This window comes from Embiotoca jacksoni, unplaced genomic scaffold (genome assembly GCF_022577435.1).
Source record: "Embiotoca jacksoni isolate LCO1_2020_lvr unplaced genomic scaffold, fEmbJac1.0.p SCAF_39, whole genome shotgun sequence".
NCBI classification, from domain to species: Eukaryota; Metazoa; Chordata; class Actinopteri; family Embiotocidae; genus Embiotoca; species Embiotoca jacksoni.
The window spans coordinates 3214508-3286596 of record NW_027185391.1 but is presented as its reverse complement, the minus strand read 5'-3'; the positions used below and the strand labels follow the sequence as shown (position 1 = coordinate 3286596).

Genomic DNA, 72089 nt, shown 5'->3' with positions numbered 1-72089 from the left:
TTTGCCATAGTAGTGATGAAGAAATTTGTTCGTAAACACTTAGTTTAAGCTGTAAAGCAGTTTTATGCTGTTTTTGAGCTTCTCTCGCTGAGATAAGGCTGTTTTTGAAACATTGTGTTTCCTGTGAAATTGTCCACACAAAGTGACTTGAAACCACTTTGCCCATGTAGTGTATCCCATTTGCCAAAGTTCTGAGTATGAAACTTGTTTGTAAACACTTAGTTTAAGCCGCGGCGCTGTGATGCAGTTTTACATTAGGATGAGAAAGTGAGTCTTGAAATGCTGTTTTCTGTGTAATTGCAGACACAAAGTGAAGCCACATTGGCCATGTAGTGTATCCCATTTGCTGATGAAGAAATTTGTTCGTAAACACTTAGTTTAAGCCGTGGCACTGTAAAGCAGTTTTATGCTGTTTTTGAGCTTCTCTCGCTGAGATAAGGCTGTTTTTGAAACATTGTGTTTCCTGTCAAATTGTCCACACAAAGTGACTTGAAACCACTTTGTCCATGTTGTTTATCCCATTTGCCATAGTAGTGATGAAGAAATTTGTTCGTAAACACTTAGTTTAAGCTGTAAAGCAGTTTTATGCTGTTTTTGAGCTTCTCTCGCTGAGATAAGGCTGTTTTTGAAACATTGTGTTTCCTGTGAAATTGTCCACACAAAGTGACTTGAAACCACTTTGTCCATGTTGTTTATCCCATTTGCCATAGTAGTGATGAAGAAATTTGTTCGTAAACACTTAGTTTAAGCTGTAAAGCAGTTTTATGCTGTTTTTGAGCTTCTCTCGCTGAGATAAGGCTGTTTTTGAAACATTGTGTTTCCTGTGAAATTGTCCACACAAAGTGACTTGAAACCACTTTGCCCATGTAGTGTATCCCATTTGCCAAAGTTCTGAGTATGAAACTTGTTTGTAAACACTTAGTTTAAGCCGCGGCGCTGTGATGCAGTTTTACATTAGGATGAGAAAGTGAGTCTTGAAATCCTGTTTTCTGTGTAATTGCAGACACAAAGTGAAGCCACATTGGCCATGTAGTGTATCCCATTTGCTGATGAAGAAATTTGTTCGTAAACACTTAGTTTAAGCCGTGGCACTGTAAAGCAGTTTTATGCTGTTTTTGAGCTTCTCTCGCTGAGATAAGGCTGTTTTTGAAACATTGTGTTTCCTGTGAAATTGTCCACACAAAGTGACTTGAAACCACTTTGTCCATGTTGTTTATCCCATTTGCCATAGTAGTGATGAAGAAATTTGTTCGTAAACACTTAGTTTAAGCTGTAAAGCAGTTTTATGCTGTTTTTGAGCTTCTCTCGCTAAGATAAGGCTGTTTTTGAAACATTGTGTTTCCTGTGAAATTGTCCACACAAAGTGACTTGAAACCACTTTGTCCATGTTGTTTATCCCATTTGCCATAGTAGTGATGAAGAAATTTGTTCGTAAACACTTAGTTTAAGCTGTAAAGCAGTTTTATGCTGTTTTTGAGCTTCTCTCGCTGAGATAAGGCTGTTTTTGAAACATTGTGTTTCCTGTGAAATTGTCCACACAAAGTGACTTGAAACCACTTTGTCCATGTTGTTTATCCCATTTGCCATAGTAGTGATGAAGAAATTTGTTCGTAAACACTTAGTTTAAGCTGTAAAGCAGTTTTATGCTGTTTTTGAGCTTCTCTCGCTGAGATAAGGCTGTTTTTGAAACATTGTGTTTCCTGTGAAATTGTCCACACAAAGTCACTTGAAACCACTTTGGTCATGTAGTTTATCTCATTTGCCATAGTTCTGAGTCTGAAACTTGTTTGTAAACACTTAGTTTAAGCCGTGGCACTGTAATGTAGTTTTATGCTGTATTTGAGCTTCTCTCGCTGAGATAAGGCTGTTTTTTAAACGTTGTGTTTGCTGTGAAATTATCCACACAAAGTGACTTGAAACCACTTTGGCCATGTCGTGTATCCCATTTGCCAAAGTTCTGAGTCTGAAACTTGTTTGTAAACACTTAGTTTAAGCCGTGGCGCTTGTGATGAAGTTTTACATTAGGCTGAGAAAGTGAGACTTGAAATGCTGTTTTCAGTGAAATTTGCAGACAGAAACTGACTTGAAACCACTTTGTCCATGCAGTGTATCCCATTTGCCAAAGTTCTGAGTAAGATACTTGTTCATAAACACTTAGTTTAAGCCGTGTTGCTGTGATGCAGTTTTACATTAGGCTGAGAAAGTGAGACTTGAAATGCTGTTTTCAGTGAAATTGCAGACACAAACTGACTTGAAACCACTTTGGTCATTTAGTTTATCCCATTTGACATAGCATGATGAAGAAACTTGTTCGTAAACACTTATTTTAAGCCGTGGCACTGTAATGGAGTTTAATGCTGTGTTTGAGCTTCTCTCGCTGAGATAAGGCTGTTTTTTAAACGTTGTGTTTGCTGTGAAATTATCCACACAAAGTGACTTGAAACCACTTTGGTCATGTAGTTTATCCCATTTGCCATAGTTCTGAGTCTGAAACTTGTTTGTAAACACTTAGTTTAAACCGTGGCGCTTGTGATGCAGTTTTACATTAGGCTGAGAAAGTGAGACATGAAATGCTGTTTTCTGTAAAATTGCAGACACAAACTGACTTGAAACCACTTTGGCCATGTAGTGTATCCCATTTGCCAAAGTTCTGAGTAAGATACTTGTTCATAAACACTTAGTTTAAGCCGTGTTGCTGTGATGCAGTTTTACATTAGGCTGAGAAAGTGAGACTTGAAATGCTGTTTTCAGTGAAATTGCAGACACAAACTGACTTGAAACCACTTTGGTCATTTAGTTTATCCCATTTGACATAGCATGATGAAGAAACTTGTTCGTAAACACTTATTTTAAGCCGTGGCACTGTAATGGAGTTTTATGCTGTGTTTGAGCTTCTCTCGCTGAGATAAGGCTGTTTTTTAAACGTTGTGTTTCCTGTGAAATTATCCACACAAAGTGACTTGAAACCACTTTGGTCATGTAGTTTATCCCATTTGCCAAAGTTCTGAGTCTGAAACTTGTTTGTAAACACTTAGTTTTAGCCGTTGCACTGTAATGTAGTTTTATGCTGTATTTGAGCTTCTCTCGCTGAGATAAGGCTGTTTTTTAAACGTTGTGTTTGCTGTGAAATTATCCACACAAAGTGACTTGAAACCACTTTGGCCATGTCGTGTATCCCATTTGCCAAAGTTCTGAGTCTGAAACTTGTTTGTAAACACTTAGTTTAAGCCGTGGCGCTTGTGATGCAGTTTTACATTAGGCTGAGAAAGTGAGACTTAAATGCTGTTTTCTGTGAAATTGCAGACACAAACTGACTTGAAACCACTTTGGTCATGTAGTGTATCCCATTTGCCAAAGTATGATGAAGAAACTTGTTTGTAAACACTTATTTTAAGCCGTGGCACTTGTGATGCAGTTTTACATTAGGCTGAGAAAGTGAGACATGAAATGCTGTTTTCTGTAAAATTGCAGACACAAAGTGACTTGAAACCACTTTGGCCATGTAGTGTATCCCATTTGCCATAGTTCTGAGTCGGAAACTTGTTTGTAAACACTTAGTTTTAGCCGTGGCACTGTAACGTAGTTTTATGCTGTATTTGAGCTTCTCTCGCTGAGATAAGGCTGTTTTTTAAACGTTGTGTTTGCTGTGAAATTATCCACACAAAGTGACTTGAAACCACTTTGGCCATGTCGTGTATCCCATTTGCCAAAGTTCTGAGTCTGAAACTTGTTTGTAAACACTTAGTTTAAGCCGTGGCGCTTGTGATGCAGTTTTACATTAGGCTGACAAAGTGAGACATGAAATGCTGTTTTCTGTAAAATTGCAGACACAAAGTGACTTGAAACCACTTTGGTCATTTAGTTTATCCCATTTGCCATAGTATGATGAAGAAACTTGTTCGTAAACACTTATTTTAAGCCGTGGCACTGTAATGGAGTTTAATGCTGTGTTTGAGCTTCTCTCGCTGAGATAAGGCTGTTTTTTAAATGTTGTGTTTCCTGTGAAATTATCCACTCAAAGTGACTTGAAACCACTTTGGTCATGTAGTTTTTCCCATTTGCCATAGTTCTGAGTCTGAAACTTGTTTGTAAACACTTAGTTTAAGCCGTGGCACTGTAATGTAGTTTTATGCTGTATTTGAGCTTCTCTCGCTGAGATAAGGCTGTTTTTTAAACGTTGTGTTTGCTGTGAAATTATCCACACAAAGTGACTTGAAACCACTTTGGCCATGTCGTGTATCCCATTTGCCATAGTACTGAGTCTGAAACTTGTTTGTAAACACTTAGTTTAAGCCGTGGCGCTTGTGATGAATTTTACATTAGGCTGAGAAAGTGAGACTTGAAATGCTGTTTTCAGTGAAATTTGCAGACAGAAACTGACTTGAAACCACTTTGTCCATGCAGTGTATCCCATTTGCCAAAGTTCTGAGTAAGATACTTGTTCATAAACACTTAGTTTAAGCCGTGTTGCTGTGATGCAGTTTTACATTAGGCTGAGAAAGTGAGACTTGAAATGCTGTTTTCAGTGAAATTGCAGACACAAACTGACTTGAAACCACTTTGGTCATTTAGTTTATCCCATTTGACATAGCATGATGAAGAAACTTGTTCGTAAACACTTATTTTAAGCCGTGGCACTGTAATGGAGTTTTATGCTGTGTATGAGCTTCTCTCGCTGAGATAAGGCTGTTTTTTAAACGTTGTGTTTCCTGTGAAATTATCCACACAAAGTGACTTGAAACCACTTTGGTCATGTAGTTTATCCCATTTGCCAAAGTTCTGAGTCTGAAACTTGTTTGTAAACACTTAGTTTTAGCCGTTGCACTGTAATGTAGTTTTATGCTGTATTTGAGCTTCTCTCGCTGAGATAAGGCTGTTTTTTAAACGTTGTGTTTGCTGTGAAATTATCCACACAAAGTGACTTGAAACCACTTTGGCCATGTCGTGTATCCCATTTGCCAAAGTTCTGAGTCTGAAACTTGTTTGTAAACACTTAGTTTAAGCCGTGGCGCTTGTGATGCAGTTTTACATTAGGCTGAGAAAGTGAGACTTAAATGCTGTTTTCTGTGAAATTGCAGACACAAACTGACTTGAAACCACTTTGGTCATGTAGTGTATCCCATTTGCCAAAGTATGATGAAGAAACTTGTTTGTAAACACTTATTTTAAGCCGTGGCACTTGTGATGCAGTTTTACATTAGGCTGAGAAAGTGAGACATGAAATGCTGTTTTCTGTAAAATTGCAGACACAAAGTGACTTGAAACCACTTTGGCCATGTAGTGTATCCCATTTGCCATAGTTCTGAGTCGGAAACTTGTTTGTAAACACTTAGTTTTAGCCGTGGCACTGTAACGTAGTTTTATGCTGTATTTGAGCTTCTCTCGCTGAGATAAGGCTGTTTTTTAAACGTTGTGTTTGCTGTGAAATTATCCACACAAAGTGACTTGAAACCACTTTGGCCATGTCGTGTATCCCATTTGCCAAAGTTCTGAGTCTGAAACTTGTTTGTAAACACTTAGTTTTAGCCGTGGCACTGTAACGTAGTTTTATGCTGTTTTTGAGCTTCTCTCGCTAAGATAAGGCTGTTTTTGAAACATTGTGTTTCCTGTGAAATTGTCCACACAAAGTGACTTGAAACCACTTTGTCCATGTTGTTTATCCCATTTACCATAGTAGTGATGAAGAAATTTGTTCGTAAACACTTAGTTTAAGCTGTAAAGCAGTTTTATGCTGTTTTTGAGCTTCTCTCGCTGAGATAAGGCTGTTTTTGAAACATTGTGTTTCCTGTGAAATTGTCCACACAAAGTGACTTGAAACCACTTTGTCCATGTTGTTTATCCCATTTGCCATAGTAGTGATGAAGAAATTTGTTCGTAAACACTTAGTTTAAGCTGTAAAGCAGTTTTATGCTGTTTTTGAGCTTCTCTCGCTGAGATAAGGCTGTTTTTGAAACATTGTGTTTCCTGTGAAATTGTCCACACAAAGTCACTTGAAACCACTTTGGTCATGTAGTTTATCTCATTTGCCATAGTTCTGAGTCTGAAACTTGTTTGTAAACACTTAGTTTAAGCCGTGGCACTGTAATGTAGTTTTATGCTGTATTTGAGCTTCTCTCGCTGAGATAAGGCTGTTTTTTAAACGTTGTGTTTGCTGTGAAATTATCCACACAAAGTGACTTGAAACCACTTTGGCCATGTCGTGTATCCCATTTGCCAAAGTTCTGAGTCTGAAACTTGTTTGTAAACACTTAGTTTAAGCCGTGGCGCTTGTGATGAAGTTTTACATTAGGCTGAGAAAGTGAGACTTGAAATGCTGTTTTCAGTGAAATTTGCAGACAGAAACTGACTTGAAACCACTTTGTCCATGCAGTGTATCCCATTTGCCAAAGTTCTGAGTAAGATACTTGTTCATAAACACTTAGTTTAAGCCGTGTTGCTGTGATGCAGTTTTACATTAGGCTGAGAAAGTGAGACTTGAAATGCTGTTTTCAGTGAAATTGCAGACACAAACTGACTTGAAACCACTTTGGTCATTTAGTTTATCCCATTTGACATAGCATGATGAAGAAACTTGTTCGTAAACACTTATTTTAAGCCGTGGCACTGTAATGGAGTTTAATGCTGTGTTTGAGCTTCTCTCGCTGAGATAAGGCTGTTTTTTAAACGTTGTGTTTGCTGTGAAATTATCCACACAAAGTGACTTGAAACCACTTTGGTCATGTAGTTTATCCCATTTGCCATAGTTCTGAGTCTGAAACTTGTTTGTAAACACTTAGTTTAAACCGTGGCGCTTGTGATGCAGTTTTACATTAGGCTGAGAAAGTGAGACATGAAATGCTGTTTTCTGTAAAATTGCAGACACAAACTGACTTGAAACCACTTTGGCCATGTAGTGTATCCCATTTGCCAAAGTTCTGAGTAAGATACTTGTTCATAAACACTTAGTTTAAGCCGTGTTGCTGTGATGCAGTTTTACATTAGGCTGAGAAAGTGAGACTTGAAATGCTGTTTTCAGTGAAATTGCAGACACAAACTGACTTGAAACCACTTTGGTCATTTAGTTTATCCCATTTGACATAGCATGATGAAGAAACTTGTTCGTAAACACTTATTTTAAGCCGTGGCACTGTAATGGAGTTTTATGCTGTGTTTGAGCTTCTCTCGCTGAGATAAGGCTGTTTTTTAAACGTTGTGTTTCCTGTGAAATTATCCACACAAAGTGACTTGAAACCACTTTGGTCATGTAGTTTATCCCATTTGCCAAAGTTCTGAGTCTGAAACTTGTTTGTAAACACTTAGTTTTAGCCGTTGCACTGTAATGTAGTTTTATGCTGTATTTGAGCTTCTCTCGCTGAGATAAGGCTGTTTTTTAAACGTTGTGTTTGCTGTGAAATTATCCACACAAAGTGACTTGAAACCACTTTGGCCATGTCGTGTATCCCATTTGCCAAAGTTCTGAGTCTGAAACTTGTTTGTAAACACTTAGTTTAAGCCGTGGCGCTTGTGATGCAGTTTTACATTAGGCTGAGAAAGTGAGACTTAAATGCTGTTTTCTGTGAAATTGCAGACACAAACTGACTTGAAACCACTTTGGTCATGTAGTGTATCCCATTTGCCAAAGTATGATGAAGAAACTTGTTTGTAAACACTTATTTTAAGCCGTGGCACTTGTGATGCAGTTTTACATTAGGCTGAGAAAGTGAGACATGAAATGCTGTTTTCTGTAAAATTGCAGACACAAAGTGACTTGAAACCACTTTGGCCATGTAGTGTATCCCATTTGCCATAGTTCTGAGTCGGAAACTTGTTTGTAAACACTTAGTTTTAGCCGTGGCACTGTAACGTAGTTTTATGCTGTATTTGAGCTTCTCTCGCTGAGATAAGGCTGTTTTTTAAACGTTGTGTTTGCTGTGAAATTATCCACACAAAGTGACTTGAAACCACTTTGGCCATGTCGTGTATCCCATTTGCCAAAGTTCTGAGTCTGAAACTTGTTTGTAAACACTTAGTTTAAGCCGTGGCGCTTGTGATGCAGTTTTACATTAGGCTGACAAAGTGAGACATGAAATGCTGTTTTCTGTAAAATTGCAGACACAAAGTGACTTGAAACCACTTTGGTCATTTAGTTTATCCCATTTGCCATAGTATGATGAAGAAACTTGTTCGTAAACACTTATTTTAAGCCGTGGCACTGTAATGGAGTTTAATGCTGTGTTTGAGCTTCTCTCGCTGAGATAAGGCTGTTTTTTAAATGTTGTGTTTCCTGTGAAATTATCCACACAAAGTGACTTGAAACCACTTTGGTCATGTAGTTTATCCCATTTGCCAAAGTTCTGAGTCTGAAACTTGTTTGTAAACACTTAGTTTTAGCCGTTGCACTGTAATGTAGTTTTATGCTGTATTTGAGCTTCTCTCGCTGAGATAAGGCTGTTTTTTAAACGTTGTGTTTGCTGTGAAATTATCCACACAAAGTGACTTGAAACCACTTTGGCCATGTCGTGTATCCCATTTGCCAAAGTTCTGAGTCTGAAACTTGTTTGTAAACACTTAGTTTAAGCCGTGGCGCTTGTGATGCAGTTTTACATTAGGCTGAGAAAGTGAGACTTAAATGCTGTTTTCTGTGAAATTGCAGACACAAACTGACTTGAAACCACTTTGGTCATGTAGTGTATCCCATTTGCCAAAGTATGATGAAGAAACTTGTTTGTAAACACTTATTTTAAGCCGTGGCACTTGTGATGCAGTTTTACATTAGGCTGAGAAAGTGAGACATGAAATGCTGTTTTCTGTAAAATTGCAGACACAAAGTGACTTGAAACCACTTTGGCCATGTAGTGTATCCCATTTGCCATAGTTCTGAGTCGGAAACTTGTTTGTAAACACTTAGTTTTAGCCGTGGCACTGTAACGTAGTTTTATGCTGTATTTGAGCTTCTCTCGCTGAGATAAGGCTGTTTTTTAAACGTTGTGTTTGCTGTGAAATTATCCACACAAAGTGACTTGAAACCACTTTGGCCATGTCGTGTATCCCATTTGCCAAAGTTCTGAGTCTGAAACTTGTTTGTAAACACTTAGTTTAAGCCGTGGCGCTTGTGATGCAGTTTTACATTAGGCTGACAAAGTGAGACATGAAATGCTGTTTTCTGTAAAATTGCAGACACAAAGTGACTTGAAACCACTTTGGTCATTTAGTTTATCCCATTTGCCATAGTATGATGAAGAAACTTGTTCGTAAACACTTATTTTAAGCCGTGGCACTGTAATGGAGTTTAATGCTGTGTTTGAGCTTCTCTCGCTGAGATAAGGCTGTTTTTTAAATGTTGTGTTTCCTGTGAAATTATCCACTCAAAGTGACTTGAAACCACTTTGGTCATGTAGTTTTTCCCATTTGCCATAGTTCTGAGTCTGAAACTTGTTTGTAAACACTTAGTTTAAGCCGTGGCACTGTAATGTAGTTTTATGCTGTATTTGAGCTTCTCTCGCTGAGATAAGGCTGTTTTTTAAACGTTGTGTTTGCTGTGAAATTATCCACACAAAGTGACTTGAAACCACTTTGGCCATGTCGTGTATCCCATTTGCCATAGTACTGAGTCTGAAACTTGTTTGTAAACACTTAGTTTAAGCCGTGGCGCTTGTGATGAATTTTACATTAGGCTGAGAAAGTGAGACTTGAAATGCTGTTTTCAGTGAAATTTGCAGACAGAAACTGACTTGAAACCACTTTGTCCATGCAGTGTATCCCATTTGCCAAAGTTCTGAGTAAGATACTTGTTCATAAACACTTAGTTTAAGCCGTGTTGCTGTGATGCAGTTTTACATTAGGCTGAGAAAGTGAGACTTGAAATGCTGTTTTCAGTGAAATTGCAGACACAAACTGACTTGAAACCACTTTGGTCATTTAGTTTATCCCATTTGACATAGCATGATGAAGAAACTTGTTCGTAAACACTTATTTTAAGCCGTGGCACTGTAATGGAGTTTTATGCTGTGTATGAGCTTCTCTCGCTGAGATAAGGCTGTTTTTTAAACGTTGTGTTTCCTGTGAAATTATCCACACAAAGTGACTTGAAACCACTTTGGTCATGTAGTTTATCCCATTTGCCAAAGTTCTGAGTCTGAAACTTGTTTGTAAACACTTAGTTTTAGCCGTTGCACTGTAATGTAGTTTTATGCTGTATTTGAGCTTCTCTCGCTGAGATAAGGCTGTTTTTTAAACGTTGTGTTTGCTGTGAAATTATCCACACAAAGTGACTTGAAACCACTTTGGCCATGTCGTGTATCCCATTTGCCAAAGTTCTGAGTCTGAAACTTGTTTGTAAACACTTAGTTTAAGCCGTGGCGCTTGTGATGCAGTTTTACATTAGGCTGAGAAAGTGAGACTTAAATGCTGTTTTCTGTGAAATTGCAGACACAAACTGACTTGAAACCACTTTGGTCATGTAGTGTATCCCATTTGCCAAAGTATGATGAAGAAACTTGTTTGTAAACACTTATTTTAAGCCGTGGCACTTGTGATGCAGTTTTACATTAGGCTGAGAAAGTGAGACATGAAATGCTGTTTTCTGTAAAATTGCAGACACAAAGTGACTTGAAACCACTTTGGCCATGTAGTGTATCCCATTTGCCATAGTTCTGAGTCGGAAACTTGTTTGTAAACACTTAGTTTTAGCCGTGGCACTGTAACGTAGTTTTATGCTGTATTTGAGCTTCTCTCGCTGAGATAAGGCTGTTTTTTAAACGTTGTGTTTGCTGTGAAATTATCCACACAAAGTGACTTGAAACCACTTTGGCCATGTCGTGTATCCCATTTGCCAAAGTTCTGAGTCTGAAACTTGTTTGTAAACACTTAGTTTAAGCCGTGGCGCTTGTGATGCAGTTTTACATTAGGCTGACAAAGTGAGACATGAAATGCTGTTTTCTGTAAAATTGCAGACACAAAGTGACTTGAAACCACTTTGGTCATTTAGTTTATCCCATTTGCCATAGTATGATGAAGAAACTTGTTCGTAAACACTTATTTTAAGCCGTGGCACTGTAATGGAGTTTAATGCTGTGTTTGAGCTTCTCTCGCTGAGATAAGGCTGTTTTTTAAATGTTGTGTTTCCTGTGAAATTATCCACACAAAGTGACTTGAAACCACTTTGGTCATGTAGTTTTTCCCATTTGCCATAGTTCTGAGTCTGAAACTTGTTTGTAAACACTTAGTTTAAGCCGTGGCACTGTAATGTAGTTTTATGCTGTATTTGAGCTTCTCTCGCTGAGATAAGGCTGTTTTTTAAACGTTGTGTTTGCTGTGAAATTATCCACACAAAGTGACTTGAAACCACTTTGGCCATGTCGTGTATCCCATTTGCCATAGTACTGAGTCTGAAACTTGTTTGTAAACACTTAGTTTAAGCCGTGTTGCTGTGATGCAGTTTTACATCAGGCTGAGAAAGTGAGACTTGAAATGCTGTTTTCAGTGAAATTTGCAGACAGAAACTGACTTGAAACCACTTTGTCCATGCAGTGTATCCCATTTGCCAAAGTTCTGAGTAAGATACTTGTTCATAAACACTTAGTTTAAGCCGTGTTGCTGTGATGCAGTTTTACATTAGGCTGAGAAAGTGAGACTTGAAATGCTGTTTTCAGTGAAATTGCAGACACAAACTGACTTGAAACCACTTTGGTCATTTAGTTTATCCCATTTGACATAGCATGATGAAGAAACTTGTTCGTAAACACTTATTTTAAGCCGTGGCACTGTAATGGAGTTTAATGCCGTGTTTGAGCTTCTCTCGCTGAGATAAGGCTGTTTTTTAAACGTTGTGTTTGCTGTGAAATTATCCACACAAAGTGACTTGAAACCACTTTGGTCATGTAGTTTATCCCATTTGCCATAGTTCTGAGTCTGAAACTTGTTTGTAAACACTTAGTTTAAACCATGGCGCTTGTGATGCAGTTTTACATTAGGCTGAGAAAGTGAGACATGAAATGATGTTTTCTGTAAAATTGCAGACACAAACTGACTTGAAACCACTTTGGCCATGTAGTGTATCCCATTTGCCAAAGTTCTGAGTAAGATACTTGTTCATAAACACTTAGTTTAAGCCTTGTTGCTGTGATGCAGTTTTACATTAGGCTGAGAAAGTGAGACTTGAAATGCTGTTTTCAGTGAAATTGCAGACACAAACTGACTTGAAACCACTTTGGTCATTTAGTTTATCCCATTTGACATAGCATGATGAAGAAACTTGTTCGTAAACACTTATTTTAAGCCGTGGCACTGTAATGGAGTTTTATGCTGTGTTTGAGCTTCTCTCGCTGAGATAAGGCTGTTTTTTAAACGTTGTGTTTCCTGTGAAATTATCCACACAAAGTGACTTGAAACCACTTTGGTCATGTAGTTTATCCCATTTGCCAAAGTTCTGAGTCTGAAACTTGTTTGTAAACACTTAGTTTTAGCCGTTGCACTGTAATGTAGTTTTATGCTGTATTTGAGCTTCTCTCGCTGAGATAAGCCTGTTTTTTAAACGTTGTGTTTGCTGTGAAATTATCCACACAAAGTGACTTGAAACCACTTTGGCCATGTCGTGTATCCCATTTGCCAAAGTTCTGAGTCTGAAACTTGTTTGTAAACACTTAGTTTAAGCCGTGGCGCTTGTGATGCAGTTTTACATTAGGCTGAGAAAGTGAGACTTAAATGCTGTTTTCTGTGAAATTGCAGACACAAACTGACTTGAAACCACTTTGGTCATGTAGTGTATCCCATTTGCCAAAGTATGATGAAGAAACTTGTTTGTAAACACTTATTTTAAGCCGTGGCACTTGTGATGCAGTTTTACATTAGGCTGAGAAAGTGAGACATGAAATGCTGTTTTCTGTAAAATTGCAGACACAAAGTGACTTGAAACCACTTTGGCCATGTAGTGTATCCCATTTGCCATAGTTCTGAGTCGTAAACTTGTTTGTAAACACTTAGTTTTAGCCGTGGCACTGTAACGTAGTTTTATGCTGTATTTGAGCTTCTCTCGCTGAGATAAGGCTGTTTTTTAAACGTTGTGTTTGCTGTGAAATTATCCACACAAAGTGACTTGAAACCACTTTGGCCATGTCGTGTATCCCATTTGCCAAAGTTCTGAGTCTGAAACTTGTTTGTAAACACTTAGTTTAAGCCGTGGCGCTTGTGATGCAGTTTTACATTAGGCTGACAAAGTGAGACATGAAATGCTGTTTTCTGTAAAATTGCAGACACAAAGTGACTTGAAACCACTTTGGTCATTTAGTTTATCCCATTTGCCATAGTATGATGAAGAAACTTGTTCGTAAACACTTATTTTAAGCCGTGGCACTGTAATGGAGTTTAATGCTGTGTTTGAGCTTCTCTCGCTGAGATAAGGCTGTTTTTTAAATGTTGTGTTTCCTGTGAAATTATCCACACAAAGTGACTTGAAACCACTTTGGTCATGTAGTTTTTCCCATTTGCCATAGTTCTGAGTCTGAAACTTCTTTGTAAACACTTAGTTTAAGCCGTGGCACTGTAATGTAGTTTTATGCTGTATTTGAGCTTCTCTCGCTGAGATAAGGCTGTTTTTTAAACGTTGTGTTTGCTGTGAAATTATCCACACAAAGTGACTTGAAACCACTTTGGCCATGTCGTGTATCCCATTTGCCATAGTACTGAGTCTGAAACTTGTTTGTAAACACTTAGTTTAAGCCGTGTTGCTGTGATGCAGTTTTACATCAGGCTGAGAAAGTGAGACTTGAAATGCTGTTTTCTGTGAAATTGCAGACACAAACTGACTTGAATCCACTTTGGTCATGTAGTGTATCCCATTTGCCAAAGTTCTGAGTCTGAAACTTGTTTGTAAACACTTAGTTTAAGCCGTGGCGCTTGTGATGAAGTTTTACATTAGGCTGAGAAAGTGAGACTTGAAATGCTGTTTTCAGTGAAATTTGCAGACAGAAACTGACTTGAAACCACTTTGTCCATGCAGTGTATCCCATTTGCCAAAGTTCTGAGTAAGATACTTGTTCATAAACACTTAGTTTAAGCCGTGTTGCTGTGATGCAGTTTTACATTAGGCTGAGAAAGTGAGACTTGAAATGCTGTTTTCAGTGAAATTGCAGACACAAACTGACTTGAAACCACTTTGGTCATTTAGTTTATCCCATTTGACATAGCATGATGAAGAAACTTGTTCGTAAACACTTATTTTAAGCCGTGGCACTGTAATGGAGTTTTATGCTGTGTTTGAGCTTCTCTCGCTGAGATAAGGCTGTTTTTTAAACGTTGTGTTTCCTGTGAAATTATCCACACAAAGTGACTTGAAACCACTTTGGTCATGTAGTTTATCCCATTTGCCAAAGTTCTGAGTCTGAAACTTGTTTGTAAACACTTAGTTTTAGCCGTTGCACTGTAATGTAGTTTTATGCTGTATTTGAGCTTCTCTCGCTGAGATAAGGCTGTTTTTTAAACGTTGTGTTTGCTGTGAAATTATCCACACAAAGTGACTTGAAACCACTTTGGCCATGTCGTGTATCCCATTTGCCAAAGTTCTGAGTCTGAAACTTGTTTGTAAACACTTAGTTTAAGCCGTGGCGCTTGTGATGCAGTTTTACATTAGGCTGAGAAAGTGAGACTTAAATGCTGTTTTCTGTGAAATTGCAGACACAAACTGACTTGAAACCACTTTGGTCATGTAGTGTATCCCATTTGCCAAAGTATGATGAAGAAACTTGTTTGTAAACACTTATTTTAAGCCGTGGCACTTGTGATGCAGTTTTACATTAGGCTGAGAAAGTGAGACATGAAATGCTGTTTTCTGTAAAATTGCAGACACAAAGTGACTTGAAACCACTTTGGCCATGTAGTGTATCCCATTTGCCATAGTTCTGAGTCGGAAACTTGTTTGTAAACACTTAGTTTTAGCCGTGGCACTGTAACGTAGTTTTATGCTGTATTTGAGCTTCTCTCGCTGAGATAAGGCTGTTTTTTAAACGTTGTGTTTGCTGTGAAATTATCCACACAAAGTGACTTGAAACCACTTTGGCCATGTCGTGTATCCCATTTGCCAAAGTTCTGAGTCTGAAACTTGTTTGTAAACACTTAGTTTAAGCCGTGGCGCTTGTGATGCAGTTTTACATTAGGCTGACAAAGTGAGACATGAAATGCTGTTTTCTGTAAAATTGCAGACACAAAGTGACTTGAAACCACTTTGGTCATTTAGTTTATCCCATTTGCCATAGTATGATGAAGAAACTTGTTCGTAAACACTTATTTTAAGCCGTGGCACTGTAATGGAGTTTAATGCTGTGTTTGAGCTTCTCTCGCTAAGATAAGGCTGTTTTTTAAATGTTGTGTTTCCTGTGAAATTATCCACACAAAGTGACTTGAAACCACTTTGGTCATGTAGTTTTTCCCATTTGCCATAGTTCTGAGTCTGAAACTTCTTTGTAAACACTTAGTTTAAGCCGTGGCACTGTAATGTAGTTTTATGCTGTATTTGAGCTTCTCTCGCTGAGATAAGGCTGTTTTTTAAACGTTGTGTTTGCTGTGAAATTATCCACACAAAGTGACTTGAAACCACTTTGGCCATGTCGTGTATCCCATTTGCCATAGTACTGAGTCTGAAACTTGTTTGTAAACACTTAGTTTAAGCCGTGTTGCTGTGATGCAGTTTTACATCAGGATGAGAAAGTGAGACTTGAAATGCTGTTTTCTGTGAAATTGCAGACACAAACTGACTTGAATCCACTTTGGTCATGTAGTGTATCCCATTTGCCAAAGTTCTGAGTCTGAAACTTGTTTGTAAACACTTAGTTTAAGCCGTGGCGCTTGTGATGAAGTTTTACATTAGGCTGAGAAAGTGAGACTTGAAATGCTGTTTTCAGTGAAATTTGCAGACAGAAACTGACTTGAAACCACTTTGTCCATGCAGTGTATCCCATTTGCCAAAGTTCTGAGTAAGATACTTGTTCATAAACACTTAGTTTAAGCCGTGTTGCTGTGATGCAGTTTTACATTAGGCTGAGAAAGTGAGACTTGAAATGCTGTTTTCAGTGAAATTGCAGACACAAACTGACTTGAAACCACTTTGGTCATTTAGTTTATCCCATTTGACATAGCATGATGAAGAAACTTGTTCGTAAACACTTATTTTAAGCCGTGGCACTGTAATGGAGTTTTATGCTGTGTTTGAGCTTCTCTCGCTGAGATAAGGCTGTTTTTTAAACGTTGTGTTTCCTGTGAAATTATCCACACAAAGTGACTTGAAACCACTTTGGTCATGTAGTTTATCCCATTTGCCAAAGTTCTGAGTCTGAAACTTGTTTGTAAACACTTAGTTTTAGCCGTTGCACTGTAATGTAGTTTTATGCTGTATTTGAGCTTCTCTCGCTGAGATAAGGCTGTTTTTTAAACGTTGTGTTTGCTGTGAAATTATCCACACAAAGTGACTTGAAACCACTTTGGCCATGTCGTGTATCCCATTTGCCAAAGTTCTGAGTCTGAAACTTGTTTGTAAACACTTAGTTTAAGCCGTGGCGCTTGTGATGCAGTTTTACATTAGGCTGAGAAAGTGAGACTTAAATGCTGTTTTCTGTGAAATTGCAGACACAAACTGACTTGAAACCACTTTGGTCATGTAGTGTATCCCATTTGCCAAAGTATGATGAAGAAACTTGTTTGTAAACACTTATTTTAAGCCGTGGCACTTGTGATGCAGTTTTACATTAGGCTGAGAAAGTGAGACATGAAATGCTGTTTTCTGTAAAATTGCAGACACAAAGTGACTTGAAACCACTTTGGCCATGTAGTGTATCCCATTTGCCATAGTTCTGAGTCGGAAACTTGTTTGTAAACACTTAGTTTTAGCCGTGGCACTGTAACGTAGTTTTATGCTGTATTTGAGCTTCTCTCGCTGAGATAAGGCTGTTTTTTAAACGTTGTGTTTGCTGTGAAATTATCCACACAAAGTGACTTGAAACCACTTTGGCCATGTCGTGTATCCCATTTGCCAAAGTTCTGAGTCTGAAACTTGTTTGTAAACACTTAGTTTAAGCCGTGGCGCTTGTGATGCAGTTTTACATTAGGCTGACAAAGTGAGACATGAAATGCTGTTTTCTGTAAAATTGCAGACACAAAGTGACTTGAAACCACTTTGGTCATTTAGTTTATCCCATTTGCCATAGTATGATGAAGAAACTTGTTCGTAAACACTTATTTTAAGCCGTGGCACTGTAATGGAGTTTAATGCTGTGTTTGAGCTTCTCTCGCTAAGATAAGGCTGTTTTTTAAATGTTGTGTTTCCTGTGAAATTATCCACACAAAGTGACTTGAAACCACTTTGGTCATGTAGTTTTTCCCATTTGCCATAGTTCTGAGTCTGAAACTTCTTTGTAAACACTTAGTTTAAGCCGTGGCACTGTAATGTAGTTTTATGCTGTATTTGAGCTTCTCTCGCTGAGATAAGGCTGTTTTTTAAACGTTGTGTTTGCTGTGAAATTATCCACACAAAGTGACTTGAAACCACTTTGGCCATGTCGTGTATCCCATTTGCCATAGTACTGAGTCTGAAACTTGTTTGTAAACACTTAGTTTAAGCCGTGTTGCTGTGATGCAGTTTTACATCAGGATGAGAAAGTGAGACTTGAAATGCTGTTTTCTGTGAAATTGCAGACACAAACTGACTTGAATCCACTTTGGTCATGTAGTGTATCCCATTTGCCAAAGTTCTGAGTCTGAAACTTGTTTGTAAACACTTAGTTTAAGCCGTGGCGCTTGTGATGAAGTTTTACATTAGGCTGAGAAAGTGAGACTTGAAATGCTGTTTTCAGTGAAATTTGCAGACAGAAACTGACTTGAAACCACTTTGTCCATGCAGTGTATCCCATTTGCCAAAGTTCTGAGTAAGATACTTGTTCATAAACACTTAGTTTAAGCCGTGTTGCTGTGATGCAGTTTTACATTAGGCTGAGAAAGTGAGACTTGAAATGCTGTTTTCAGTGAAATTGCAGACACAAACTGACTTGAAACCACTTTGGTCATTTAGTTTATCCCATTTGACATAGCATGATGAAGAAACTTGTTCGTAAACACTTATTTTAAGCCGTGGCACTGTAATGGAGTTTTATGCTGTGTTTGAGCTTCTCTCGCTGAGATAAGGCTGTTTTTTAAACGTTGTGTTTCCTGTGAAATTATCCACACAAAGTGACTTGAAACCACTTTGGTCATGTAGTTTATCCCATTTGCCAAAGTTCTGAGTCTGAAACTTGTTTGTAAACACTTAGTTTTAGCCGTTGCACTGTAATGTAGTTTTATGCTGTATTTGAGCTTCTCTCGCTGAGATAAGGCTGTTTTTTAAACGTTGTGTTTGCTGTGAAATTATCCACACAAAGTGACTTGAAACCACTTTGGCCATGTCGTGTATCCCATTTGCCAAAGTTCTGAGTCTGAAACTTGTTTGTAAACACTTAGTTTAAGCCGTGGCGCTTGTGATGCAGTTTTACATTAGGCTGAGAAAGTGAGACTTAAATGCTGTTTTCTGTGAAATTGCAGACACAAACTGACTTGAAACCACTTTGGTCATGTAGTGTATCCCATTTGCCAAAGTATGATGAAGAAACTTGTTTGTAAAAACTTATTTTAAGCCGTGGCACTTGTGATGCAGTTTTACATTAGGCTGAGAAAGTGAGACATGAAATGCTGTTTTCTGTAAAATTGCAGACACAAAGTGACTTGAAACCACTTTGGCCATGTAGTGTATCCCATTTGCCATAGTTCTGAGTCGGAAACTTGTTTGTAAACACTTAGTTTTAGCCGTGGCACTGTAACGTAGTTTTATGCTGTATTTGAGCTTCTCTTGCTGAGATAAGGCTGTTTTTTAAACGTTGTGTTTGCTGTGAAATTATCCACACAAAGTGACTTGAAACCACTTTGGCCATGTCGTGTATCCCATTTGCCAAAGTTCTGAGTCTGAAACTTGTTTGTAAACACTTAGTTTAAGCCGTGGCGCTTGTGATGCAGTTTTACATTAGGCTGACAAAGTGAGACATGAAATGCTGTTTTCTGTAAAATTGCAGACACAAAGTGACTTGAAACCACTTTGGTCATTTAGTTTATCCCATTTGCCATAGTATGATGAAGAAACTTGTTCGTAAACACTTATTTTAAGCCGTGGCACTGTAATGGAGTTTAATGCTGTGTTTGAGCTTCTCTCGCTGAGATAAGGCTGTTTTTTAAATGTTGTGTTTCCTGTGAAATTATCCACACAAAGTGACTTGAAACCACTTTGGTCATGTAGTTTTTCCCATTTGCCATAGTTCTGAGTCTGAAACTTGTTTGTAAACACTTAGTTTAAGCCGTGGCACTGTAATGTAGTTTTATGCTGTATTTGAGCTTCTCTCGCTGAGATAAGGCTGTTTTTTAAACGTTGTGTTTGCTGTGAAATTATCCACACAAAGTGACTTGAAACCACTTTGGCCATGTCGTGTATCCCATTTGCCATAGTACTGAGTCTGAAACTTGTTTGTAAACACTTAGTTTAAGCCGTGTTGCTGTGATGCAGTTTTACATCAGGCTGAGAAAGTGAGACTTGAAATGCTGTTTTCTGTGAAATTGCAGACACAAACTGACTTGAAACCACTTTGGTCATGTAGTGTATCCCATTTGCCAAAGTTCTGAGTCTGAAACTTGTTTATAAACACTTAGTTTAAGCCGTGGTGCTTGTGATGAAGTTTTACATTAGGCTGAGAAAGTGAGACTTGAAATGCTGTTTTCAGTGAAATTTGCAGACAGAAACTGACTTGAAACCACTTTGTCCATGCAGTGTATCCCATTTGCCAAAGTTCTGAGTAAGATACTTGTTCATAAACACTTAGTTTAAGCCGTGTTGCTGTGATGCAGTTTTACATTAGGCTGAGAAAGTGAGACTTGAAATGCTGTTTTCAGTGAAATTGCAGACACAAACTGACTTGAAACCACTTTGGTCATTTAGTTTATCCCATTTGACATAGCATGATGAAGAAACTTGTTCGTAAACACTTATTTTAAGCCGTGGCACTGTAATGGAGTTTAATGCCGTGTTTGAGCTTCTCTCGCTGAGATAAGGCTGTTTTTTAAACGTTGTGTTTGCTGTGAAATTATCCACACAAAGTGACTTGAAACCACTTTGGTCATGTAGTTTATCCCATTTGCCATAGTTCTGAGTCTGAAACTTGTTTGTAAACACTTAGTTTAAACCGTGGCGCTTGTGATGCAGTTTTACATTAGGCTGAGAAAGTGAGACATGAAATGCTGTTTTCTGTAAAATTGCAGACACAAACTGACTTGAAACCACTTTGGCCATGTAGTGTATCCCATTTGCCAAAGTTCTGAGTAAGATACTTGTTCATAAACACTTAGTTTAAGCCGTGTTGCTGTGATGCAGTTTTACATTAGGCTGAGAAAGTGAGACTTGAAATGCTGTTTTCAGTGAAATTGCAGACACAAACTGACTTGAAACCACTTTGGTCATGTAGTTTTTACCATTTGCCATAGTTCTGAGTCGGAAACTTGTTTGTAAACACTTAGTTTTAGCTGTGGCGCTCGTGATGCAGTTTTACATTAGGCTGAGAAAGTGAGACATGAAATGCTGTTTTCAGTGAAATTGCAGACACAAAGTGACTTGAAACCACTTTGGCCATGTAGTGTATCCCATTTGCCAAAGTTCTGAGTCGGAAACTTGTTTGTAAACACTTAGTTTTAGCCGTGGCGCTCGTGATGCAGTTTTACATTAGGCTGAGAAAGTGAGACATGAAATGCTGTTTTCAGTGAAATTGCAGACAATTGCAGTCACTTTGCGTGGACAATTTCAAAGTACACATCCTGTGAAATTGTCCACACAAAATGACTTGAAACCACTTTGGCCTTGTAGTGTATCCCATTTGCCAAAGTTCTGAGTAAGATACTTGTTCATAAACGCTTAGTTTAAGCCGTGTTGCTGTGATGCAGTTTTACATTAGGCTGAGAAAGTGAGACTTGAAATGCTGTTTTCAGTGAAATTTGCAGACAGAAACTGACTTGAAACCACTTTGGCCATGTAGTGTATCCCATTTGCCAAAGTTCTGAGTAAGATACTTGTTCATAAACACTTAGTTTAAGCCGTGGCGCTTGTGATGCAGTTTTACATTAGGCTGAGAAAGTGAGACATGAAATGCTGTTTTCTGTAAAATTGCAGACACAAAGTGACTTGAAACCACTTTGGTCATGTAGTTTATCTCATTTGCCATAGTATGATGAAGAAACTTGTTCGTAAACACTTATTTTAAGCCGTGGCGCTGTAATGGAGTTTAATGCTGTGTTTGAGCTTCTCTCGCTGAGATAAGGCTGTTTTTTAAACGTTGTGTTTGCTGTGAAATTATCCACACAAAGTGACTTGAAACCACTTTGGTCATGTAGTTTTTCCCATTTGCCATAGTTCTGAGTCTGAAACTTGTTTGTAAACACTTAGTTTAAGCCGTGGCACTGTAATGTAGTTTTATGCTGTATTTGAGCTTCTCTCGCTGAGATAAGGCTGTTTTTTAAACGTTGTGTTTGCTGTGAAATTATCCACACAAAGTGACTTGAAACCACTTTGGCCATGTCGTGTATCCCATTTGCCATAGTACTGAGTCTGAAACTTGTTTGTAAACACTTAGTTTAAGCCGTGTTGCTGTGATGCAGTTTTACATCAGGCTGAGAAAGTGAGACTTGAAATGCTGTTTTCTGTGAAATTGCAGACACAAACTGACTTGAAACCACTTTGGTCATGTAGTGTATCCCATTTGCCAAAGTTCTGAGTCTGAAACTTGTTTGTAAACACTTAGTTTAAGCCGTGGCGCTTGTGATGAAGTTTTACATTAGGCTGAGAAAGTGAGACTTGAAATGCTGTTTTCAGTGAAATTTGCAGACAGAAACTGACTTGAAACCACTTTGTCCATGCAGTGTATCCCATTTGCCAAAGTTCTGAGTAAGATACTTGTTCATAAACACTTAGTTTAAGCCGTGTTGCTGTGATGCAGTTTTACATTAGGCTGAGAAAGTGAGACTTGAAATGCTGTTTTCAGTGAAATTGCAGACACAAACTGACTTGAAACCACTTTGGTCATTTAGTTTATCCCATTTGACATAGCATGATGAAGAAACTTGTTCGTAAACACTTATTTTAAGCCGTGGCACTGTAATGGAGTTTAATGCTGTGTTTGAGCTTCTCTCGCTGAGATAAGGCTGTTTTTTAAACGTTGTGTTTGCTGTGAAATTATCCACACAAAGTGACTTGAAACCACTTTGGTCATGTAGTGTATCCCATTTGCCAAAGTTCTGAGTAAGATACTTGTTCATAAACACTTAGTTTAAGCCGTGTTGCTGTGATGCAGTTTTACATTAGGCTGAGAAAGTGAGACTTGAAATGCTGTTTTCAGTGAAATTGCAGACACAAACTGACTTGAAACCACTTTGGTCATGTAGTTTTTCCCATTTGCCATAGTTCTGAGTCGGAAACTTGTTTGTAAACACTTAGTTTTAGCCGTGGCGCTCGTGATGCAGTTTTACATTAGGCTGAGAAAGTGAGACATGAAATGCTGTTTTCAGTGAAATTGCAGACAATTGCAGTCACTTTGCGTGGACAATTTCAAAGTACACATCCTGTGAAATTGTCCACACAAAATGACTTGAAACCACTTTGGCCTTGTAGTGTATCCCATTTGCCAAAGTTCTGAGTAAGATACTTGTTCATAAACACTTAGTTTAAGCCGTGTTGCTGTGATGCAGTTTTACATTAGGCTGAGAAAGTGAGACTTGAAATGCTGTTTTCAGTGAAATTTGCAGACAGAAACTGACTTGAAACCACTTTGGCCATGTAGTGTATCCCATTTGCCAAAGTTCTGAGTAAGATACTTGTTCATAAACACTTAGTTTAAGCCGTGGCGCTTGTGATGCAGTTTTACATTAGGCTGAGAAAGTGAGACATGAAATGCTGTTTTCTGTAAAATTGCAGACACAAAGTGACTTGAAACCACTTTGGTCATGTAGTTTATATCATTTCCCATAGTATGATGAAGAAACTTGTTCGTAAACACTTATTTTAAGCCGTGGCACTGTAATGGAGTTTAATGCTGTGTTTGAGCTTCTCTCGCTGAGATAAGGCTGTTTTTTAAATGTTGTGTTTCCTGTGAAATTATCCACACAAAGTGACTTGAAACCACTTTGGTCATGTAGTTTTTCCCATTTGCCATAGTTCTGAGTCTGAAACTTGTTTGTAAACACTTAGTTTAAGCCGTGGCACTGTAATGTAGTTTTATGCTGTATTTGAGCTTCTCTCGCTGAGATAAGGCTGTTTTTTAAACGTTGTGTTTGCTGTGAAATTATCCACACAAAGTGACTTGAAACCACTTTGGCCATGTCGTGTATCCCATTTGCCATAGTACTGAGTCTGAAACTTGTTTGTAAACACTTAGTTTAAGCCGTGTTGCTGTGATGCAGTTTTACATCAGGCTGAGAAAGTGAGACTTGAAATGCTGTTTTCTGTGAAATTGCAGACACAAACTGACTTGAAACCACTTTGGTCATGTAGTGTATCCCATTTGCCAAAGTTCTGAGTCTGAAACTTGTTTGTAAACACTTAGTTTAAGCCGTGGCGCTTGTGATGAAGTTTTACATTAGGCTGAGAAAGTGAGACTTGAAATGCTGTTTTCAGTGAAATTTGCAGACAGAAACTGACTTGAAACCACTTTGTCCATGCAGTGTATCCCATTTGCCAAAGTTCTGAGTAAGATAGTTGTTCATAAACACTTAGTTTAAGCCCTGTTGCTGTGATGCAGTTTTACATTAGGATGAGAAAGTGAGACTTGAAATGCTGTTTTCAGTGAAATTGCAGACACAAACTGACTTGAAACCACTTTGGTCATGTAGTGTATCCCATTTGCCAAAGTTCTGAGTCTGAAACTTGTTTGTAAACACTTAGTTTAAGCCGTGGCGCTTGTGATGAAGTTTTACATTAGGCTGAGAAAGTGAGACTTGAAATGCTGTTTTCAGTGAAATTTGCAGACAGAAACTGACTTGAAACCACTTTGTCCATGCAGTGTATCCCATTTGCCAAAGTTCTGAGTAAGATACTTGTTCATAAACACTTAGTTTAAGCCGTGTTGCTGTGATGCAGTTTTACATTAGGCTGAGAAAGTGAGACTTGAAATGCTGTTTTCAGTGAAATTGCAGACACAAACTGACTTGAAACCACTTTGGTCATTTAGTTTATCCCATTTGACATAGCATGATGAAGAAACTTGTTCGTAAACACTTATTTTAAGCCGTGGCACTGTAATGGAGTTTAATGCTGTGTTTGAGCTTCTCTCGCTGAGATAAGGCTGTTTTTTAAACGTTGTGTTTGCTGTGAAATTATCCACACAAAGTGACTTGAAACCACTTTGGTCATGTAGTGTATCCCATTTGCCAAAGTTCTGAGTAAGATACTTGTTCATAAACACTTAGTTTAAGCCGTGTTGCTGTGATGCAGTTTTACATTAGGCTGAGAAAGTGAGACTTGAAATGCTGTTTTCAGTGAAATTGCAGACACAAACTGACTTGAAACCACTTTGGTCATGTAGTTTTTCCCATTTGCCATAGTTCTGAGTCGGAAACTTGTTTGTAAACACTTAGTTTTAGCCGTGGCGCTCGTGATGCAGTTTTACATTAGGCTGAGAAAGTGAGACATGAAATGCTGTTTTCAGTGAAATTGCAGACACAAAGTGACTTGAAACCACTTTGGCCATGTAGTGTATCCCATTTGCCAAAGTTCTGAGTCGGAAACTTGTTTGTAAACACTTAGTTTTAGCCGTGGCGCTCGTGATGCAGTTTTACATTAGGCTGAGAAAGTGAGACATGAAATGCTGTTTTCAGTGAAATTGCAGACAATTGCAGTCACTTTGCGTGGACAATTTCAAAGTACACATCCTGTGAAATTGTCCACACAAAATGACTTGAAACCACTTTGGCCTTGTAGTGTATCCCATTTGCCAAAGTTCTGAGTAAGATACTTGTTCATAAACACTTAGTTTAAGCCGTGTTGCTGTGATGCAGTTTTACATTAGGCTGAGAAAGTGAGACTTGAAATGCTGTTTTCAGTGAAATTTGCAGACAGAAACTGACTTGAAACCACTTTGGCCATGTAGTGTATCCCATTTGCCAAAGTTCTGAGTAAGATACTTGTTCATAAACACTTAGTTTAAGCCGTGGCGCTTGTGATGCAGTTTTACATTAGGCTGAGAAAGTGAGACATGAAATGCTGTTTTCTGTAAAATTGCAGACACAAAGTGACTTGAAACCACTTTGGTCATGTAGTTTATCTCATTTCCCATAGTATGATGAAGAAACTTGTTCGTAAACACTTATTTTAAGCCGTGGCACTGTAATGGAGTTTAATGCTGTGTTTGAGCTTCTCTCGCTGAGATAAGGCTGTTTTTTAAATGTTGTGTTTCCTGTGAAATTATCCACACAAAGTGACTTGAAACCACTTTGGTCATGTAGTTTTTCCCATTTGCCATAGTTCTGAGTCTGAAACTTGTTTGTAAACACTTAGTTTAAGCCGTGGCACTGTAATGTAGTTTTATGCTGTATTTGAGCTTCTCTCGCTGAGATAAGGCTGTTTTTTAAACGTTGTGTTTGCTGTGAAATTATCCACACAAAGTGACTTGAAACCACTTTGGCCATGTCGTGTATCCCATTTGCCATAGTACTGAGTCTGAAACTTGTTTGTAAACACTTAGTTTAAGCCGTGTTGCTGTGATGCAGTTTTACATCAGGCTGAGAAAGTGAGACTTGAAATGCTGTTTTCTGTGAAATTGCAGACACAAACTGACTTGAAACCACTTTGGTCATGTAGTGTATCCCATTTGCCAAAGTTCTGAGTCTGAAACTTGTTTGTAAACACTTAGTTTAAGCCGTGGCGCTTGTGATGAAGTTTTACATTAGGCTGAGAAAGTGAGACTTGAAATGCTGTTTTCAGTGAAATTTGCAGACAGAAACTGACTTGAAACCACTTTGTCCATGCAGTGTATCCCATTTGCCAAAGTTCTGAGTAAGATACTTGTTCATAAACACTTAGTTTAAGCCGTGTTGCTGTGATGCAGTTTTACATTAGGCTGAGAAAGTGAGACTTGAAATGCTGTTTTCAGTGAAATTGCAGACACAAACTGACTTGAAACCACTTTGGTCATTTAGTTTATCCCATTTGACATAGCATGATGAAGAAACTTGTTCGTAAACACTTATTTTAAGCCGTGGCACTGTAATGGAGTTTAATGCTGTGTTTGAGCTTCTCTCGCTGAGATAAGGCTGTTTTTTAAACGTTGTGTTTGCTGTGAAATTATCCACACAAAGTGACTTGAAACCACTTTGGTCATGTAGTTTATCCCATTTGCCATAGTTCTGAGTCTGAAACTTGTTTGTAAACACTTAGTTTAAACCGTGGCGCTTGTGATGCAGTTTTACATTAGGCTGAGAAAGTGAGACATGAAATGCTGTTTTCTGTAAAATTGCAGACACAAACTGACTTGAAACCACTTTGGCCATGTAGTGTATCCCATTTGCCAAAGTTCTGAGTAAGATACTTGTTCATAAACACTTAGTTTAAGCCATGTTGCTGTGATGCAGTTTTACATTAGGCTGAGAAAGTGAGACTTGAAATGCTGTTTTCAGTGAAATTGCAGACACAAACTGACTTGAAACCACTTTGGTCATGTAGTTTTTCCCATTTGCCATAGTTCTGAGTCGGAAACTTGTTTGTAAACACTTAGTTTTAGCCGTGGCGCTCGTGATGCAGTTTTACATTAGGCTGAGAAAGTGAGACATGAAATGCTGTTTTCAGTGAAATTGCAGACACAAAGTGACTTGAAACCACTTTGGCCATGTAGTGTATCCCATTTGCCAAAGTTCTGAGTCGGAAACTTGTTTGTAAACACTTAGTTTTAGCCGTGGCGCTCGTGATGCAGTTTTACATTAGGCTGAGAAAGTGAGACATGAAATGCTGTTTTCAGTGAAATTGCAGACAATTGCAGTCACTTTGCGTGGACAATTTCAAAGTACACATCCTGTGAAATTGTCCACACAAAATGACTTGAAACCACTTTGGCCTTGTAGTGTATCCCATTTGCCAAAGTTCTGAGTAAGATACTTGTTCATAAACACTTAGTTTAAGCCATGTTGCTGTGATGCAGTTTTACATTAGGCTGAGAAAGTGAGACTTGAAATGCTGTTTTCAGTGAAATTTGCAGACAGAAACTGACTTGAAACCACTTTGGCCATGTAGTGTATCCCATTTGCCAAAGTTCTGAGTAAGATACTTGTTCATAAACACTTAGTTTAAGCCGTGGCGCTTGTGATGCAGTTTTACATTAGGCTGAGAAAGTGAGACATGAAATGCTGTTTTCTGTAAAATTGCAGACACAAAGTGACTTGAAACCACTTTGGTCGTGTAGTTTATCTCATTTGCCATAGTATGATGAAGAAACTTGTTCGTAAACACTTATTTTAAGCCGTGGCACTGTAATGGAGTTTAATGCTGTGTTTGAGCTTCTCTCGCTGAGATAAGGCTGTTTTTTAAACGTTGTGTTTGCTGTGAAATTATCCACACAAAGTGACTTGAAACCACTTTGGTCATGTAGTTTATCCCATTTGCCATAGTTCTGAGTCTGAAACTTGTTTGTAAACACTTAGTTTAAGCCGTGGCGCTTGTGATGCAGTTTTACATTAGGCTGAGAAAGTGAGACATGAAATGCTGTTTTCTGTAAAATTGCAGACACAAATTGACTTGAAACCACTTTGGCCTTGTATTTGCCATAGTTCTGAGTCGGAAACTTGTTCATAAACACTTAGTTTAAGCCGTGTTGCTGTGATGCAGTTTTACATTAGGCTGAGAAAGTGAGACTTGAAATGCTGTTTTCAGTGAAATTGCAGACACAAACTGACTTGAAACCACTTTGGCCATGTAGTGTATCCCATTTGCCAAAGTTCTGAGCAAGATACTTGTTCATAAACACTTAGTTTAAGCCGTGGCGCTTGTGATGCAGTTTTACATTAGGCTGAGAAAGTGAGACTTGAAATGCTGTTTTCAGTGAAATTTGCAGACAGAAACTGACTTGAAACCACTTTGGCCATGTAGTGTATCCCATTTGCCAAAGTTCTGAGTAAGATACTTGTTCATAAACACTTAGTTTTAGCCGTGTTGCTGTGATGCAGTTTTACATTAGGCTGAGAAAGTGAGACTTGAGACTGTTTTCAGTGAAATTGTCCACACAAAGTGTCTTGAAACCACTCTTAGTCTGGGCTGTAACCTGAGACGAGTTTGCATTGGGAGACCCTACCAGGTGCTGATGCCCCGGACAACATGGATTAGTGCTCATTACTTTAAACCGCCCTATTTCTTTCATCCCGTTCGCACTCCTCTTTTGATCTGACAGACATGCCTTTGTGACAGGATCATCTGTCAGGTTCCTCCTATTGCTTTGTTGTGCAGTTTTGACCATCCAACATAGAAAATTCGCCCATGCCGACTCCTGCTTAAATGGCGCACCGGCGGCGTCCTCTAACATCTGCCTGATGTGGGCAGGGTCAGAGGTCACCGTGGGATGACCGCCAACTCTGTGCGCATGTGTGTGCATGGGCTTCAGTTACCTTACGTGAGTGGAAGAAAGCGGACATCCCGGTATTTACCGTTTCCTACAACAAACGGAAGACAGGACCATGAAATAACTCCAATATGTAGTAAAATCTGTTTTAATGTCGCTTCGTTTAGCTTCAACAACTGTTTAGCAAACGTTTCTGAGAACTGTGGAGAAACTGCTGAGAGCTCATCACTGGAACAAGCCGGGAAAATGTTCTTAGGTCTGATGTCAGTTTTACGACCTCAATAAATAAATAAATGGACGGACGGACAGACAGAATAAAGTGAACTCTGTTGCTAAGTTTAATTATTTAAAAACAACTTTATATGGAAAGAAGAGAAAGATACAAACAAGAATGACTTGATGAGGATTTAGTCGCTCTAAATATATTGTGACTTCTGCGAGGTGCTGCATGCTACGTGTTGTGTAGCTGTCCCAGACATTTCTCCTGAAAGGTTGAACTAGCTAGTTACCGTACTAGAGTAGTTTTAGTCGACAAGACGTAGGTTGACACGCAAGTGATGACATCAGGTTGTAGGTGATAATGACAGAACGGACAGTAGTTAATTCCTTGAATATTTCTATGCCTGGAGGCGTGTCTGTTTGATTGACGGGCCTGGGAGGAAGTCATGTATTGGTGGGCGGGGCATTGTGTTGTCTGTCTCCGTTAGACGCCTCACTTCTCCTCAGCTTGTCCAAATATGGTCACTTCTGGCCGAGATGGCAATGGCTGAATGTCATAATGGAGGTTTTAAAACGTCAGTTCACAAACTGGTGGGTGATGTTTTCTGACATTAAGAAGCAGAACAGAACCAGAACCTTTCAGGGACATCACACAGGGGTGGACTGAGTTTGTTCAAACAACATATTAAACACAACCCCTGCAGCAAACGGACATTAAATGAACTTTTCTTCAAATATCGGAGCACGTTTACGTTTTTTCTCATCAACTAAAACACAGAAAACATTTCAACAGGATTTATGACATATTTAAAAGTTATTTTCTGGCTGTCTTTCAGCATGTTTCCAGAATCTGCTGATGTTTAGCAGCCAAAGAGCTCAGTTTGACCTTCATTTGCCCAGATGGAAATGAAGGTCAAAGTTCAGAGGTGAGGAGATAATTTCAATACTTCTGACACAAAACATATTCTGACATCACAATCAGTGATCCAACTGTGAACCAAAGAGAAACTTCCACCATTTTGAAGCTCAGAGCTGAAGCTGCTTTCACTTCTACAGACTCTTCCTCCTACAGAGAACACAGAGACACTGAGGAACCATCAAACCAGAATCCAAATCCAGGATACAGAGGTTCAGTGAATGTGGTGTTGAAGGTGTGGAGGTGGATCAGAGTGTCAGAGGAGACTCTATAGAAGGACAGAGTGCCAGCAGGACAGTCCACATACACTGCTACTCTGTTAGAGACAGAGGAGGAGGAGGAGGAGCAGGAGGAGGAGGAGATTCGTGTTTTTTTGTTATTGTGACAGACTTTGTAAATGACACCATCAGAGCAGATCAGACTCCAGGACTGATCGTTCCCTCCAAACCAGCACTCATCGCAGTCTCCTCTCCTTCTGATTCCTCTGTAACTCACTGCTATATGAACCTCTCCTCTCCACTCAACATCCCAGTAACAGCGACTAGTCAAACCAGTTCTACACAGCAGCTGACGCCAGCAGTCAAATCTGTCTGGATGATCAGGATATGGCTGATACTCTTCCACCAGTGTCACCTTCCTGTTGTTGTCAGACAGTTTGAGGTTTCTGTTTTCTGAGTTTGTGTCCAGTTCAAGTTTACAGAAATCTGATGGAGAGAAAAAGACACGGCACAGCTGCAGTTTATCATCTGACACATCTGATGGCTTTATTCTTTCATTATTTACTGTTATGTTGTTCATTCATATAACATTTAATGATGATACTTATTGTTAGGAGTCTCTTGTGTATCAGTCAAACTTACACTTCCTCACACCAGGTTTTAACCTCTCCTCTCCACCATGGTCCACTCTGGAGGAAGAAACAATCAGAATGATTTTCTATCCAACAGGAGTCCTAACTGCTGTTCAACTTGAAGCAGTTTGTCAGTGAGACACGGAAACAGGCTGAAACTCATCAGTGTCAACTGTCTCTGATGGTTTCACTGCTGTCTGAGGAAAACACCTGAAGAAGTGATGTAGAAATAATCAGAGAGCACAGTCTCCACTGATCTGCCCTGTTTTTATTGATGTCCTCCCACATGTAAAATATTGGTCTCTGCATGTTGTCCCTTAAAATGAACAGTTTGACCAACATTCACCTGAACAGCTGAACTATTTTCAGACTGTTCACAGATCAGTCCAACCACCCCACTTGGTTGGTTTGTGTAATTTACATGTTCACAGTTGAGTGTCTAATGATGGAGGGAGTCAGCTGTAGAGACTCTGGGAGGAAAAGTTGTAACTTTGGACTGAAAAATAAAATGGACTCGATTTTAGAACTTCATAAAAGAACAACTGAGGTTGATTCTATCTGCAGTGTGGATATCTGCTGCATGTTTTTATGGTAATCATACTATCAATAGTTGTTGAGATACTTCAATAAATACTAAAAGTGTAAATCTAGTGGGTTCATCCTCTGGGGATCATAAATGTCTGAACATAAATTAATCTCATTATGTTTAGTAGTTGTTGAGATGAATCAGTTTGGACCATAGTCGTGGATCGAATGATGAACACTGTCGTCCCTACAGCCAGGCTGCTAACATGGTTAAAGATGAGAAGGATTTAACACCAACTTCACAATGTTTCGAATGAACAGGTGTTTCCATTTGATTAAAGACTTCTGAGGATCCACATGTTTCCTAACTCAGACCTCCTCACCCCTCTGAACAGACACGAGAAACAAGTCATCCGTCATAATGATGGACCTGAGCAACAACACATGAAGTCAAATCAATGAGACAATGTGTGAGCTCTGGTTGTCTCTCCATACCCGAGAGTGTCCAGTCTCCAGTGAGGATCCTCCAGGCCAGCAGACAGTAGCTTCACTCCTGAGTCTCCTGGATGATTGTAACTCAGGTCCAGCTCTCTCAGATAGGAGGGGTTGGAGCTCAGAGCTGGAGCCAGAGAAGCACAGCCTTTCTCTGAGATCAAACAACCTGACAGACTGGAGTCAGAAAAATATCATGAACACCAGAAACAGGAAGGAAAATCCTACAGATGTCAAACATCTGCAGCAACTGTTCAACAACCAGCTGTTTCCTGACCTGAGGGTCTCCAGTTTACAGTGTGGACTCTCCAAACCAGCAGACAGTAGCTTCACTCCTGAATCCTGCAGCTCGTTGTTGCTCAGGTCCAGCTCTCTCAGACTGGAGGACTGGGAGCTGAGAACTGAGGACAGAACTTCATAGCTTCTCTTTGACAAGTTACAGCCAGTCAGCCTGAAAAGAAAATGTACACATTTGACCCTATTTATCTTAATCTTGATATGATTTAAGAACATGTCTTCAATTATAAAATAAATTATATTTTCTTTGGCTAATAACTAGCTACCCCATATTTGTCGCTGCATGTTTGTGTTTTTCAGTCAAACTGACATCACTAACGCTACTGGTATAAAATGTTTAGTTAGGTTGTTACTGTACATGTATTTTATTGAACACTGATTTAATGACAATAAAACAACAACAATGCAGGTTGATTTAAAAACTAAGATTTCTGTTTAAAAAGAAACTGAAAATTTGTTAAATCAGAGGTAAATGACTCTGCAACTTCAGTTGGATGGATTAGTTGAATCCTGACCTGAGCATCTCCAGTTTACAGTGTGGACTCGCCATTCCTGCTGGCAGCAGCTTCATTCCTGAATCCTGCAGGTTGTTGTTACTCAGGTCCAGCTCTCTCAGACTGGAGGACTGGGTGCTGAGAACTGATGACAGAGCTTTATAGCTCCTTTTTGTCAGGTTACAGCCAGTCAGCCTGAAAAGAAAATTTACACATTTGACCGAATTTATCTTCATCTTGATACGATTGAAGAACATTTCTTGAATTATAAAAAAAAAGAAAAATGTAGTTTTTGGCTAATAACCAGCTACCCCACATTTGTCCCTCCATGTTTTTGTTTTTCAGTCAACCTGAAATCACCGACATTACGGGGATGAAACATTTAGGTAGGTTGTTACTGTACATGTATTTAATTGAAAAAACTGATTTAATGACAATAAAACTACAACAATGCAGGTTTATTTTTAAAAAGATTTCTGTTTTGAAAGAAACAGAACATTTGTTTAATCAGAGGTAAATGACTCTGCAACTTCAGTTGGATGGATTAGTTGAATCCTGACCTGAGAGTCTCCAGTTTACAGTGTGGACTCTCCACACCAGCAGACAGCAGCTTCAGTCCTGAATCCTGCAGGTTGTTGTTACTCAGGTCCAGCTCTGTCAGACTGGAGGACTGGGAGCTGAGAACTGAGGATAGAACTTTACAGCTTCTCTCTGACAGGTTACAGCCAGTCAGCCTGAAAAGAAAAATGACACATTTGACCCAATTCATCTTAATCTTGATATGATTTAAGAACACTTCTTGAATTATAACTTTTCTTTTTCTTTGGCTAACAACTAGCTACCCCACATTTGTCTCTCAGTGTTTGTGTTTGCCAGTCAACCTGACATCACTGAAACTACTGGTATGAAAAATTTAGTTAGGTTGTTACTCTATATGTATTCAATTGTACACTGTTTTAATAACAATAAACCAGCAATAATGCAGGTAGATTTTAATAAAGATTTCTGACTTGAAAGAAACAGACAATTTATTAAATTATAAGTAAATGTCACAGTTTGATGGATTAGTTGAATCCTGACCTGAGAGTCTCCAGTTTACAGTATGGACTTTCCAAACCAGCAGACAGCAGCTTCACTCCTGCATCCTGCAACTTGTTTGTTACTCAGATCCAGCTCTCTCAGATAGGATGACTGGGAGCTGAGAACTGAGGACAGAGCTTCACAGCTTCTCTCTGACAAGTTACAGCCAGTCAGCCTAGAGAAGAATGAACAATGAACACAAACTGTTTTATTTGTAAATTCAAAATGAAACATGTGAAATGGTTCATAAATCCTCGTACAGAGCTTCGTTGGAGGATTTGACCACTGGCAGCAGCCTCAGAAGAGCCTCCTCTGAAGCACAGTGTTTCTTCAGATCAAACACATCCAGATCTTCTTCTGATGACAGTAAGATGAAGACCAGAGCTGATCACTGGGCAGGAGACAGTACATCTGTGGAGAGACGTCCTGATCTCAGGGACTGTTGGATCTCTTCCGCTAGAGAACCATCATTCAGTTCATTCAGACAGTGAGAACAAATTGATGCTTCTCTCTGCAGACAGATTCTCACTAATCTTCTCCTTGATGTACAGGACTGTTTCCTGATTGGTCTGTGAGCTACTTCCTGTCTGTGTCAGCAGGCCTCGTAGAAGAGTCTGATTGGTGTGCAGTGAAAGACCCAGGAGAAAGCGAAGGAACAAGTCCAGGTGTCCATTTGGACTTCTTAAGGCCTCGTCCACAGCACTCTGGTAGAAAAATGTTGGATCAGGTTTCTCTCTAAACATTATAGACCACCTGAATCTTATTTGTTCTTCCAGCAGGTTGAGAGCAGATTTGATGAAGATCAGATGGACATGAAGAGCAGCCAGAAACTCCTGAACGCTCAGATGGATGAAGCAGAACACCTTGTCCTGGTACAGCCCGCTCTCCTCTTTAAAGATCTGGGTGAACACTCCCGAGTACACTGAGGCCGCTCTAATATCGATGCCACAATCTATCAGGTCGGATTCATAGAAGATCAGGTTTCCTTTCTGCAGCTGCTCAAAAGCCAGTTTTCCCAGACACTCAATCATCTTCTTGCTCCTTTTATTCCAGTGTGGATCTGTCTCAGCTCCTCCATCATACTTGACCTGCTTCACTTTGGCTTGAACCACAAGGAAGTGGATAAACATCTCAGTCAGGGTCTTGGGCAGCTTTCGTCTGTCTCTGCTTTTCAACACATCCTCCAGAACTGTAGCAGCGATCCAGCAGAAGACTGGGATGTGGCACATGATGTGGAGGCTTCTGGATGTCTTGATGTGGAAGATGATGCTGCTGGCCTGCTCCTCATCTCTGAATCTCCTCCTGAAATACTCCTCCTTCTGTGGGTCAGTGAACCCTCTGACTTCTGTCACCATGTCAACACACTGAGCAGGGATCTGATTGGCTGCTGCAGGTCGTGTGGTTATCCAGAGGCGAGCGGAGGGAAGCAGTTTCCCCCTGATGAGGTTTGTCAGCAGCACATCCACTGAGGTGGACTCTGTCACATCAGTCAGGATTTCATTGTTGTGGAAGTCCAAAGGAAGTCGACACTCATCCAGACCATCAAAGATAAACACAACCTGGAAGTGTTCAAAGCTGCAGATTCCTGCTGCTTTGGTTTCAGTGAAGAAGAGATGAACGAGTTCAACCAAACTGAACTTTTTCTCTTTCAGCACATTCAGCTCTCTGAAAGTGAATGGAAACATGAACTGGATGTCCTGGTTGGTTTTGTCTTCAGCCCAGTCCAGAGTGAACTTCTGTGTTAACACTGTCTTCCCGATGCCAGCCACTCCCTTTGTCAGCACTGTTCTGATTGGTTCATCTCTTCCAGGTGAGCCTTTAAAGATGTCTTCTTGTCTGATGGTTGTTTCTGGTCTGTCTGGTTTCCTATATGTTGTTTCAATCTGTCTGACCTCATGTTCATCATTGACCTCTGCAGTCCCTCCCTCTGTGATGTACAGCTCTGTGTAGATCTCATTCAGAAGGGTTCGGTTTCCTGCTTTAGAAATCCCCTCAAACACACTCTGGAACTTCTTCCTCAGGTTGGTTTGAAGATGTTGTCGACACTCTGACACATCAGTTCCTAAACAAACAAACAAACAAACGAATGAAGTGAATATCTCAGTAAACCAGAAGATAAATGTGGTGGCGGGGCGTGGTTAGCTCAGCTGCAGGGGGGAGAGAGTGATGGAGTGGTTCAGGGAACGGTGGCGGGAGGAGGATAATTGGCGCAGCTGAACTGAATCAGGGGATTGGTTTCTCTCCTTTTATAAGTGAGCAGGACCTGGTGAGGAGGAGGAAGGAGAAGCAGCGAAGGAACGGACGCTCGGAGGCAGGGCAGGAGAGCGCCGGCATCGTATTCAGCCAGTGTGTGTTCAGCAAGTGTGGGTTTAACAATAAACAAAACCATAAACTGAACTTTGTGGCTCAGCGGGTCGTGTTGTGTCTCCGAGGAACCCCCACGGTAGCTCAGACGTGCTACACTTAGTGCCCAATGTGGGGCATGGAGACAGGCGGACAGCAGAGTGAGACGACGATGCAGCCGATCGTTGTGCTGGTACAGATGCTGGGCGGGATCGCGGCAATGCAGCGCGATCAGGCGGTTCACTGATTCCTCGGCCAGCACACTTCCCAACCTACAGGGGGTGTCCTCAACCACCAGGGCAGGAATGTTGGAGGTGTGGGCAGCCCGGACACTACTGGAGGGAGTGTCCATTGATGGAGGTGGGACAGACGGTTTGGGTTGCCGGGCCTCCACATCCTCCCCGGCCCAGGAACGACGTATCGCGTTCTGGTAAGGATCCAGGGGGGTACACACCAGGCGATGGTGGATTCGGGCTGCATGCAGTCGCTGATCCACCAGAGCCTGGTTCGGTCCGGGGCATCGGTTAATGCATCGTGGGTGAGAATTAAGTGTGTACATGGGGATATTCACGATTATCCGGTGGTGGCCGTAGAAATTAGATACGGGGGGAAAAAACATAAAGTGAAGGTAGCGGTTAGCTCCTGCCTTATGCACCCCCTAATCATGGGAACAGATTGGCCTGGGTTTCATAAGTTAATGGGGCAGAGTGCGGGGGTGCATTCACGACCAGCAGGGACATGCGGGATGTGTGCTGTGCCCAGCGGCAACGCGAGGTTGGCCGACACTGCAACACGATATCCCGAGGCAGTGCCATTGCGCAGGCTCTGTTTCAGGTCATCTCCCGAGTCAGAATCCCAAAAGAGATTCTGACTGACCAGGGCACCCAGTTCATGTCGCGAACACTGAGAGAACTTTATGGATTACTGGGCATTAAGTCTATTCGGACCAGTGTTTATCACCCACAGACTGACGGGCTTGTGGAGCGTCTGAATAAGACTTTAAAGTCCATGATTCGTAAATTTATACACGACGATGAACATAATTGGGATAAATGGCTTGATCCTCTGTTGTTTGCAGTGCGGGAGGTCCCCCAGGCCTCTACGGGATTTTCTCCCTTTGAACTGCTGTTTGGGACTGGCGGGGTATTACAGACGGTTGACCAGCCCCTTGACCTGACCCGGAAAGGTGCCTCGGATCCGGTCCCGTGGACGGAGCAGTGCCAGTGGGCGGTTGAGAGGGTAAAACAGGCTCTCTGTGGGGAACCGCTCCTTCACACACCTAACTTCTCTCTCCCCTTTACTTTGCAGACTAATGCGTCGGACAGAGGGCTGGGGGCTGTTTTGTCCCAGGAAGTGTGGGGGGTTGACTGCCCTGTTCTTTACATCAGCCGAAAACTGTCGGAGAGGGAGGCCGGTGGGCGGTCGACTCCCTGCGTTACTACCTCCTGGGGACGCCCATTCACCCTCTGTTCGGACCACGCTCCGCTGCAGTGGCTCCACCGCATGAAGGATACCAACGCCCGGATCACTCGGTGGTATCTGGCATTACAGCTTTTTAACTTCAAGGTGGTCCATAGGCTGGGGGCGCAGATGGCCGTGGCTGACTTCCTCTCCCGTTCTTAAGGGGAGGGAGTAGGTTAGGCCAGATGGCTCCCTGGCCTAAGTCGGGCGGTGGGGTTATGTGGTGGCGGGCCGTGGTTAGCTCAGCTGCAGGGGGGAGACAGTGATGGAGTGGTTCAGGGAACAGTGCCGGAAGGAGGATAATTGCCGCAGCTGAACTGAATCGGGGGATTAGTTTCTCTCCTTTTATATGGTGAGGAGGAGGAAGGAGAAGCAGCGAAGGAACGGACGCTCGGAGGCAGGGCAGGAGAGCGCCGGCATCGTGTGCAGCCAGTGTGCGTTCAGCAAGTGTGGGTTTAACATTAAACGAAACCATAAACCGAACTTTGTGGCTCAGCAGGTCGTGTTGTGTCTCCGAGGAACCCCCACGGTAGCACAGACATGCTACGATAAACTTTTTAACATTTTAAATATTTCTTTCTCCATGAAATCAATTCTGCACATCAGTTGTGGACAAACCGTTTATGACTGTTTTCAGTTCAGAAGAATTCACAGATCTGATGAAGATGTTTACATCGTATTAACAGCAGAGTTTGGAAATCTAAGTTTCTCCCATGTTTCCTCTTTCCATCATGTTCCAGCTGTTAAAATCCTCTTACTGCTCTGCAGACGGTCAGCCAGCTCCTCCTGCTTCAGTCTCCTCAGGAAGTGCTGTGTGATCTTCAGAAATGACTGTCTGCTCCTCCTCTGCTCTTCATCCTCACCCTCCAACACCTCCTCATCCTTACGCCGACTCTCCAAGTATTCTGGGTAATCTGGTCTCAGAATTTTCTGCATCTTCTTCAGCTCATTCTTTACAAAACTGATAATGTTTTCCTCCAGCAGCTGAAACAGAGAAATATATCAACTTTAATGCATAGAAGGTATCAGATCATTTTAAATATGGACTTAAAATCCTGCTGGTCTATAGAGTGCAGCCGGGAGAATGTTTTGGTAATTCAGTATTTAGTTTGTATTTTTACACACCAGAAATATGGAGTCCAGGTTTGATCCGGGAACGTCTGAGTTCTGCTGATAAACTCTATAAAGTAAACATAAAAACAGAAGATGTTTGGTCAGGATTAATCCAGAAACATAAAGTAAAGAGATTTCATGTTTTTAGTTACCAAGACACCCAACGGCTTCTGAAAGAAGTTGAACAGGAAGACAAAATATCCATTTCAAATTACTAATCCAGTTAGATGCCAGTATTTCATATTTTCACCTTTGATCATCAGACTTTTATCAACCTTTGGATTAAACACTGCAGGTGATGTGCAGGAGATTCTCTGTTGCTGCTTTTTGATAAAAAAAATAAAAAAAATTCACACAAAACTCGCCCTGTGAATAATGGTGAGTTTAGTTATTGGAACATCATCAACTCTCCAGACTCTAACAAATAGCGGTTTGGATCAGATGCGCAATAGTTACAAACCAGGATGAAATGTCAAGTGTCAATGTGCTTTAAAAATGAGTAATACAATCTTTAAATCCATTCTGAAATGTAGAGAGCCAGTGCAATCAGCATCACAATAACCTTAACAATCAGCTGGCCGAATACAGGTCGAGTAAAAATGTAACACTTAATTTGAAGGTGCACAGGACATCAGTGGTATTTTACTTGTTACTTATTTTACTCTGTTTTCTATAGGAGTTAATACAATGTGCTGCACATTGCCACAATGTGACAATGTGACTTGTGACATGTGGTCATGAATTGCCTGATCTTGGGAGTGGCTCAGTAGGAGTGATGGCTGACACCTGGCCTGGTGGGATTACCCCATATATATATATGTACCTCCTCCTCCTACTACTACTACAACACCTTTAGTCTAAGAGTGTCCTCTGGGAATTTTGACATCTACATTGGCATCGCCTACAAAAGAGGATTATCACTGGCTGCACAATTTCAGTATCCCTGTTTGCACTGGCCATGACTAACTGCTCAGGAAGTCGACAGAAGTGGAGTGCAGAGGTCCCTTGTCCAAATCTGGCAACCTCCATTCATGGACGACCTTACAGAAATGACAACATCAGTGCCAGGATGCAGGTGGCTCCTCCAAGGGCTAGAGCTGCTCAGCCTTCAAAATCCACATCTCTGGTCCTCAGGGAAGGGAGAGTAACTGATAAGTTCCACTTCTCCCTCTGAGACACCCAAATTCCATCAGTAACAGGGCCCAGTCAAGAGCCTGGGGAAGCGCTTTACCAGCGACCTGAAGGACACAGCAGCGCGCCAAGCAATGAGTGACGATCTCAATGCTTGGCTCTCCGCAGTGGACAAGACAGGGCTTCCCCTAAAATTCAAGGCCTGGATATATCAACATGGTATCCTGCCTAACCTCCTCTGGCCACTACTAATTGTTATGCCCCGTCTAGGGGTGGCCGAGACATAACATAAATATAAGTTTTTGCCTTCGTCTTCCCCAGGTCCCAAGCAGCCACAGGATCACGTGAATTCAGTTTAGGTAATTAACAATTGATTTACGCTATTTACAAACTGAGAATCTGAACTTAAAATGCCTTTGGGGTGAGCCAAGGCCAAAACAACAAACAAAACAATACTATCTTAGGAACGTAATACTTTCTAACCTCCCCAAAAATCAATGAAACAGAAACAGAAAATCTTATCTCCCTAACCTAACCAAAACACAGGAGAAAATGGTTAACATAAATGGCAGCTCACCCCTACAAGCTCCACAACGAACAATAGACAATTACATGAACTGCGCAGTGTGTGTGGCCGGTTGGATCTTGGGAAATTCCTCCTGCCCCGAGCAACGTCCTCTTTGGTTTGAAATACTCTACGTCATCTGCCCGGAGCCCGATCACCTTCGCCAGAACGCCTTCCATCAATCGGGATTGCGCATCCGCACAGCCATTTGCATAAACACACACCTGCCGCAACTCTCATTCATACAGAAACAAAAAAATACACATACACAAAAATAACACTACGACCATAGTCGGAACATAATCTATGAGGTTCTAATCACCACCGTGGAGGGCTTCAAAAGGAAGATCAGTCAGTTCCTGCGTAGGTGACTAGGCCTTCCAAGGAGACAAAGAAGCATCACCCTTTATGGATACAACAACAAGCTGCAGCTTCCTTTCAGCAGTCTGGCAGAGGAGTCCAAGGCCACCCGCGCCAGAGAAGTCCTGCTTTATGGAGATTCTGCCGACATCAAACTCTCCTTAGCCAGCATCGAGGACAGAAAAGGTTGGAAATGGGCAGGAGGGTGTTGAACGGGTGGAGTTAAGGTTGCGGCACAACATCCTGATCGGCACTGTGGCAACTGGTCAGGCCAACTTAGGAGCAAACCTAGACCTCGCTACAATAAAGTCAGAGGAAAGGGGAGGCGACGGCTTATCCAGGAGGAGGTATGGGCAGAGGTGGGAGAAGATCACTTCAGCAGAATAGTGGGAACTTACAGAACACCTTCATCATGGTTGCTCTGGGAGGGGAACAGGGGGAATATGGAGTTCCAGTGCTGTAACTACCAGCCATTCGGTCCCTATCCGGGTCATCACTAACCATCCCAGCTTTACTGCTATTTGCAGATAATATGGTTCTTTTGGCTTCATCAGACTTTCACCATGCACCAGATGGATGGAGAGCACCTTCAGCTTGAACATGATGTTTCAAACTGAAGAACCATCTCATGCAGTTACTTGCTGCTGTTGATGACCGATGTGAAGTGATCAATGAGTTCAGACATTATGATATCAGGAGGGTTTGATACTAAATGACAAATATTTCACATTATTACCTTTGTTTGACAGAGTGGTGTCCATCTTTGAAATTAATGGGTTTCTCCATGGACCAATCACTCTTCATGGACACACAGCTGGGTGCAGGAGAATCTGGTTTCTGCTGAAGGATCCTGATGGAAACAATTCAATTAAATTCAACTTTATTTATATAGCACCAAATCACAGCATAGGTTATTTCATGGCACTTAACACATTAAAGTCCTTACAGCAAGACTTTACAATATTATACAGAGAAACCCAACAATTCAAAAATTCCCACATAAGCTAGGAGGGAAAAAACTCCTCTTTAAGGGAGAAAAACCTCCAACAGAGGGAAGGAAAAACTCCCTCTTAACAGGAAGAAACCTCAGACAGAACCAGGCTCAGAGGTGGGCGGCCATCTGCCTCGACCGGTTGGGGTGAGAGGAGAGTGTAGAGAGAAAAGATCAGCATAGAGATAGAAGAGAAGTACTGTTGGTGGAGATGACAAGCGCAGGGCAGAGACATGCAGCTCCATGACGGGACATCTGCAAAAGAAAGAAGAGAAACTACGCGAGCGGGGGAACTCAATGGAGACAACAGACGCTGCAGGCAGAAAGTTGCATTACTTCTGCTCTGTCAGCCTCATTTATTCCATCTCGCTGGTATGTCACAAGCTATGGGAGAGAAAAGGATGGTGGGGTATGAGTCAGTTAAAGAGGAGGAGGAAAGAAAAGAAGCTCAGCATGTAACGAGGTCCCCCAGCAGCCTCAGCCTATAACTGCATTGGTTCAAGTTTATCAAAAAGGAACGTTTTGAGTCTAGTCTTAAAGCTAGAGAGGGTTTCTACCTCTCGAACACAAACTGGGAGCGAGTTCCACAGGAGAGGAGCCTGAAAACTGAAAGCTCTGCCTCCCATTCTACTTCTGTAAACTCTAGGAACCACAAGTAGACCAGCATGCTGAGAGCAAAGTGCTCTGCTAGGATTATATGGTTCTATAAGATCTCTAAGATATGATGGAGCCTGGTCATGTAGTGCTTTGTAAGTCATCAAGAGAATTTTAAATTCTATTCTTGATTTCACAGGAAGCCAGTGAAGACAAGCTAGAACTGGAGAAATATGATCTCTCTTGCTATATCCCGTCAGTACTCTTGCTGCAGCATTTTGGATCAGCTGCAGGGTTTTTAATGAGTAATTTGGACATCCTAACAGCAAGGAATTACAGTAATCTAGCCTAGAAGTAACAAACGCATGAATGAGTTTTTCTGCGTCACGCTGATGTGTAGCTTTCAGTTTTAACACTGCAGATCGTATGTTTTGTTGAATGCTAACAGAAACATGAATACATCGAGTGTGTTTCCATAAACCTGCAGTTCCAACAAACTGGAATTGCTGAACTAAAGAGACTAAAGAATCTAAAGCTGACGTCCTTTGATCAGCTGAGCTGAGGTGATCCCACCCTTGTGATCTTTGACCGCTTTCTTCTTGTGGGCCTCTTTAATTTAATCTTCATTGTCAGCTCAAACACGATCGCCTGCTCTGAGGTTTCTGACTGTAGGACCAAGTCATGCAGACAAACTTGTTACAGACAACTCTTCCTCCTCTCGAGCTTTCTGAATGTCCTTCTGACTCTCTGTGTGAAGACAGTTTGGGTTCCTTTCAATGAAGATACAGATTCATCTACTAAACCTTCCTATTCTGATGTCATCTGTCCAAGCTTCCAACTGTCTCTCCAGACGTCACCAATTTTCTGTCAAGGTGAATAATAACTTCAACACAAGGACGTTTTGACATCAGGAGGGTTTGAAACCAAATTACAAATTTTAAACATTATTACCTTTGTTTAAGAGAGTGGTGTCCATCTTTGAAACTAATAAGTTCACCCATAGAGTGATCACTCTGGGCGGTTTTGATTGATGTTTTAAAGTTCACAATCCAACCAAAGATCCCCAAAAGTCTCCCTGACATCTAAAACATCAATTAACCATTTATCAATTACTGATCGGGTCTTTATGAATCTACAATGTAAATTTGATTTTTAGTTTCAAATCTGGTCCGGGGACTGATGATGAGGGGACACTTGGACCTAGTCCAAGATGACCCGGTCCATGCAGTGAAGGGTCTGACTGTAAACAGTATTTCAGGGTTAACTGAAGCAAATTTTGACTTGTTTGTGATAAATAGATTAACTGACTTGTAAATCATCTAGTACAATGACATATTTTACTTTTAATGTTCAACACTTGAAAGAACTAATCAGCATATTTTGATCTTTTTATTTATCTTGGTGTCGTTATACCGAAACACTTTAACACCCGGTCGCTGTACGGGATCTACAGCAGAAACCTGAATCTGTGATCAGTGATCACTTTCAGGGTGTTGATGTACTGAACTGAATTTTATTGCACATTTATTATTTCGGTTAATTTAAATATATATCAGAGTACAGACACGTCAGAGGCAACGATAAAATAAAGTCTTCAAATGAAACACAGACTTTAGTCGACAGTCAAACATTTGAAGTTGAATCAACTAAACAATATTTACATTTACACCACACAGGTGTTCCTATTTTTCTGGTCACTGACCAACAGGCTGAATTTGAGTTTTTAATTTACAGCTGTGTGCTGCTCTCAGATCGGTTTAACAGCCGCTGACACAAAGAAGACGGACACTATTGTTACCTTCTGATGGAGGGAATAATCCGCGTGAAGCCGATGAGTGAAGCAGTTAATCAGCAGCTTGGAGCAGGAAACCGAGCAGAGAAAGAAGAAACATGGCTGAACATAGCATGTCTCTCAGCTCTTCCCCATGGAAATCTGATCCTTCCGACCTTTGGAATAAAGATCAAACATTTACAGACATCATTACTCCTTATCAGCTGCATCATAAAGATCTGGCGATTCAATTTGAGATTTATTTCCCAGCAAGAAAATAACATGCTGAGTTGAAAGCCTTAAGAAATCTGAAGCACTCATAAGGGTGATTAATTAAAAAGTCATCAAAAACTAAATCAGTCATGGCTATATAGATGCCAAGAAGCTGTTCACAGAGCTTAAAAAGTTTTCAGAGAAACTACAGCTGCCCATGACAACATCATCGGACAACTGCAGCAAGAGAATAATACCAAGAGGACTAAGAATAAAGACATTTCCATCTATCGGCAATGGAGACCCTGAATTTAAAAATAAATGGGAAGCCATCTTGAACAAATGCTTCCTAGACCTCATGCTACTTCTCATTGAAGAAACAGAACTGTGAAACAGAGAGAAATAGCCACAATTAAAGAGGAGATCTCTACACGATTCACAGATCAACAACTCCCCTTTGAAAAAGAGTTGAAGGAAGGATTGGATAAACTACAGAGAGCTAAAACACGGAAAACTGAATGAATTCCAGAGCGATCAAGCTTATTACAAAGAAAATAAAGTCTACATGTAGAACCAAAGACATACCCACAAAGCCCTGCAACAAAGGAGAATAATTGTTTCCTTTCAACTACTGAGTAGTGATGAGCATCATTCTGGGATGGAAGACTCAATCTCAACAGATTTTTTAGTGACCAGACCCAAGAGAGATGACAGAACACGACTACAGCAAAGCAGAAGAGCAGACGAGGCAGGACAAGAAAAAGCTCCAAGCTATGGTCGATATACAAGGAGCAAAACCAAGAGGACAAGTCATTAACATCTCTGGTATTCCACTTTCCCTCAGCTGTGTCTCTGTTCTATCTCACTGTCACCACCACAAACACTACAAGAGAGTTTCAAGCAAGTTCCATCATTACCTGAAGCTGAAAGTTTGGTATTATACCAACTCCAGTCCAGCAGCCTCCCGCTGCTATGTGCCACAGGACACGAGAACTGCATTCAAGCCCAAGTCCACATTTACACCAAATATATTCAATCAGACTCTGAATACTTTCTATAAAAAAAAAAAGTGACATGTGAAGTGGACAAACTCTTTACATCCAAGAGAAAAGGAGATAACAACTTGACTAAAGAGGAGACAGAGGCTTTAAAATCTATGTCAACTAATGAAAACATCAAAATTAAAAGAGCTGATGAAGGGGGAGCAGTGTGGGGTAGAGATCAATACATCAAAGAGGCCATCCGACAACTGGATAATCATGAGTATTATGAGCCTCTACAGTCCAACCCAATAAAAAAAAATTCAGATGGAACTTAAAGAAAAGCTTGAAAGTGTTATGTGGTAGCTGGTTGTGGATCCAAGAGCAGACACAGAGGCAGATGGTGAGAATAAAATGGAATGTTTAATTGAAAACAGGAGTTTTAGCTGAAGCGTGAATGTATAATCCGCAGTTTCTTCTGAGGTGAGACTTTGTATGCGGGGGAAGACTGGACGTCTTCCAGGCTGAAGGTGAGTCTGAGTCTAGGAGGGTTTAACAGGCATGCGGAGTCCAGGGATCCAGAGAGAGAGAGAGAGAGTGAGAGAGCGTGTGAGAGAGAGAGTTCACCACCAGGGGCAGAGACAGGGCAGAGATCTCCTGCTGGGGCTGAGTCCAAAACACACTGGTGGAGCAGCAATGAGGCGGATAAAGAGGAACCAGAGGCAGGACACTCGGAGCAGCAGGCTCGACGTCGACAGTGATCTCTGTGGATCTCCACAGGATATCAGGTAAGTCCGAGGCAAGACGAGAGGACAGGTCAGGCAGACTGCAGGCACGCTGACAGGTTGCTGAGACAGGAAAAAAAAAAAAAGACGAGGAAAAAATGAGGATCAAAAACTTGCTTGATCTGCTTGAAAGGAATCTTTGTCAATGTCACAGTATCGACAGAAGAACTTGCTGCAACTGAAATCTTCAAGAAAACTTCCAAAGTTGTGTGAGTCTTGGTTATCTCCAGCAATGGCTCGCAAGATTCCTTTGCAGACCTGTCCATCAGGTAAAACTATACCATTGGTCTCAAGGTCTTTAAGGTCTTTCAACAGGCATCCCATGATCTGACCAAAATATTAGAATTCTTGTTCTCCACAAAAGCAGAACAAATTGCGTCTGGTCAATACTTGAACAATTATGTGGCAACAAGTCTGCGAGTGTGAGATACATGGCCAGTCCTGACCCCAGTGGATTTACAACATCAAATGAATCTTGATAAAATATCAAGCCTAAAGAGGATCTCTCTCTGTCTGGGCCAGGTTTTTTGTGATGTTTTCACCATCCCAAACATCTTCAAAAAGTTCCTTCAACTGGATACGGCTGCGTACTTCATTGTGCTGATTGCTCACAGACTCACAACGAAACAGGGCCTATATAGTCTGTTTAATAATAATCACCTGAAAGTTAAGTACTGTGCTTTCTGAATATTCTAACAAAAACTTAGAAAAATACAACACGTCCATGGGTCTTCCTCAGGTGGTCTACCCTCTAAAACAGAGAAAGGGTCCCAACACAGGACCCCTTGTTGGACAGCCAGCACAACGAGTTGCTCATTCTCTTTCTGGCGTTTGATGTTTTTTTTTTCTCCCTGCGGGCGAGCTGATCGTTCAGGTTGTTCACCTCCTTCTGAGCTGGGCATTGTTCTCTTTCTTTGTCTCTAGCTGTTTTGCCAGCTTGGTGCACTCCTACTTGAAGGTGTCCACAAGTTTCTCCAGGTTGCTAATTTTCTTCTTCCACTCTTCCCTGTGTTTCAGAAGATCTCTGATTTCCTTGTTCCATTTCTCTGCTTCCTCTCTTAAGCGGAAGCTTCGCAGGCCATTCGCAGACTGTCGTCGGCCACACTTTGCTGAGCAAAAAGAAAATGATTCACAGGTTGGGCCACGGTGCCAAAAAACAAAAAATACTGGTGATAAATGAAGCAGTAGATCTTTCTTGGTCCAACAGTAGTTGTTGGTTTGTTCTTGTTTTAAATCCTACTCTGGTGTTGTCTAACAGTTTGCAGTTGTTCGTAGATGACTGGCTCACCCTTGACTGTCAAAACTTGCTTGAAGTTGATCCCCAGTAACTTTAGAATCACCTGAATTTAAAGAGCCCATGATGGGTGAGGTATCAGGTACATATGGTTAGTGTTTAAAAATGATACATCTGTCATGCAACTCAAGACTGGCTAATAGGTGATTTATTTGAAATGAAAGGCAAAGACTAGATTAGGATAGGGCTCCAATTTTGTTTACGTGTTTACCCCAGTACTTGTGTTACGACTGTGGTTGTAGTGGTGTTTTTGCGCCAGTGTATTTCCTTTTGTTTTTGTATGATTGAGAGTTGCAGCCAATGTGTATGCAAATGAGTGTGCAGGTGCACTATCCGGACTGGTGGACGGTGTCCGGGCGTTGAGGATGATTGGGCCCCAGCAGATGACGTCCAGTAATTCAAGCCAACCCTGACATTGCTCGAGGCAGGAGGAATTCCCCCCCAGAATCCAACCGGCCACACGCACACTACGATTTCATGACTCAGCATATCTCTAGTGGTGAAGCTGGTAGGGTTGAGCTGCCATTTCTGTTGACCATTTTCTTGTGTGTTTGGTTAGATTAGGAAGGTAAGATTTTGTGATTTTGGTTTGGATAGGTTAGATGATTACCTACGTTCCTCGGATAGTTTTGTTTTGTTTGTTGTTTTGGCCTTGGCTCACCCAAAAGGCATTTTTAGTTCAGATTATCCCTTGTTATAAAGTGGATACATAAATTGTTAAAGTGCTGGAAAACGCTTCACGTAATCCTGTGGCTGCTTGGGACCTGGGGGAAAAAACTGGACTAAAAATTTACACCCATGTTATGTCTCGGCCACCCCTAGACGGGGCATAACACTTGCTTCACCCATAATGAGTAATGCTGAGCAGAGAAAATAATTGAACAATCCACTTAGTGAGGGGGCACTATTACTCCATTACCGAATTTCCCCACTGTGGGAATAATGAAGTCAAATCATCTACACAGAAACAGCTGGGATGTGGCAGCCTATAAACCACCTATCCCTCTATGCACAGGTCACATCACGTACTTGGGTATTAATATTTCCCCCAGGCTGTGACTTTGGAAGGCTTTCAATAAAGTGCTATCATAGTTAAGTATTGTGTTGTCATGATGGAAATAAAAAAATAAAAAGAATAAATTTGCAAACAAAGTTTTCTTTAATTCAGTAATAGAAAAAAACTAAACATTTCTACAGTGATGGCAGCCTTTTGGACTGCCTTTCAGGCAGCACATAGATTGGATTTGTGTAAAGCTTTGTACAGGCAATAGTAAAGAGTGTACAGCTTTGTACAGGCAACAGTAAAGTGTGTTCAGCTTCGTACAGTCAGCAGGTGGTGGGTGAGGGAGGGAAGCTGCTCCAGCCAACTTCTCGATGGCTGCAGGTGGTGGTGGTGGGGCTAAGTGGAGCGGTGGAGGTTGCAGGCTCTGTCAGTGCCTCCAGCAGCTGGGCTCATCACCTCCAGTGAGGAAGCTGGAGAAACGAGAGAGAGAGAGACATGGAATCTAGTTAAGGCCTTTTTCTTCTCACTGCTGTAGCCTACGGTCATACCAACCTGAAAGGACCTGATCCCGTCAGCTCTCAGAAACCAAACAGGTTTGGGCCTGGTTAGTACTTGGATGGGAGACTGCCTGGGAATCCCAGGTGCTGTAGGCTTTTGTGCTCCTATTTTTACAACGTACAAAAAAATACCTTGGTGATTGTTGAAGTACTAGGGGCACGAAGTTCCTTTTAGGGTACCAGTGAAACCAAGCTCCTCTTTTGGTTCCAGGGGTACGAATCTCTTCTGAAGGTATGTGGGGCACAGGGTTTCCAATCATGAAAACCTGGGGCTGTTTAAATCCACATGAACAAGAAGTGGGAGCCAAGTCTGAACTCAGGGAAAAGTTGCATGCAACTCTGCACATGGAATTAGTTAAGGCCTTTTTCTTCTCCCAGCTGTAGCCTATGGTCACACCAACCTGAAAGGACCCAATCCCATCAGCTCTAAGAAGCCAAACAGGTTTGGGCCTGGTTAGTATTTGTATGGGAGGCTGCCTGGGAATCCCAGGTATTACAGGCTTTTGCTCTCCTACTTTTACAAAGTACAAAAAAATACCTTGGTCATTGTTGAAGTACCAGGGGCATGAAGTTCCTGTTAGGGTACCAGTGAAAACAAGCTCCTCTCATGGTTCTAGGTATGCAAATCTCTTGTTAAGGTCAGTGTGGGGCACAGGGTTTCCAATCATGAAAACCTGAGGCTGTTTAAATCCACAGGAACAAGAAGTGGGCGCCAAGTCTGAACTCAGGGAAAAGTGTCGTGTATCTCTGGACATGGAACCTAGTTAAGGCCTTTTTCTTCTCATGGGTGTAGCCTACGGTCATACCAACCTGAAAGGACCTGATCCCATCAGCTCTCAGAAGCCAAAAAGGTTTAGGCCTAGTTAGTACTTGGATGGGAGACTGCCTGGGAATCCCAGGTGCTGTAGGCTTTTGCTCTCCTATTTTTACAACGTACAAAAAAATACCTTGGTCATTGTTGAAGTACCAGGGGAACAAAGTTCCTGTTAGAGTGCCAGTGAAACAAAGCTCCTCTCGTGGTTCCAGGGGTACGAATCTCTTCTTAAGGTACGAGGGGCACAATTTTCCCAATCATGAAAACCTGAGGCTGTTTAAATCCACATGAACAAGAAGTGGGCACCAAGTCTGAACTAACGGAGAAGTTGCATGCAACTCTGGATGTGGAATCTAGTTAAGGCTTTTTCTATAGTAGCCTTTGCTTGATCTTGGATACCACTTATCAGTTTATACTATTGATCGTGATGATACATTTATTTTCTTCTTCTCCAAAGACATTCATCATAGTTTTGTACCTGACTAGGCAGGATGTTGATTTTGATTGTGGTGGAGATTTTTATTGCCATAGACTTTGATGTATTTTCAATGGGTGTTTTATCAGTTATGTAAATTGTGTGCGATGTCATGATAAAACTGGTTCAAAATTTGAATTTGTTTAGTCTGTTGTTTGTAAAAACAATGCAAATACAGAGCAGTTTATAGTCTATCGAGTCCTAATATAAGAATGATTTTTCAGTCAATTTTATCACTGTTTTCGCATCCTCTTTTTTTGCATGTATTGCCTCTGGCCAGCCAGTGTATGCATACATGGCTACCAGGAGGTACCTGTGTCCTCCCATGTTGTCATGTTTATGCCTTCATGTGTGTATGTGATGTGTGGTGCTGTCAGTGTTTTGTCCAGCCTGATCTGTCTTAGTGATGACATGGTGAATGCTGTAGAATTCACCTATGCCACGACTGTGTGTGTGGTGAGTACTATCAGTTGATGTAAAATTTTAGCCACTCCTGCTGCATGTCGTGTGCATGGGGGATGTCTGGCTTCTGTGGCATCCAATGTGACGCTCACATACATCAGGACATTCCTATCTCCCCCTTTTTCTGAAACAGCACCCCATTTGCTGTCTGGGCTGTTTCAGAAACATCCAGATAAAATGGAACTTTGTAGTCAGGGACAGCCAGATCAGAAGCAGTGCTAAGAGCGTTTTTGAGTGATATAAACGCCATTGCCGCCTGCGCGGTCCAGAATAAGGCGGCAGTGAGGTTCCTCCTAGTCTTTTGCTCATTACCTTCTCTTTTATTTATTTTATGTTGTGGTCCTAATGTTCTATTATTATTTATCTACTTATTCTAATCTGCCCTTCTACTTCTGGTGTGACTACCGCTCTCCTATACTACACTGTCTTTGGGTCCCTTTAAACTTGAACATTTACGTCTTAAATCTTAGTATTCTCTTGTTTTCTTTGATCTATTAACTTCAGTCTATCTTTTCTATTAACTCATCTCTAACTAATCTCATATTATTTTAAGTTGGTTTATTTTACTTAATCTTATCCAATCAATCAACTATTCTTCTGAGACAGGTACTGTTTCAGAAGTTGAATTGCTTGTTTATCAGACTTCCTATTTGATTGTTTAACACATTTTTCCACATCACCCCTGTAGCATTCTGTTGTTAGCGTCTCCTATCAGTGATCACGTGACAAGTATGAAAGGAGTTCGAGTCGGTGGAGCCTGTCGAGGTCAGCCAACTGTTTCTGACACACAGATTGTCTGTGCCTCCCGTACTTGTGGGAGGACGTTTCCCCACCGGATCCGTCCCGGTGTTTTACTGCCTCTTGTCATGATTTCAGTGTGTCTTTTCTTTTTTGGTTTTTATTTTGATGCCTGTTGCTGGTGGTTGCTCCGAGGAGGAGTGTTTGTCCCTGTCCTCACTCTCTCGGTCAGCTTCTTGCGGTGCGGGCATGGTGCTGGTCTGCTGTATTGCCTCCTTTGCTCTCAGGGGGTGGCTTGACTGTGTGCTGTCACAGAGTTTAATTTTCCTCTGCACTGGTAGAGTCCTCCTGCTTCCCTCTCTGGCTACCACACCCAAACCCTCTCAATCTGTCCGTGATCTTTGCATCTTATAATATCTCTCGTTTTTACTGTGGGTTTGTTTGATTTTTCCCACCTTAGGGCTCTCACGGGGCTGTGATGCAGATTTTGCTGTCTCTAACCTAATTTTCTCCCTTAATCTCCCCATTGTTTTGTGTCCTTTTTACTTATCAGTAGCTTTGCGTCTGGCGTCATCTCATTGGAGTTTTAAAAGCTGAGCCTGTGCCTGTAACAGCTCCTCCTCCTATTCCTTTTTCCTCTTTTATCTCTATGCTATCACTTATCTTCGGTTATTCTTGTTTATTCATGTATTTTCTTCAATCTTTAACCCATATTTGTCTGTTTCTCTTTTTTATTAATTGGCTTCCTTCACCATATTGCTTCTCTCTATCTTTTTTATTATTTTATTTTGAACTATCACTATTATTAATTGTTCCCGTTCTTTTATTTATATATTATTACATTCTGGATGTAGGCATTTGTCTGTCTCCATTCTAAATTTTTGTTTGTTTTGCCGCGATCTTTCAGCGTTAGTTTTATTCTGTTCTGATTCTATTTTTCGCTTACTTCAATTTTTTTTAATTTCTGACTGAGATCCTGCCTCTGTTTATGTTATCCTTCTCTCTCAGTAATTTTGTTCATCTGGTCTTTTTTTTCCTCCCACCTGCTCTTTCCGTTTACTCTCCCATACTTGCTGTGTGGCTCCGCCTGCTAATGCCATATTATGAAATATTCTTCTCCTATCCTGCATCTCTTTAATGACAAACATAGGCGCCTGCACTTGTGGTGGGGGCTCATATGGCGGAGGTGTAGGGGCCGATGTCAAGTCGGGGTAAAGTCTTGCTATCACCGTTGTCTTAGGGGTGTCACTTTTTGCTGGAACTGTCATTGTTGATGTTGGGTCGGTCTTGGTCTGTGTTGTCGTCTTTTTGTTTTACTTTCATTCAATACTGCCACACAGTGGTAATTCAACACACACGTGGAGATTGAGTGTGAATGACTCCTTTAGGTCAATTTGTGGATCTAGTGAGACAAGCTTCTAGGCTGAATAAATTCAGTCCAGTCTCACTCTAGGGATCGCCCCAGAAACCACAAATCTTTTAATTCACACTCACTTCTTCACCAACACCACCTTTTGTCCCCACAGAACAAGAACTTGCAGAGACTGGCTGTCTCTATAAACTTGCTTAGTTCTTGGAAGCCACCCACATTTCCCCGTATTTAAATGCTTTCAACAATCTTCAATTTCACTTCAACATCAGACTGCAGTGGTCAGTTCTTCATAAGAAAAATTAATGACTTCACACACGTATCGCCGGGCCTCTTTAAGTTTACGCCTTATACAACGATCTTTCGCTCCGACTCTAACAGAGGCAGATCTGTAACCCTGGGTCTTTACTACGACTCCAACGTAGATGGGACTCCAACTCTTGGGATTTTTGGAGGACTCTAACCTCTCTGGTTTCCAAACCCTACCCAAACCCATTATTACTCTCCTCTGTTACTCTGTTGTTTCACTAGGAGTTTAGATACACACCATGACAACAATATAATTTGACAATATCCAATCGCAGAGCTTTGTTTTAACAGGTGTCTGCTTACCTTCTTTATTGGCGCGCCACTGTTGTCAGAGATGATCACTGCTCCGTTGTCCTCTATTGTCTTGGTTGGATTGCCGTTCCTCACTCCGTCCTTATCACGTCGGGGTCACCAAATTGTTGAGCTGCCGATATATGTGTGTGCGTGTTAGACGGCTTCAGCTCTGTGCGTTCTTTAATGAGGCAATAGGAGAGAACTGGCTGGTCTCAAAAGCATTTATTATAAAAGCAACAGAGTATCAGATCTCTAGCTAGGAGCCCAGATTATGTGTCCCTGACGACAACAGAGTGTGTCAGTTCGCGAAGTCTGACTGACTATCTGTCCCTGGCTCCTGTATTATATAATATATTGTATAGGCAGTTCCTCTGGGGTGGTGGCTTCCTTCAATTGGCTCTATGCCCGGTGTGTTGTCTGCATGCCGGTAGCCTTGGCTGTGCACCTGGCGCCGTGATGTCATCAACAGTCACTGCCTGTACGTTTGTGATACATGTGCCCCTATCTGGAGTTGTCCCCGAGACAGTGTCGTGTGCTGCGGAGATTTAGCAAACAACAGATACATGTGCCCTTATCTGGACAGTGACGTGTGCTGCGGAGATTAGCAAACAACAGTGAAATATCAGACAGTAAATATGCACAGTGTGTAATACTATATTACTGGTCATTTACTGTGACACCAACAATAGAGTTTAGAAATTACAGTACTGACATCATATTCAATTCTGCTGTATGCAGATTGTTTTTTTTGTATGGCTCTGTGATGGAGACAGCGATCCCCAGAAACCTCTGCAGAGCTGGAGCTGAGTGACCCTGCGACCCCTGATCATCTTTGCCGTGGGTGAAGCTGCATTTGGGCTTCTTGGATTCTCCTGCCGGAGCACCAACAAGCAAAGGATTCAGATCAGAGTTAGTCTGAGAGCCTCCAGACTTACACTACCCGGGTAGTAGACTGAAAGACAATAGACTGAAACTGACTGACTGTGGGAGAAATACCGGTATTGGGGTTATTACTTGAATTTGTTATTTTTCTTTCATGCTGTTCCCTTGATTTTCTGTGCGTGCGTTAATAACTATAATAAATTGCAGTTCAGTTCCATGTTTTAAACTGCAAACATTTGCCGTGTTTCATTCACTCCCAGAGCGACCTAAAGACAGTCCTAAACTTAACACAGGAAATCTAGTGTGTTACATAGACTACACTTGTTTACCTGTTTACCTCTGTTGCGCACTTAAATGTCAGGGGTCATCTGTTCAGCACCTCTCTGAGCACCCTCAGGAAACACCACGACGCACAAGGACCCTGCTTCATCAACCGCCATGGTTTCCACTTTGGAGCCGTCATGGAGTTCCTGAGATCGGACCGGCTGCCCACAGAGACCGTCCAGGTAAATTGTTAAGTGGCTTCTTTCTTTGCTCGTTATGTGTTTATTGTTGTCATTTCCTACTTTGTGCTGCAGCCTACAGACAAAGTTAATACAGCCTGCTGTGTTTTAGTCGTTAAAAAACATTATTCCTCCTGTTTATTGCGTAACTATTTAATGTACGATGTCTGTAGCGGAGCGTCGATCCGCTTCTGGGATATTGCAAGCCATCCTGGCCCAAAAGTCATCAAAACAGGCTCAAACCATGACGCTGCCACCACCATGTTTCTTATTTCAACCACAGCATTCTGTTTTTGTCTCATCCAGTCAGTGTGTTTTCAGATTGTGGACTCGTGAGCGTTAACATGATCCAATGTGAGAGAGGACTTTCGTTGCTCAGAAGTTTCCCTGGATTCTTCTGTGACCTTATGGACCATTACAGTTCTTGCTGTTTGGGTGATCTTTGTTAGTCGAGTCCTGCTGGTGTGTGTAACCATGGTTCTTGAATATCCTGCGTTGGTCTGACTGGGTTGGTGGAGTCCAAACTCTGTAGAGATTGTTTTGTAACCTTGTACTGGCCGATAAGCTTCAACAATTCTTCTTCTGGGCTCTTTTTTCATGCCATGATACACTTCCACAAATATGTTTTGTGAAGCTCAAACTTTGATAGATCCTTATTCTTTAAATAACTCACACCTGATTATCATCTGATTGACTGAAAGCACCTAAAATTACCTTCAAATTAGCTGCTAATCCTGGAGCTTCACATACTCTTGCTATTATATGTAATATAATTTTCCTCAATAAATATATGACCGAGTATAATACTTATGTCTTATTTGTTTAATCAGGTTCTCTTCCTCTAATTTCATGACGTGTTTTAAGTCACATGTCTGCAAAAATATGAAACATTCTTTACAAACTTTATTGCGCGCTGTCATCTTTTTGGCCCTCTGTGGTGGCGGGGCGTGGTTTGGCTCAGCTACAGGAGGGACTGATTGGGGGAGTGGTTCAGGGAACAGTGCCTGGAAGAGGCTTAATTGGCACAGCTGCAGGCAATCACTGATTGGTCTGTCTCCACATAAAATGACTAGCAGGTCATCAGACAAGTTCACACTCCTGAGGACACAGAGCAGCAGGCTGGCTGCGTACAGGACGTGTGGCGTATGCTCTAATGCTCAGCAGGAGAGCACAAGTAAAGGAGAACATTATTTACGTGGCATAAACACAGTTACAAATTGTACTGGGCTTGTTGTTGTTCATCCGGACCGGAAGAACCCACACTGACGGCAACATGTCTGTCACACACTTGATGAACGCAGTAATGTCCTTCTTTCAGGTGCTGAGTCGAATCGTCAGGGACGAGGTTATCGCCGCCCGCTGCTCCACCATCATGATCTGCGTACTGCGGACGGAGGAGGACTTGGGTTTCCACGACAATGCTGTAAATAGCCTGGAGGCAGACGAGGAGTCGGTGATGACGTTCGGGCCCTGGAAGGTCGCCACGTCAGTTAAGGACCTGCTGGACTGTGAAGACGGACATCGGGAGTCAGGGCTACAGGGTGAGCATCCAGCTTCACGTCGTGGAGAGGAGCTATCTGTTCAGGAGCTCCCACTTCTTCTACAACCTCACATCCACGTGGTGGTGATGAGATGCCTGCTTGTCCATTTTTTCTACACAACCTACTCTTTCCAAAAATTAGGCAATTTTAATTTTGAACATTTGCCACAAGGTGTCAGTAAAGATCTATGTTGTGAATTTTAGAGGCCTTGTGGTTTAAGATAAAGGTATATCTCTATACTTCCTCAACCACTTTAGTACCAAAATGTGTATTACAGTTGAGAACATGTGCTTTTTCTCCTTAAACCTCCTGAATACAACAAATATGTTAATTCAGTTATTTAAAGATTTTTACGTACATCCATTTGTAGAAATCTGAGGAAGAAATTTTATTCCAGAGGTCCAAGCAGGAAATAAACTGATCAGGGCATGTGATCATTCATGAATGTTCATCAAGAAAATCTTAGTTTTTCATTTAAAAGTTTAATTTCTTTCCCAAAGCCAGTAAAAAAAAAAAAAGAGTTAAGTTGCAATTGTGACCGTGAGAAATAATCTTCATTTCAGATGCTTATAGGTACAAACACTGTTTCATATCCAGTGTCATGTTAAACTTGATTCAATTACTTGATTACAAAATCATCATTCCACTCACCATTCTTAGTAGAAAGTTGTGTAATAAGGTTTGTTTTGTGTACCCACTATAGTGATTCACCTCTACAATTCAACCCAATACAAATCAACAGTCAAACTTCTCTGAAGGGTTTCAGGTTTTTTGCAGTTGAATTTACAAGCTGGTGGTCATATATTGAGCTTGCTGTGACATACTTCACAGTTCTGTTTTTTTTGTGTTGCACCCGGAGAAATTTTGTCACCACATTGGGCAACCCACGACCATCATTCAGAGCAAAAACAAAAAGGTCATTAAACACAAAAGCTGATGCAGCGTCTGAGCAGAAAGTGGAGAGGCGGCCTCTGTGTTCACCGCAGAGCATGGCAGAGTGTTCTGCTGCTCCTTCATGTCAGACCACATCCTGTGATGACAGAGAGGGAGCATATGAAGTCCTGCAGCAGAGAGGCCATGGATCTGCGAAACCTGCAGTCATGTCTTTATAAGAGCTGAGGAGTGTCCTGCTGGTGCGTTCTTGAGCAAGGCAGTGGACCTCCATAGTGTGCCTGCGGTTTGGAGTGTGTGGAGGAAGGCAGAGCGTCAATAAAAATATGCTGACATAACTTCAATTTGGACAGTTTTTTTCTATTGGATATTTTTGTGTTAGAAGTAGGTACAATGGTCCGCTGAAACTGACATGTGGGCGACTTTATAAAAAAATACTGTTCAACCGGACATGTCAGTCCTCCTTCATGATACTAAAACAGCTCTGACCCTTCGAGGCCTGGACTCCTCTGAAGGGTTCCTCAGATGCAGGTCCTTTTAAATTCCTAATCAATTTTTCCATTGTGGCAGAGCTCATGTTTTTCATATTGTGTTGAACCTTTTCTTACCTGTAGAAATTTGGATGGCTCCATCCACAGCCAGCAGTACAGCTCTGTGAATGGTATCGTCTGTGTTGGCGAAGGTTCACAGAGGGTACATCAGGGAATCGGGGAATTTCAGGGACTTTTAAAAACTCTTCTCCAGACCGGGAACGTCTGTGGATTTAATCACTTTTTGGGCCAACTCATTGGATATAAGGAAATGTTGTTTTGTATTTTTAAATTTGAACTGCCATACAGTGGGTACGGAAAGTATTCAGACCCCTTTACATTTTTCACTCTTTGTTTCATTGCAGCCATTTGCTAAAATCAAAAAAGTTCATTTTATTTCTCATTAATGTACACTAAGCACCCCATGTTGACAGAAAAAAACAGAAATGTAGAAATTTGTGCAAATTTATTAAAAAAGAAAAACTGAAATATCACATGGTCATAAGTATTCAGACCCTTTGCTGTGACACTCATATTTAACTCACATGCTGTCCATTTCTTCTGATCCTCCTTGAGATGGTTCTACTCCTTCATTGGAGTCCAGCTGTGTTTAATTAAACTGATTGGACTTGATTAGGAAAGGCACACACCTGTCTATATAAGACCTTACAGCTCACAGTGCATGTCAGAGCAAATGAGAATCATGAGGTCGAAGGAACTGTCCAAGGAGCTCAGAGACAGAATTGTGGCAAGGCACAGATCTGGCCAAGGTTACAAAATAATTTGTAATAATTATAATATTACATTATAATAATTAATAAGCACAGTGGCCTCCATAATCCTTAAATGGAAGAAGTTTGGGACGACCAGAACTCTTCCTAGACCTGGCCGTCCAGCCAAACTGAGCAATCGTGGGAGAAGAGCCTTGGTGAGAGAGGTAAAGAAGAACCCAAAGATCACTGTGGCTGAGCTCCAGAGATGCAGTAGGGAGATGGGAGAAAGTTCCACAAAGTCAACTATCACTGCAGCCCTCCACCAGTCGGGGCTTTATGGCAGAGTGGCCCGACGGAAGCCTCTCCTCAGTGCAAGACATATGGAAGCCCGCATAGAGTTTGCCAAAAAACACATGAAGGACTCCCAGACTATGAGAAATAAGATTCTCTGGTCTGATGAGACCAAGATTGAACTTTTTGGCGTTAATTCTAAGGGGTATGTGTGGAGAAAACCAGGCACTGCTCATCACCTGCCCAATACAATCCCAACAGTGAAACATGGTGGTGGCGATTTAAAAAAAAAAAAAAAAAAAATAGATGACAGAAAATCTAAATGTAAAACTTCTACAAATCTATCAAACATGGTGGAGGGAGCCCTTCACAGCCACGCCAGCATTAAGAAGCATGCTGTCTTCTTCACGCTTCTCTTTTGCATCGGGCTCAGTGTGTCTACAAGGTGTGTGTGTGTGTGGGGGGGGGGGGGGGTGTTCGTGATTGTGCAACAGGTTTCAGCAGTAGAGTGTTTTGTACTGTCTGCTCATCTTAACAGCAGCTTGTTATTCTGTTCATTAAAATTTCAGCTTTTTAGTCAGTAAAAGAAGAAAATCTGTGAATTTGACTTAAAAGTGGGAACCCTGCGAGTTCGGTTTTAATTTCAGTAGAACTGTCAGCTGAAACAGACAAATTAGTAAAGATCATCTTGGTTCTCCACTAAAAAATCCAGCTGAAGCAAGTTTCCTTCCTTCGCTCATAGAAAACAGAGGTGCGATCAATGTGTCACACTTCCTGGTAAAACCCCCCCGAGGGAGAAAAGTTGCACACGGTTGCATTTCACACTGTGGAACACGTAAGAAAAGTAACTGAAAAAAAAAAGACCACAGGAAGGATGGTTTTGTCTTTGTTTATTATAAAAAAAAAAAAAAAATGCCATTTGTCCCAGCATCTCCAGTGGGCTCATAACATAAGCAGACAGATTAAAAAAAAAAAAAAAAAAAAAACTTCACCAAAACGCAAACAAAATATCTTCATACAGGCAACAATAGAGCATGAACAGTTATATCTGTCATACAGCAAAAGTATAAAGGTAACTAAACAAATCAAAGCAAGATTACGGCCGGGGACACACAGCCTGCGTGGCGTGTGCATGGCGGTCATGGAAAGCCTGGTGGTGTTGTGTTTAAAGCAGCCACACAGCCTGCTAGACATATGTGCGTTATGTGTGTATAAAAGTGGACGTCGCTTTGGCTCGAAAAAAAAGTTGCCTGATGCGGAAGTGCCTTAAACTGCAATACTACCAAGTGCCACAAGAAGTCGGCTCCAAAAAAACCTCCCATTCAACTTCTCATAAAATTCTCAGTCAATCAAATTTCTTTAAGAGTTATTTCTGTGTTGTTAGCTAAAGTACCTCCTTATTAATTTTCTGGTGGTCTATCTGCAAACTTGGCTCTATCCTTTCAGATGAATCCCTACCTGTGCAGTAAACTTGAGATAACACCTCCCACCTTGAGGTCACCACGATGATGCAGCGGTCAGTACTGTCACCTCACAGCAAGAAAGTTCTAGATTTGAAGATGCTGGTCGCCTGAGGCTTTCCTGTGTGGAGTTTGTGTGTTCTTCCTGCACTTGTGTGGGTTTTCTACCACAGTCCAAAGACATGCGTGCTGTTTTAATGGTAATTTCAAATTGGACATGAATAGATGTCTGGGTATTTAGGCCCTTGGTCCAGTATGTAACCCACGTTCGCCCAAGGTCAGCCCTTGACTTGACAGCTGTAGATAATGGATGGATGCTTCAACGTGTCACATGACGATGTGATAAAGAAGTTGTGTTCTTCCTCCGACCATAGATGAGAAGTCGCTGCTGAGGGTTGACATCCAGCACTCGGAGCGAGGTGAGCAGAGTCGCTGTTCCACTCAGGAGGAAACCTCAGAGCAGAATGGCTGCAGCCGCTCAGCTCTTCTTCCTGCTTAGGGTTAGGGTTAGGGTTCGCTCTCATCTACAACATTCAAGCTGAGGAACTTCTCAAAATGAATCATGAAGGGTCCTTTCAACACTTCAGCCCTCCAAAAGATGCCAACTTCCACCTGATCTCTAAATTTGTTGCTGAAGACAGGTTTGTCTTGTAATGTACACCCTTTAACTGCTTCCCTGCCTCCTCCCTGCATTTGGGTTCACTAGCATATAATCACATGGGTTTTATATGTAATCCCAATGAGTGTTACATAGACAACACAACGGTATCCCATTGAGTTTCACATGGGAATATACATGTTTTCATATGTAATCCAGTGGGTTTTACATGTAACAATGTGTTTCACATTTTTCACATATGATTTCAACATGTTTTCACATTTCCCTGCGCACAATGCGGTCATGTGGTCACGAGTGATCCCATGTGATTTTGCACATGGAAAACAATTTTTTTTCTGAAAAGGGAATTAGAAATGTTGCACCTTTTTAGTTGATGTTTGTTATATTATAAAAATAATCTCAGTCTCAACATTTTACAACCTAAAAAGGGCAATTTTTAAACTGAATAAAATCTAATTTAATTGTAAATTAATTGTATTATTTTGTTTTCAGCCCTGTTTCTATGCTTCCTCGGCAGCATTAACCTAACCTAATTGAACCATTTATGTTTTGGGATGTTCGTCCAGCCGTCAGTTTTTTCAACGTCTTATTAATGCTTGAATATTTTACATTCTGTTGAATGATTCCTTCATTGGCAGCAAGGCTGAGCGCTGATGTGAGCGTCCTCTCCAGTTCACACAGGAAATGAAGACAGTGTTCTAGAAAGAGCAGGGAGAGACGAACAGAGCTGCTATCGTGGTGAAATCACAAACATGACGGCCGTGAAGACACCGATGAGAGTCCTGGTGCTCACCTGTCTGCTGCTCACAGGTACGCTTCATTCTGTTTCATTCATGGGTGGTTTAGTTCCTTTTTATTTTGTCCCTGTTTTAGTTCTGGATTGCGGCCAAACACTCTTACAATTTGCTTCTGTTGGTCTTCGCAGCCCATAAATGTAGATATCTTGAATTGGTTTTTTTTCTAAAGTGGCTGATAGATGTCTGATGTAGAAACACAGCTATAAAATAAATGTTCAGCTCATTTAGCCTTGTGAAAATCCCTAAAAAAAGGTAATTTACCAAAGTCTTACATTCAAAATTGTATTTAAGTGCTTAAAATATTGAAAGTAAAATTATTTTTTCTTGAAAAATGTCACCTGTAAATGACATATTTTACTGTATATGACATTATTAGACTGATAGTAACGCCTCCATGTGTGCACCACTTTACAGTAGCTGGTCGAGGTGTTACAGGTGGTTTAATGTGGTTCCCAATTGAGGGGTCACGGAAATCAATTCAGTTTATTTATATGCACATTTAAATCCTGATAGTGAAGATGATAAGGAAGAGGCTAAATTATGATTTCGGAACTGCGACCAAACAAAGTGCCAGATTAAATCTGAGCGATCGTAAGACGTTTAATGACAGATTAAAGAAGCTCGACCACACACATCTGATTTTATTTTCGATTTTGTTTTTCCCGTTAACAACTCATGAGAGGCAGCACAGGCAATTTCTTTTCCAGAGGGTTGTGAGTAAAAAAGAAAAAATGTGAAATCTTAATCTGAAAAGTACAACCATATATCTGAAATTGATAGGAGAGGATAAAGTGCAATATTTTAAGCCTTATGGAGCAGGATAACATGGAAACCGCTAAATGTGGGTAACGCTTAGTTAAGCTACATGTTGGGTGTGGTTTGTCTGTTCCACCTTTAAATTCTTGCTCTCAGTGAAGCGCCGCGCCGCTTACAGAGCTCTACATATTTGGTTTGTCATATTTACTATAAAACATACAACCTGCCACTGAATACATCACTATGATCAGGAGCTTCAGGATGATTTTGTAGTTGAACAAGATAATAACTATACAAATACAAACAAAATTCTGCAGAGTACAAACACACAAGCAAAACTGAAAGTGATCCACAAGAGGAGTTTTACATCTGGTGTTCTTGTTCTGGTTTTTCTCCACCACAAACCACAACTGCTCACTCTTCAGGCCTCTGAAAATTATACAAACCGCCTGAGAAGAGAGAATCCCTTTTTAATAATTAGTTTTAAGGGTTACCAGTTAAAAAATGACTGCAGTCACAAAATATGAGATATCACAGATTTCACTGGTTATCTACTTTTAGGTTCTTCATATGAGTATTTGGAAGTTTTCGTTAAAATCATACACTGTTTATAAAAGTGGATGACGCTTCCGGCTCTGAAAAATTAGGCCGACATGGAAGTGTCTTAAGCTGCAGTACCACTGAGTGCCACTAGAGGTTGGCCCCAAAAAAGACTTCGGCTCCATAGACTCCCATTCAACTTCTCTCATCAAATACAAAGTGAATAAAATGTGTCCAGCAGTTATCTCGGTGTTGTTAGCTAAAGTCACTCCTTCTTATTAGTTTTCTGGAGGTCCATCTGAAAATAATCCCTCATTCATTAGAAAATAGGCATCAAAAGGTTGTGTTTGATTGACAGGCCTGTGGTGCAGTCAAATTGCAGCTATCACAGGCCGTAGTATCGTCAGGTTTCCAATCAGATCAGTCAGATCCACCGCTGGCTCCGCCCACAGCTCATGGGCACTTCCTGCTCCAACCCGTTCCGAACTAGCAAGATGGTGACGGACAGAATTTGAACTTGAACTGGAGGCTTCATAACGTTCACAAACCAACGGCTGACGTCACTGATGGTTAAAATACAGGTGATTTATCATCTTAAAAAAAAAAAACTGGGGATTTATTTAAAGTAGAAGATTAAAACTGCAAAAACTGCAGATTTTGGTAATGGTTGAGCTCTGGCTACATTTCCAGGTGTGATGTGCGATAAGGATTCAGAGTTTGTGTACGGCAGACTCGGAGGTGACGCCCTCTTGCCCTGCACCGCGCAGCTCTCCTCAGACTGCTCCTCCGTTGACTGGACCGTCTTCCAAGTGGGCCGGGTCAAGTACCGACAGGAGGTCAGCAGGGGGCAGGTGATGGTCAATTCGGACAATTACGACCGCGTGTCCGTCACGTCCAACTGCTCCCTCAACATCCCGGACCTCAGGGTCAGCGACGCCGGTTCCTACGTCTGCATGACGGGGAAGATGCCCCTCACTAACGTTTATCTCTCCATCCTCACCATCACGTCGCCTTCCACCGTCAGCGAACTGCAGCCCGGAGGAATCCTCATCCTCAGCTGCAACCTGAGTACTTACTTTGATGCCGGGACCTGCACGTCGTACACCAGCACGTTCAACCTGCGCTGGCTGGCTGAGGACGGGACAGAGCTGCGCAATGGCACCAGGTTGTAATAATAATAATAATAATAATAATAATAATGACAATAATTATTATAATAATAACAACAATGATAGGCAGTAATGTTGGCGCACAGACCATTGCCAGATAGGTGTCCAGCATATCTGTTTTGACATCATAATATCGCTCTTTGATATTCCACAAAGTATGCTGACACTGTCCCTAAGCACAAACCTGTATTAAATTGACAGATTTTTTTTTAATTTTTTTTCTGGGACAAAGCTGATATTATTCCTTGTTTTTCTTTGTGCCAACAAATCATCAAAATACCAAAGCGGGCACCTGTTTGTCAGACTTTCAACCGTTTCCAATTTATTTTTCCCAAATCCTCGTTTCTATTGAAGACATCTTTGAAAATTGCCTACAAATGTAAAAACATTTTTTTAATTTTTTTTTAAATAAAGGTTTAATAATTTCCTAAAATAGTCGGGGACTATTTTGTGCAGCGGATTAATCCACATTTGATTCACATGCTAGTATTTGAGAATAGAGTTAAAGTAAACCACAGGTTGTGTTAATATAGTGATAAAATCATAGAGGAGCACAGAGGAGGAAAATTTAACAGCTTCTCACACAACACTTGTTTGTAAAAAACGGTTCTGTTGGTTTCATATGCTTCTCTGATGATCTCCCCTCTGTGCAGGTACAACCTCATTAAAGACACTCACTGCAACATCACTCTGATCACAAAACTCCAGAAGGAAGACAACAACAGGAAGTGGAGGTGTCAGGTGGACACTGCAGAAAACAGCCGTGTTGCATTCATGGACTTCAAATCCAGCTTTTTGTTCCAAAACAGTCCCACTGCCCTGAATCTGAATCCCGTTGTCCCCGTGGAATGTCCGGTCAAGCTGCCCGTCAGCCGCGTTGTGCTCTGCGTGGCTCTGCCGGTCATGGTGATCACGGTGGGACTCTTCACCTGGAAGTTAGACCGAAAAAGGGCCAAGACCTCCGCAGCTGCTGTCGAGCTCCAGGAAATGAACTGACTCTTCGTCACCGTATCTGTTCCTGTGTTGATTTTTGACTTCAGGCCAAACTTCCTGTGTGTTTTTCACTGTTCCAGTTTTCAAGTCGTTCATCCTGTTAGATCCCAGGCGTTTAAAGATGTCTTACAATATGAGCACAAATTTATTTTACACTGTCCGCTGATTCATGTTGTAATGCTGAAGTAGCTTGCTTTAAAAATGATTTCCATCTTTCAAACTCAGACTTAAAGCTGCTTCAGGGGAAATAAACTATGAAGTTAAATACAGAATAAAACAAACTCCTGCATGTTTTCTACTATATGGTTACAAGATTCTGGTCACAAGACTTGTCAAAAAACAAACACAAAAATATTTGAAAGTATTATGTATATTTATATATATATATTTTTAGGGCAGTAGATCATGATACAGTGAGTTTTGAATCCTTCTGTTAATGAGATGTAACTTAAAGGAGGTGATGGTTGTGAGATTTGAACTCATGACTAGTTACGAGATGGTTTGTGTCATTATTACACCATGTTTTCTCAGCACGCTCATCACCCAGTGAAATGTACAGATTAATAAATGTGTTCTCCATCAAGGTAACACCATTTTAATACCTCCATTAAGGGTGAGCGATATGGACAAAATCAAAAATAACAATATATTTGACCACATATTTCTCAATATGGTGATGATACTGGAGGGATACCTGTTGGTGCTTTCACAAAATAATTACACAAGGATGTTAAAAATTCTTCAGTAATGTGGATATAATGATGAAGTAGGTGAAGTCATTTGTATAAAACAACAGTCTGCTGGGTTCTGAAAATTACATCACTTTACTGTGATGCAGCTTTAAAAACAGGAAAAACTAGAATTATGCCATATTCAGGGTTCCCACTGCCATGACATTCCTGGAAAAGTTATGAAATTAGAAAAACTGTTTTCCAGGCCTGTAAAAGAGTATGCACTGTGAAATCTGTTCCTTGTATTAAAAATGTATTATTCCTGAAGCTGTTGCTGGGCTTGTGTATTCTCTAAATGTTGCGCTGCTGTGATTGGCTGCAGCGCTTGTCACTCAACTGGCGTCTAAACTAAACTGATCATAACTTTCCCACAATGTACTGACTAGTCAGAGGTGCTCGGCCGGGTATGTGCAGCCTCACTACTTCAAAACTACTTAAATCATGGTCATTGATATGGGGTCAGCTATAATGGAAATGTTTAGAATGCGTGGGAACCCTGCATACCACGATGGTAGATATCCAAAATATAAGACATCATCTCGTCTCATATCACGATTCAATATATTAGCGATGACAGAGTTGCCCTGTCCTCACCTACACTGAGATCAGATGTAGAATCAGGCCAGATCTCTGAAGCTGCTAGTTCTACAAGCACAGCAAAGGTCAGACTAACAGGCAAAAAAATAGAAGTAGATAATCACCTCCATGTTTGTAAAATGTTCATGATGGCATGATCTCAAGATGGCGCCGCGCTAGCGGCAGCCTGTTGCAGCAGCTCCCCTCCCCTTGTTATTAGTATTATTAGTATTTTTTAAGCCTTTCTCCTCTTCGGAGTTGTTTGTTTTTTTTCTTTCTCTCGTGTGTTAAGTTAACGGTCCGTAATGGACCGTAATTTTTCCACGTTTCTGGATGGGGGCACTGTTATTATTTACTCGCATGATCAGCTGATCGCGCTGAGTAGACCTCTACTGCTGCTGCCAGGAGCGAGGCCTGAGATCCCTGTTGAACTTCGGAGAAGACGGCAGGGTTGCAGAGCTGGAGCTAAACTAAAGGCGGAAAGGAGGAAATACAAACCAGCGGTACCGGCGATCTTAATGGGGAAAGTGAGGTCGTTGGCCAATAAGACGGATGAGCTCGGCGCGCTGGTAAAGACCCAGCGGGAATACCAGGAGTGCAGCATCGTGTGTTTCACCGAGACATGGCTGCACTCACATTTCCCGGACCACAGCGCGGCCGTACCCGGCTTCAGGACTGTTCGGGGGGACAGAGACGTTGTTCGGAGCGGCAAGAAGAAAGGTGGAGGGATTGCAGTCTATGTGAACGAGAGGTGGTGTAATCCCGACCACGTGTGTGTGAAGGAACGTTTCTGTAGCCCGGACATTGAACTGCTAGCCGTGGGGATGCGCCCGTATTATTTGCCGAGGGAGTTCACGTCCGCCATTGTTATTGCTGTGTACGTTCCTCCATCAGCTGATGCAGAGGCAGCAGTGGACACCATCCACTCCACTGTGTCCAAACTTCAGACTCAGTATCCCGGTGCATTTTTGGCAGTTACTGGAGACTTTAACCAGTCTGGATAAAGTACTGCCAACTTTTCACCAGTATGTGAACTGCCCCACCCGGAACAATAAAACTCTGGACCTACTGTATGCTAATGCCATGGATGCATTCAGTACTACTGCCCTTCCCCCCCTTGGTAGATCAGACCACAACCTGGTCCTGCTGACTCCCAAGTATGTTCCCCTGGTGCAGAGGCAGCCTGTGACCACCAGGACTGTGAGGAGGTGGACACAGGAGGCTAAAAAAGCCCTGCAGGACTGCTTTGAGTCCACGGACTGGAATGTGCTGTTTGGACCACATGGGGAGGACATCAATAGCATGACGGACTGTATCACAGAATACATCAAATTCTGTGAACACACCACCGTACCATCCCGGACTGTAAAATGCTTCCCCAACAATAAGCCGTGGATCACCAGTGACCTGAAAGTTCTTCTTAATAAGAAGAAAGCAGCCTTCAGGTCTGGGGACAGGGAGGAGCTCAGGAGAGTGCAGCGCCACCTGAAGGAGAAGCTCAGGGAGTGCAAGGAAGCTGGAGGCCAAACTCCAGCAGAACAACGTGAGGGAGGTGTGGACCGGTATGAAAGAGATTACTGGGTTCAAGGGGAGAGAGAGAGACAACCAGGGGGCTCCCTGGAGAGGTCAAATGAACTAAACTGTTTCTTCAACAGGTTTAGTTCACCACCCTCATCTGTCTCCTCCACACCTCACACCTCCCAAACACCTCTGCTGCCCCCCCTCCCCCCTCTGCGCCCCCTGGTGAACTGCATAGAGCCCTCAATCTCAAAGGGCTCTTCCTCCATCGACCCCCCCCCCCCCCCCCACACACACACACACACACCCCTCACCCCCCTCTCTGTGATGACTGGCCAGGTTAGGAGACAGCTGGAGAGAATCCACCAGCGCAAGGCTGCAGGACCTGATGGCATCAGCCCCGTGGTCCTGAAGACCTGCGCCGTCCAGCTGGCTGAGGTCCTACAACACCTCTTCAACCTGAGCCTGAAGCAGGAGGAGGTCCCGGTGCTGTGGAAGACGTCCTGCCTGGTTCCTGTCCCCAAGAAGACGACTCCATCTGGCCTCAACGACTACCGACCGGTTGCCCTCACATCTCATGTGATGAAGGTGCTGGAGAGGCTGGTCTTGGCCCACCTCAGGCCGCTGGTGAAATCTTCTCTGGACCCTCTGCAATTTGTGTACCAGCCTCGTGTGGGAGTGGACGACGCCGTCATCTACCTGCTGCAACGAGCTCAGTCTCACCTGGATGGAACCGGTGAATCTGTGAGAATCACTTTCTTTGATTTCTCCAGTGCATTCAACACCATCCAACCACTGCTGCTGAGTGAGAAGCTGTGGGTGGTGGGGGTGGACGCGCCCACCGTCTCCTGGATCACTGACTACCTGACAGGCAGACCACAGTTTGTCCGTCTGGGCAGTGTGCTGTCTGATACAGTGGTCAGTGGTACTGGAGCTCCTCAGGGAACTGTTCTGTCTCCCTTTCTGTTCACCTTATACACAACTGACTTCCAGTACAACTCAGAGTCCTGCCATCTGCAGAAGTTCTCTGGTGACTCTGCAGTGGTAGGATGTATAAGGGATGGACGGGAGGATGAGTACAGGGCAGTAGTGGAGGACTTTGTGGAGTGGGCTGGTAGAAATCATCTGCTCCTGAATGTGGCCAAGACCAGAGAGATGGTGGTTGACTTCAGGAGGAAGGCGACGCCTCCACAACTGCTGAGAGTTCTGGGAGAGGAGGTGGACATGGTTGAGGAGTACAAGTACCTGGGTGTGTCCATCGACAACAGACTGAACTGGAAGACCAACATCAATGCTGTCTACAAGAAGGTGATGAGTCGACTCTTTTTCTTGAGGAAACTTCGATCCTTCAATGTGTGCAGCGAGATGTTGGAGATGTTCTACCAGTCTGTTGTGGCCAGTGCATTGTACTTCGCTGGGGTCTGCTGGAGGAGCAGCATTGGAGCCGGTGACACCGACAGACTTAACAAACTGGTTAAGAAGGCTGGCTCCATCATCGGCCACAAACTGGACAGCCTGGAAAAGGTGGTGGAGAGGAGGACGCTGAACAAACTATTGTCCATATTGGATAATCCTGTCCACCCTCTCCACCACCTGCTGCAGGGACAGCGGAGCACTGTCTCTAAAAGATTCCTCCAGCTCTGCTGTCACAAGGACAGATACAGGAGATCATTCCTGCCCACTGCAATAAGACTGTACAATAACTCACCTCTGGCAAAATCCATCACAGTACAATAACACTGTTGACTGTGTTTCTTGGTTTGTTTGTATATAATATATATAGATATATAATGCACTGTATATACTGTGCATTTTATATTTATATTTTTTTTTACTGCTATTTACTGCTATTTTATTTTATTGCTTTTCTATTATTCTATTCTATTCTATTCTATTATTTTATTCTATTATTTCTATTATTATCTTATTGCTTCTGTATGCTGCTGTAGCGAAAAAAATGTCCCCTCGGGGATTAATAAAGTAAATACCTACCTACCTACCATGATACAGAAGGCAGTTTGTGGATTTTTGTCTGACAACAAAAGCAACTAAGGTGCCTCCTGTTTTTTTGTCGCAACAAGCTTTCATGTCTTTCGTCTCACAGATTCCCCACGAAGAGGCTCTGGCCAAGAAGCTCTGTCTGTCCAAACCCCGTAAGTCCAGCAAGTCTGCAGCTCAGCAGATCAACACACACACACACACACACACACACACACCCCTGTGAGATTGTGTAAAGTGACTCATCTGTTTTTGATGTGTTTGTAGATCTTTGAGGAAACTTATCAGCTGGAGTTCCTATACAGTGGTTTGGAGAGCAGACAGGTGGCCACAATACATCACGTCTGCCTGCAGGCCAAAGCTCTGCAGCTCATCCTCACTGCCTGCACCAGACAAGGGTCCGTACACACGCACACACACACATACATATCTAATAACCACAGCGTGTCTGGTCAGTCCCGATAAGGCGGGTTTACGTGCATATAAAGGAACAAAATGCTTTATAATATGAGAGTGTGGCATTATAAGAAATTACTCAAATATTCACAAATTTAATTCAGGAAAAGGCCTTGATTTAAAGAAGTGAGTTTGAGCCTCGTTTTTGTTTTCTGGAAGTTTAATTATTGTTCATGGATTGTAAATAAAAATGGAATTAGTTGCCTTAAAGTGTCACACCAGTGACGGCCACTAGGGGCTCTGTGTTCTGGTGGTCCTTCTGAAAATAACTCGTTTATTAGATATTAGTGTCTGCGTTGATTGACATGCCTGGAGTGCAGTTAGGTTTCCATTATAGGTGGGCGGGGCATCGTGGTTCTGTGAATCTTTATCGTTCTCTCAACGTCCTTTCTTGTCAAGCTGTTTCTGCCCAACCTCCAGAACAAACCTTCGCAGCCGATGCTGTCGTCCTGTAAAGCGGCGGAGCTGGTGAACATCCTCCAGACGACGCTCAGACAGAGCGGCCTGCCTGAACAGGTAGATTGAACAGAAGGGAGGAAGGCTGGATGAGAGCTGAGCCAAAGACAAACTTCCTGTTCGGTCTGCAGTTTCCTACATTTCATGGCATGAGCAGGACTTCTAGAAAATGAGGACATGTCTCTCAATTCAGTGACACAGTCAGATAAACCGGGACTTTTTTCCATTTCCCTGCCTGGTCAACAGATCCATCGGATGACAGCCACCATCATTGAGCCAACGGGGGAGTCGGACAACTCGCTGAGGTTCACGTCCGGCCTGGTGGTGGCGCTAGACATAGACCCCCCCAGAACACTGTAAAAGGTTTGATGCCCAGTTAACAGCAGGTTTAGTTCTGTGGTCCTGTGCGGGCAGAATTCAGGTTTGCTGCTAATTAGAAATTTGATTTGCCAGAGAAATTCCATTAAAGAACTGGACTGATGTGTTCTCTCCTCTTGGTTCTGGTTAGCACTCGAGCTGCAGAGTTTTTGGAGGAGCTGAAGTGTCTCTTTCCTTTGGAATGCCAGTAAAAAGTGCGTTACAGTAGAAAAGAACCCACGAATCAGCTTTTCAGCATCTGTCTGATTTATAAACAGCCGCACCTTTGCTGTGTTTCTAAAGTGGAAAAATATGTTTAAGTCACCTTGTTAATGTTCGAGTTAGTTGCCCGCAGATTATTTTTCTACATTTCTTTTTCTTCACTGCCTGTTTGTCCCCCCATCCACCCTTACTCCCTCCTCCCTCTTTCTTTCATCTCAGATTGTAGCTTGCCTCCAGCTTGCCTCTGCTCGGGCCTCCAGGCTGGGATGGAGCGACAGCATCGGCGGCCTCCTGCCACCAGAGGCCGCTGTTGAGGGGACAATTCCATTCAGCAAACCGGCCAGATGCTGACGACACCTCAAAAACCAGAGACACCAGGCTTCAACTTTTTTTTGTTTGTTTGTTTTTTCTGGGTCAGGACTGAAAGAGGACGTTCGCTCATTGTCAGCCGCGTTAACTTCATCAACTGGAATTTCACACATTTCCAGTTACATCCACAATAAATCAGACCTTTACAGAAAAAGTCAAACCGCTGCTTTCTCTTCCAACCTTTCAAAATGTTTGCGAGCACATTGCATGCATGATCATTTAAATAGCAGGAAGCACAAGATTGTTTTTCCTTTTTGTAGTCTAACACTCTTTGTTATGAAGACAAACTCATGTGATGGAGATTCATTATTTTACTTTTATTTTGTGAAGCGAACAAGCAGTGTTTGCTGGTGCTGCACCGACTTGTGTTCAATCAGTACATTTACATCACTTCAGGTTAATTTTTTGCTGGGAGAGTACCGACACTGAAGTAGGAGCTAAAAAAAAAGAACAACTTGAAACGATGTGGACACAAAAAAGTCTGAACTTCTTCTGACAGTTATTAGAACTGAGAACAAGTTCCTCCAGTTCAAACGCGCTTAACGACTCTCGTACTTCAGTATTTGGAAGTAAAACTATCTCAGATCTTTAGGACAGACTGTCAGCACTG

At 41.7% G+C, this 72089-nt stretch overlaps 1 protein-coding gene, 1 non-coding gene and 3 pseudogenes across 4 annotated transcripts in view; 3 read left to right on the top strand and 2 right to left on the bottom strand.

The window, feature by feature from the left end:
• Positions 1 to 29901: 29901 nt before the first annotated feature.
• LOC138208554 (NACHT, LRR and PYD domains-containing protein 3-like) lies at positions 29902 to 41323 on the bottom strand (annotated as a pseudogene).
• Positions 41324 to 48627: 7304 nt separating this feature from the next.
• Positions 48628 to 48746, top strand: LOC138208593 (5S ribosomal RNA). Its single transcript, XR_011179111.1, has one exon. It is a non-coding gene; the product is annotated as a 5S ribosomal RNA (ribosomal RNA).
• Positions 48747 to 49033: 287 nt separating this feature from the next.
• Positions 49034 to 49152, top strand: LOC138208595 (5S ribosomal RNA; annotated as a pseudogene).
• A 290-nt stretch (positions 49153 to 49442) lies between these two features.
• On the top strand, positions 49443 to 49561 carry LOC138208594 (5S ribosomal RNA; annotated as a pseudogene).
• Positions 49562 to 71775: 22214 nt separating this feature from the next.
• aamdc (adipogenesis associated, Mth938 domain containing) overlaps positions 71776 to 72089 on the bottom strand; it is a 4076-nt gene continuing 3762 nt past the window's right edge. For all 3 annotated transcript variants that reach the window (XM_069166573.1, XM_069166572.1, XM_069166574.1), the window contains exon 4: positions 71776 to 72089. This exon is cut by the window's right edge and continues 980 nt beyond it. The gene's annotated coding sequence lies outside the window, so the exon portion shown is untranslated.